Source organism: Oryctolagus cuniculus, chromosome 8 (assembly GCF_051225735.1).
Source record: "Oryctolagus cuniculus isolate XC-2025 breed Fujian yellow rabbit chromosome 8, ASM5122573v1, whole genome shotgun sequence".
Taxonomy (NCBI): Eukaryota; Metazoa; Chordata; class Mammalia; order Lagomorpha; family Leporidae; genus Oryctolagus; species Oryctolagus cuniculus.
Genome location: NC_142874.1, coordinates 50,217,007 through 50,289,095, shown reverse-complemented (window position 1 = coordinate 50,289,095; position 72,089 = coordinate 50,217,007). Strand labels below are relative to the sequence as shown.

At 40.4% G+C, this 72,089-nt stretch overlaps 1 protein-coding gene across 2 annotated transcripts; it reads right to left on the bottom strand.

Moving 5' to 3' along the window:
* Nucleotides 1-21,001: 21,001 nt before the first annotated feature.
* Nucleotides 21,002-52,905, bottom strand: GYPA (glycophorin A (MNS blood group)). Of its 2 annotated transcripts, XM_089302440.1 has the most exons (10): nucleotides 52,597-52,905; nucleotides 48,166-48,264; nucleotides 47,983-48,057; nucleotides 47,765-47,839; nucleotides 38,673-38,759; nucleotides 31,297-31,383; nucleotides 28,775-28,813; nucleotides 25,382-25,467; nucleotides 23,867-23,909; nucleotides 21,002-22,035 (listed from the first exon to the last, which is right to left on the bottom strand). In XM_089302440.1, the coding sequence occupies exons 1-10, from the start codon at nucleotides 52,631-52,633 to the stop codon at nucleotides 22,028-22,030; spliced, it is 636 nt and encodes a 211-aa protein (XP_089158566.1). In that variant the 5' UTR covers nucleotides 52,634-52,905; the 3' UTR covers nucleotides 21,002-22,027. The 2 variants fall into 2 exon arrangements, with proteins under 2 accessions (XP_089158566.1, XP_089158567.1); XM_089302441.1 differs by lacking the exons at nucleotides 47,765-47,839; nucleotides 47,983-48,057; nucleotides 48,166-48,264 and having other exon boundaries at nucleotides 21,154-22,035; nucleotides 52,597-52,880.
* Between the last annotated feature and the right edge of the window lie 19,184 nt (nucleotides 52,906-72,089).

Genomic DNA, 72,089 nt, shown 5'->3' with positions numbered 1-72,089 from the left:
TTTTCCCCATTCAATAGGATGCTGGCCGTGGGTTTTTTATAAATTGCTTTAATTGTATTGAGGAATGTTCCTTCCAAACCCAGTTTGCTTAGAGTTTTAGTCATGAAAGGGTCTTGAATTTTATCAAATGCTTTCTCGGCATCTATTGAGATAATCATATGGTTTTTCTTCCGCAGTCTGTTTATGTGGTGCATCACATTGGTTGATTTGCGCACATTAAACCATCCCTGCATACCAGGGATAAATCCCAGTTGGTCTGGGTGGATGATCTTTCTGATGTGTTGTTGCATTCTATTGGCAAGAATTTTATTGAGGATTTTTGCATCTATGTTCATCAGGGATATTGGTCTGTAATTTTCTTTCAATGCTGCATCTTTCTCTGGCGTAGGGATTAAGGTGATGCTGGCTTCATAGAAAGAATTTGGGAGGATTCCATCTTTTTCGATTGTTCTGAATAGTTTGAGAAGAATTGGAATTAGTTCTTCTTTAAATGTCTGGTAGAATTCAGCAGTGAATCCATCTGATCCTGGACTTTTCTTTGTTGGGAGGGTCTTTACTACTGTTTCAATTTCTTTCTTAGTTATGGGTCTATTTAGGTTTTCTGTGTCTTCATGGTTCAATTTAGGTAGATCGCATGTGTCCAGGAATCTATCCATTTCTGATAGATTTCCCTGTTTGCTGGCATACAAGTCCTTGTAGTAATTTCTGATGATTCTTTTTATTTCTGTGGTGTCTGTTGTTATGTTTCCTTTTTCATCTCTGATTTTATTGATTTGGGTCTTTTCTTTTTTTAGTTAGTTGGGCCAATGGGGTGTCAATTTTGTTTATTTTTTCAAAAAACTAACTCCTCGCTTGGCTGATTTTTTGCAATGTTTTTTTTTTTTTTGGATTCAATCCTGTTTATTTCTTCTCTGATTTTAATTATTTCTCTTCTCCTACTAGATTTGGGTCTGGTTTGCTGCAGATTTTCTGGATCCTTATGATGCGTTGAAAGCTCATTTATTTGGTGCCTTTCCAATTTCTTGATGTAGGCACCTATTGCTATAAACTTTCCTCTCAACACTGCTTTTGCCGTATCCCATAAGTTTTGATATGTTGTGTTGTTATCCTCATTTACTTCCAGAAAGTTTTTGATTTCTTCTATGACCCAGTGTTCATTCAGGAGCATGTTTTTCAGTCTGCATGTGTTTGCATATGCTCTAGGGATTCCTGAGTTGCTAATTTCCACCTTCATTCCACTGTGGTCTGAGAAGCTGCATGGTATGATTCTAATTCTTTTAAATTTGTGAGAAAGTGATTCTTGAGAACAAGTTTTACTATTAAGTTTCATGCCTATCTTTTTTATTTCCATCACATATATTTCACAGTTTCTGGTTAGAATATTAGCAGATAATAAATCTTTAAAGTCTGATTTTCAATTAAAATTCTTACAAATCAAATTTTAAAGGAATTCTATAGGATAGAGAAAACATTTTATATTATGTATGTGCCTTTGAAACACAAGAAAATTTCTGTACATTTTAGACTACACACTTAAGAGTGCATTTAAGACTACGCATTTAAAAGTGCCCTTTTGCTGAAGACTTAGGAGAAAAATAAAGAGGTCTAGAGTATTTGAAATTGGAGACACAAGACATATGAAGATATGATGATCAGGATAATATAAATCAGATTCCAAACCCCGACTCCCCACAGCAACATTCTGTAGTTCTGTTGCTATGCGTACTCACTTGGCACTTGCATGGCCTTTTAAGTTTTTGTGTTGCTATTTTTCTTGGAAAATGAATAAATCACTCAGCAGAAGTAAATTCGACACTTGCTTGCCACTCAAATTAATCATGCTCACCATGCTCAGAAGATGGCTTGACGGCTCCTGGGCATTTATCTAGCCATTTCTTGACATCAGGACATGAGTTTGCATGTGGGTATGATGAGAGTTTCGACGTTTAGAGGTAATTATCTTTGCATGCCCTTAGGATTTAAAAGACTGATCAAAGAAAATTTAAGACACTCTAAGTCTTTTTTTTTTTTTTTTTGAAGCCAAGGATGTCTTGGAAACTTTTTTTAAAGATTTATTTATTTATTTGAAAGGCAGTGTTACAGAGAGGCAGAGGCAGAGAGAAAGAGAGAGAGAGATAAAGAGAGAGAGAGGTCTTCCATCAGAGAGAGACAAAGAGAGAGAGAGAGAGGTCTTCCATCCGCTGGTATACTCCCCAGTTGGCCGCAATGACTGCAGCTGCTGTGCTGATCCGAAGCCAGGAGCCAGGAGCTTCTTCTGAGCCTCCCACGTGGGTGCAGAGGCCTAAGGACTTGATCCAGCTTCCACTGCTTTCCCAGGCCATAGCAGAGAGCTGGCTTGGAAGTGGAGCAGCCAGAACTCAAACTGACACCCATATGGGATGCCGACACTGCAGGTGGAGGTTTTTATCCACTATGTCACAGCATCAGCCCCATTCTAAGTCTTAAGGAGACAGGCTTACGATGTGCAATCCAGTCAGAGTTTGTGATTAAAATTAGGAAGTGGGTATGTTGAAGAGGATTGCAGCAACATTGAGCTCAGTCAGGATTTAATTTCTCACAAAACTGAAATTTTAATAAAATAGATGAAAACTGGTAGGTTGAGAGACTCGAGTCTATGACTTCTGAATTAAGAAAACAAATTCCAGACCTCTTTTCTAGGCGGCCTTAGGAATATGCCCTGGAATCTACTTGTTTAAGTAATGGTGCTGACATGCTGCCTTCCACTGACTGAGAGGTAGTAGAGAGACATAATTAGGAAGCAGGCAAGAGAGAGTGATGTGAGAGTGGATTTTGATGCACTAATTTCTGTAGACAGCATCAGTACCCGTGTATAAAACCTATTCTGTATTCTTAACTCTTAAAACCTCTCTCTGCTTTATATCCTTTAGCAGAACACGTGCTTAGGCTATGCAATTTCTTTAAACACATGAGCAAAACTACTGATTCAATGCACCCATTAAGACCTGAAATATTTTAGAGTGCAACTGAAGAAAATAAGGTAAAAGTCTAGAAGGAAAAAAAAAACTCAATCAATTTTTTTAAATTTATTTAAGAAGTGTTTTTAACAATCATTCTCTCGGAAGGTGCACCTTTGTTTTAGCAGATGCATTGTGACTTGGGTAAAAATGGAATAGAATTGTGTGAGAATCATCAGAAGACTGCATGATTATCATTAATTTTGCTTGGCCAACTGGGGTAAACATCTACTGAAAATTCTAGCAGCAGAGTAATATTTGAAAAATATTATGAAGTGATTTCATCTATTTTTCCAAGCAATAGTCTTCAGGACCTGCCATCTGGGGAAGTGTACTGGAAAAGAATGGATGCTTGAATGAACAATAAATGGGCTCCATGATGACTGGACAGTCTCGCTGCTAGGACATCGATTTACTTCTATTACAGATATTTCAGGACAGAAATTGTTTTAGATGCCTATATAGTAACAAAACAAGCATTTTTCTTTTACTCTCTTTTCTCAGTTAGTTAGTTCTCAATTCTAAAACTCATATTCCTGAGAGAAATGTGTGAACTTCAGCATAGAACCAAATTCTGCTTATCAGGTAAGGAAAAAGACTTAAGAGATAAAGTAACTTAGAACCAGCAGCTAAGTTAGCTACACTGTGTGCACCTTTGTCACATCTTACCTGCTCTCCGGGAAGGGGACATCCTTTTTTTTTAATTTTTTTTTTTTTTTTTTTGACAGGCAGAGTGGACAGTGAGAGAGAGTGAGACAGAGAGAAAGGTCTTCCTTTTGCCGTTGGTTCACCCTCCAATGGCCGACGCAGCCGGTGCACTGCAGCCGGCGCACCGCGCTGATCTGATGGCAGGAGCCAGGTGCTTATCCTGGTCTCCCGTGGGGTGCAGGGCCCAAGCACTTGGACCATCCTCCACTGCACTCCCGGGCCATAGCAGAGAGCTGGCCTGGAAGAGGGACAACCGGGACAGAATCCGGCACACCGACCAGGACTAGAACCTGGTGTGCCGGTGCCGCAAGGTGGAAGATTAGCCTACTGAGCTGCGGCTGGCCAAGGGGGACATCCTTAACAGGCATGGGCCATGTTACATACCGAATGTTCGTGTTAACCCTCAAAAAACATACAGGTTGGGGTGGGCCTTACAGTGCAGTGGGTTAAGACAGTTTTGGGACACCTGCTTCCATGTCAGAGTGTCTGCTTCAAGTTCTAGACACTTTGTGCTTCCAATCCAGCTTCCTGCTAAGGTGCTTGAGAGACAGCAGCAGATGACCCAAGTACTTAGGCCCCAGCCACCCATGTGGGATACCCAGAGGGAATTCCCAGATACTGGTTTTGGCCTGGCCCAGCCCTGGCTGTTATGGGCATTCAGCAGTGAACCAACAGACAGTTGATATCTCTTTCTCCTTTCTTTCTCTTACTCTCTCTTTGTCATTCTGCCTTTCAAATAAATCAATGAACCATATCAATCAATTGATCATATATATAAACAGAAGCCAAAACCCCTAGTGTGGCTGTATTTGGAAACAAGGACTCTAAAAGTTAAATGAGGTGATAAAGGTAGGGCTTTGATCCAATAGGATTAGTGTCCTTATGAGAAAAGACAGCAGAGGGGCCTCTCCTGCCTCATGTCTCTCCCCACCAAGTGATTGCACGGCAGGAGAGCAGTGCCTCCAGCCAGGAAGAGAGCCTTCACAGAAGCCAGCCCCTGCTGGATCTCCATCTTAGACGTTCCAGGCTGCAGAACTGAACAGGGAAAAACCGTATTTCTGCGGTCAAAACTACAGAGTCTGTGGTATTTTGTTGGCTATGGAAATTTGGATAGACAAGACAGACCATCACATGTGTGGCTATTGAGACATTTTCTCACATGCTTGACTGTACATTGGTAAGTGGAAATTATGTAGGCAGAAGAGGTGAACGGAGGTTTTCCTTTCTTTTTATTTTAATATGTGAACCTCAAGTGATTAGTTATTTGCTGTGGGCAGTGTAGGGATATTACTATTGATAAGAACTTATCACATAATCGAAAATGTTTATAGAGTCTCAGTTGATTGTAGATGTTTAAATGGCTAGGTAAATTTTTATATCATTATAATAAAAAATAACATGGGGGCAGGCTTTGGAATAGCAGTTGAGATGTTGCTTAGGATGCCTGCATCGCATACTGGAGTGCCTCAGTTCTATTCCTGCCTCTGCTTCAGTCCAGGTTCCCTTTAATGCACACCTGGAAGACAGCAGGTGATGGCTCAAGTACTTGGTTCCCTGCCACTCACGTGAAAAGACTTGAGACTGAGCCTGGGCTCCTGGTTTTGGCCACAACAAGCCCTGGCTGTTGCAAATATTTGGGGAGTAAACCAGCAGATGGAAGATCTCTGTCTCTCTCTCATTGCATTCAAATAAAATAAATATAAGTAATTTTAAAAATTCATAAAAATAAATATACATAACAACATGTGTTATTTTATATTCATGAAGAGAGAGAACATGTCTATGTGAATTGGAATAATATATACAAATAAGCAATGTGATAATGTGGTCCCTTTATGAGGATGCTATATGCAAAGTTTTTGTTTTCTTTTTGCTTGTATGAGTTTTAAAAAAAGCAAATTTTGTAGAATTTCTGCAAAATATTGTTAAAGTAAATGTACTCAGAATAAATTTAAATAAGCTGCAAGCAGGTGACATTTAGCTAGATGATTGAGGTGGCTCATTTGGCTGTTCTGAAGATGCTAAGAGTGCCACTTCGGTTTTGCCAAGTCACTCTGTGGAATTACTCAGGCCATGCGCTGAGAGAAGGAACAGTAGATTTGCAGTCAGCAGACCTGTACTTAGTTGCCAGCTGTGTCATTCACAAAGCCCTCAGAGCTTTAGCCTTCTCATTAGTGAAACAGAGTAACAATTCTATGTCCAGAATCAGCACCAAAGCAAATGAAATGTGTGAAAAGTTTTGTGATCTATGGCGCTCTATGCAAATGCTAGCTATAATTATTCTGAAGATGACTATTATAAGTGAAATTATATAAATATAAAAATGTAACAGAAGTTGCCCTGAAAACACTACATCTTATGACTATAATCTAATTATGCTTGAGCATATCCTATTGCATGTTCTTAATTTCTGCTCTGATCTTTTAACAGATACCAGGGTAGTCATTTTGCATTTCTAGTAGACAATAGAAGTTGGAGTTCAGGAGTACTATTAAGAAATGATTCTCTGAATAGGATGCAGTTTTGCAAGTTTCAAATTTCATTCATGTGATATTCATGGTGTTCCAATTGTGGTTACAGTGGCAAATTGAACAAAATCTCTGCCCCATGAGAGTTTACAATCTAATGGGGTGGAGATTACCAAAAATGCCAAAGAAAATGGGCCGGCATCGCGGCTCAATAGACTAATCCTCCACCTGCGGCGCCAGCACCCTGGGTTCTAGTCCCGGTCGGGGCGCCGGTTCTGTCCCGGTTGCCCCTCTTCCAGGCCAGCTCTCTGCTGTGGCCTGGGAGTGCAGTGGAGGATGGCCCAAGTGCTTGGGCCCTGCACCCACAAGGGAGACCAGGAGAAGCACCTGGCTCCTGGCTTCGGATCAGTGTGGTGCACCGGCTGCGGCAGCCATTGGGGAGTGAACCAACGGAAGGAAGACCTTTCTCTCTGTCTCTCTCTCTCACTGTCCACTCTGCCTGTCAAAAAAAGAAAGAAAGAAAGAAAGAAAGAAAGAAAGAAAGAAAGAAAGAAAGAAAATGAATATATAATATATCAGTAATGACTGTGTGATAGTAAATGTAGTAAGTGCTAGGGAGAAAAAAAAAGGAAGGCAAAATCTGGGAGGGAAGCTACGGGTCAGGTGTGAAGGCCCGGAGTCTAGGATGGAGGTTAAATGCAGATGGTTTATTGAAGTGGTCTTAGGATGGAAGGGGGATGGTGGAGGGGGGATCTAGGTCACAAAGCAGATGCAACTGGGCCTTTGCCGACCCCCTAGAGTTGAAAGTTTGGAGTGGGCCCTCAGACATGCCTGGAGTTGGAGCAAAGGGGTCAGGCCTTTATACTCTTGTAATGATCGGGAATGGGACCTTCCCTGGGAAGGCTTCTCCTTCACATGTACTCTCAAAAGTCTCTCTGGAGCATCATGGTTTTCTTCATACACTCATCCTTCTTTCTTAATAAACCAAGTAAATGAAAGTACTGGGACCCTCCCAACTTTCTTTACTTACTTGCTTTGCTCTGCACCCTCAGGTAGGAATGTAATGCCAGTTCCAGTGCCTTCTTTCTGTTTGGTTCAAAGTAGAGTATGAGGTTTAGAGTGTCTCCTAATTTGAGTAGGTTAATTTTTATTCTATACTTACGTTCTTTTTTTGTTCTTTTAGGCAGATTTTAACTAGTTATAATTTGTAAATTTTTTCTTAAATTACACTCTTCTCTAGACATTTGAATCTTCATTAATGAACACTTAAAATTATTATTATTTTTCTTAATTTGTTTTTAATTGCTATGTCATTGTTTTTTGTTTCCAAATGAATTCTCAATTTATCCTTCTTATTAGATAGGATATATTAATAGTGTGTTTGAGAATGGGAGGAGCTGTTTTATTGGAAAAGGCACAAAAATGGTCTGTGAGGTTTTTTTTTTTTTTTAACTTTTGTGCAATTGTTTTGCCTTACTACAAACACATAGCACTTTCCTTAGGGTTTACTATGAATAGCTAGAATGGTATAGATGCCATTTCTCTTTTCAGTTAAACTGCAAGCAACTCCCTTTTTAAAGAATTGTGCTTGTCTCTAGCAAGCAGTCCAAAGTATGTGATATATAAAAACACTTATTGCCTTTTTTTAAACTCGATATCTATAGGATAAACCATTTACTATTTCGTGGTGCCTGCTGAGGATGGATCTCCTGGGGTGCTGCTTTCTTTCCGGGGGCCATGTGCACCATTGACTTTCCACTGTCTACCATCAAACTCCCCCTGCCATGCAGTACATCAGTCCATCATCACGTGGCAGGAGGACACAGGAAAGAGCTGAGGTCTTGCTGCACATCTTTCTAGGAGCTGGATTTGGCTGTCATTTTGTTTTTAGTCATTTTTTGTAAAATTTTTAGTAGCATTTATTTCCATTCCATTCTATTTGACCCATCCCAGTGTTTTCAATGGTTTTATGCAAGTAATTTTATTTCCAGCATGCTATTCTAATTTCCTTATAGCTAACAGGATAAATATGAGGGAAAATGTGTCAAAAATATATCAATTATAAAGTTCAGATGGGGAGGGTGATGAAGAAGCAACCAGTATATAACCACATATGTTTGCTCCATAAGCTTTTGATACTCCTTAGAGTTTTTAGGGGAATCTTGGGAGCAATGAAAAATGTACCCAAATTTCTTTCTGAAAGATTGCTTTGAATGATACTACTGTAATAGTGCAAGTTCACTGTAGCCTCTGCACATTGTTTTATTAAAAGTAACACTTTGTAAGCTTCACAGATAATGAAAGAAATTTCATTGTTTTAATTTCTATTTTAAAACATTAGTTAGGTTGAAAATAGTCATGCAACTTTGAAATTCGTATGCATAAATAGTTGAATAGAAGTTTATTGGCCAGAATGTGAAATGAGATTTGAACAAGTTGAATGCTTTTTTTCTAAAAAAGATTTTTCTATCTATGTGAATGGCAGGAAAATGGAGGGAGAGACAGAGAGAAAGACAGGAGAGAGAGAGATCTTCCACTGGTTCAGTCCTCAAATGGCTGCAACAGTTAGGGTTGGGCCAGGTTGAGGCCAAGAAATAGGAACTTCATCTTTGTCTCCCATGTAGGTATCAGGAGTCCAAGTGTAAGGAAAAGGGGGTGTGGAACATAGTGGAGACAGGATGTGAACCGCAGCCAGCACGAGTTTATTCAAGAAAAATTTGCAGAGATAGTCAGCTGCCGGCGGACACACAGACTGAACACATGGCAGAGGACACAGTCCCACAGCAGGCTGGGCCCTAAATATCTTAAGGTGGGCTAAGGGTCTGGAGGTGGCATTGGGGGAGGGGGTGGCAGTCAGATGATGCGTTATTTCATACAGGTTTTTCAGGTTTTTGGGGGGCTTACACACCTGGAAAAGAAAGGAGAGGATGGGGTTGGGAAAGTACAGGGTATAGGGTTTAGCTGATCTCTTAAAAGAAGGAAGAGGTAAGGTGTAAAAAGGAATTTTATCTATTTTCAGGAAAGGAGCTCAACTAGCTGAGGCTTAGCTGAGGCTTATGTCCTGGTTCCATCACCAAGTTCTCAGGACGTCCTGCTCTGCCTTCCTAGGTGAATGAGCAGGAAGCTGTCAGAAGTGGAGCAGCCAGGACTCAGTGGGACAGAATATAAGCTTGGAAATGAATCAAGCATCTTTGGTCAAGAGTTTCTAAACAAAGGTTCCAAACACATCTAGTGGGAAAGGCTGGTACCTTCAATGAATGATTCTGGTAAAACTAAATATTCACATGCAGATGACTGAAACGATTCCTCTACCTTTCACTCTGTACAAAAATTAATCCCAAATGAATCAAAGATCTAAAGGTAGCATCCAAAACTACAAAACTGCTAGAATAAAACACAGCAGAGACAACACATTGAAATCGGCAATGATTTTTTTTAACAAGACCCCAAATGCACAAACAACAAAAGCAAAACTATTTATAACAAAGAAGCTCTGCACAGCAAACACAGTGAAGAGACAACCAGAAAATAATCACAAACTTTGCATCTGATAAATGATTAATACCCAGAATATAGAAGAAATTTTAAAAATTCAACTGCAAAAGAACAACCTACCCAGTTATGAAGTAGGCAGAGTATCTGAATAAATATTTCACAGAAGATTTCTCTGTGTGTGTGTGTGTGTGTGTGTGTATGTCTCCCTCTCTCTTTGTAACTCTTAACTTTCGAAGTAAATAAATAAGTCTTTAAAAAAGTCAATTCTCGGCCGGCACCGCGGCTCACCAGGCTAATCCTCCGCACACCGGGTTCTAGTCCCGGTCGGGGTGCCGGATTCTGTCCCAGTTGCCCCTCTTCCAGGCCAGCTCTCTGCTGTGGCCAGGGAGTGCAGTGGAGGATGGCCCAAGTACTTGGGCCCTGCACCTACATGGGAGACCAGGATAAGCACCTGGCTCCTGCCATCGGATCAGCATGGTGCGCTGGCCGCGGCGGCCATTGGAGGGTGAACCAACGGCAAAAGGAAGACCTTTCTCTCAAAGTCAATTCTCACAAGACAGACTGGTGTTTTCTAGGTAGCTCATGTAATTTTTCAAAGAAAACCCTATTGCCCAAATTACACTTTATTCTTTCTTCTTCAGTCAACATTCTTTTATGTACTTTCAATTTTCCAGAAATGTTCCCCTGTTTTTCATCTCCCTTCTGTTCTTTTCTCTTTGCTTTTATCCTTTACTATTTTTAGATGGAGTCTCAGAAAGGAAAGAATATAAATTCACAGGTTCGCTCTACCATCTTGACCTAAATATTCCTTTAGGTGTGATTAGAAGTGTGATTTGCACTAAAATTTCATCAGTTGGGACTTGTGACCTACCTCAGCCTGCTTTCCCAGGCATGATTCATGCTTCTGAGATAAATATCTTTTCACTTATATGTGCCTTCTATTTTCCTATTCTGAATAACTCCCATCTCTAACTCTTGAGTCTTTCTTGAAACACAAGCTGAACACGATTTCTCTCCCAGCTCCCCATCCCTCTATCATCTGAACTCCTAGGGCACTTTTAATATCTCACTGATTGTATTTACATGTTTTCTTTTTTACTATGACCACTCCTATGCACATTTTCATCTCCATACTGTACAAAAGCTTCTTATGAATGTTAGCATATGTTAGTAGTAAATAAAAAAAGCAAAAAAAAGATGTGCTTTGGAATTAGGTACAGTTGTATTCAAATAATAATTACAAGACAGAGATTTAAATTCTCAATAGCTTCAGAAATAAAGCACTTATTAGATAGGGTTCAATATTATCTGTGATGTTAGTATTCCGTATCAATTAGAAAAGAGCTTACTTAATATAATAATGATGATAGCTTAAAAATTACAGACTTACAGGAAACAAAATTCTTTTCTTTCAACTTATATTCACTTATGTGCATGGGAGAGAGAAACAGAGACACATACAGAGAGAGAGAGAGATCTCACAACCACCGTCTTACTCTCCAAATGTCCACAGTGACTGGCTGGGCCAGGCTGAAGCCAATAGCTGGGAACTCAATCCAGGTCTCCTACATGGGTGGCAGGAACACAAGTACTTGAGCCATCACCTGATACTTCCCAGGTTGTGAATTAACAGGAAGTTAGAATCTGGAGTGAAGCCCAGATTTGAACCCAGGCACTCTGACATGAGATTCAGGCATCCCAAGAGGCATCTTAACTGTTATGCCAAATACCCACACCTAGAACATTATTCTATTTTTTGAAGATTTTATTATTCATTTGAGAGGTAGAGTTACAGAGAGAGAGACAGACAGACAGACAGATAGAGAAAGAGAGAGAGACAGAGAAAGGTCTTCCATCCACTGGTTCACTCCCCAAATGGCCTCAATGGACAGAGCTGAGTGATCTGAAGACAGGAAACAAGAGCTTCTTCCAAATCTGCCACGCAGGCGCAGGGGCCCAAGCTCTTGGGCCATCTTCTACTGCTTTCCCAAGCTACAGAGAGAGCTGGATCAAAAGAGGAATAGCCAGGTCATAAACTGGTGGCTGTATGGGATGCTGGTGCCATAGGTGGAGGCTTAGCCCACTACACCACAGCGCCAGCCCCTAGAACATTGTTCTTAACAGAGAAACTTCAGAAAAAGAATCAGAATTTTTCTGACTATCTCTGCCACTGTTTAACATATTACTGGAAGCAGTGGCTAAAACAGCTCCCAGCATCATTGGTAGTTAAATGTGGTCATTCAACGACATGACATAGTGAATGGTGTGTGATGAAGGCTGTCACTTACCCAGAACACCTCCACATCCTTTTCCCTGGCTGCTGGTTGATTGGGAAGGTGCTGTCCAAGATGACTTTGTAGATTGACAAGCATAAGTGTGTACTTGATGACTATGGGAGTCTCTTCCTCTCCCCTCTAGATTCACTCTGGACAATTATATAAGAAAAACGACAACTCTAATTGTCTTCAGCCCTTCAATTTTGGTTCTGCTTGTTACAGTATTTAGCCTAATTAAGAAAGAGAAATGCTAGCATGATAAAATCCTGACATATATGGCTTGGGTTAATATTTTCATATCAGGAGATAAAGAATTGGACATTACATGCTGGAAAGAAATGTACTAATGCTATGTTGATTGCAAGTTACCTAGTGGGTCTTGTCTATAGTAGCTTAGAAAGAATACCATGTGTCTGGTGTAGCCATACTTAAGGAGAGTTGTTAGAAAAGTTTTGTTTTTTAATTGTTGCTTATTGATTTTAGCTATATTATAAGAAAAAAAATGAGTTCATGAAGTAATTGGCTGACTTTCAAGAGTAAATTCAAGATTTCAGAGTGTTGTAGTAAACAAATGTTCTTGCATCTAAAACAGTAGGAGGTAAGATGGGAAAAGGCCTAGAGGAAAATAAACTTCATGGTCTCATTAACCCAAAGAACTCAACCCCATGGCTAAAATCATGTGAAGAATGCTGATTTTCATCTTAGCTCATTATTTCAGATGCCTCAAAGAAGCTTCCATTAAATTTGAGACAAAGATAAATGCAACTACACAAAGAAATAGAGAGATTTAGCACTGTGCTTTGGAGGTAACTTTGGATGTACTTACAGAACGATGGAACGAACTCAAAGCAAGCAGGTTGGAATCTCTTAAGGTTTCTAAGGGATTAATATTGCCAAAGTAACCATAAGCCTGCCTTGACAAATCCTTTGCCTATGTGTTCTATAAAATAACCCTAACACCATTAGAAATAGCTTTGCAAGAGCTGTGTATTTCTCACTGGGATTATGCCCCCAATACTCCAAATGTGATCATGGAATCCAATGACAAAGCAAGAACCTTTCAAAGTGCAAAGCCAAGAGCAAGGAAGATCAATGGGTGCTTCTTCCACTTCATGGGAAGGAGTCTTCAGTGTTGGTATAGCAGACCGAGAACTATGTGTGTGTCACATCTGTCTTTTTCTTGAATGGTAATTTTATCATCCATATCTTAACCAGCTTCACCTTTATGACTTGGGTGTGGCAGTGGGCAGATAACGTGTATTTTAATTTATTGAATGTCTGATTGTGAGGAGTTACACTTCAACCTGGTGAAAATTATCATACATCACCAAGAGACTCTGGCTTTGAGCTTCATGCTCTCAGCTTAGATCCATGAATGACTGTATGTAGGATAATCTCAGTTCCCCACTGGAATGAAATAATGGTGTGCCATTAATTGAGCAAGAGGTAATTTTTTTAAAAAGATTTATTTATTTATTTATTTGAAAGTCAGAATTACATACAGAGAGAAGGAGAGGCAGAGAGAGAGAGAGAGAGAGAGAGAGAGAGGTCCTCCATCTGCTGGTTCACTCCCCAGTTGGCAGCAATGGCCGGAGCTGCACTGATCCGAAGCCAGGAGCCAGGAGCTTCTTCCAGGTCTCCCATATGGGTGCAGGGGCCCAACAACTTGGGCCATCTTCTATTGCTTTCCCAGGCCACAGCACAGAGCTCGATCTGAACTGGAGCAGCTGGGACTCGAACTGGCACCCATATGGGATGCCGGCACTGCAGGTAGCAGTTTTACCTGCTACACCACAGTGACGGCCCCAGTAAATTTCTTATGTATCAGCAATATTATACTTTAGGTCTTGAACTGCCCTAATTAAGATGATTTACAATCAGACAAATGGGATATTGTAGCAATGATCTCAAGCTGTGACAATCCTCAAACTCAAAGTCTTTGTCTTCACACAAGAAAGAATTCAGGCGTGAGACAGAGAGTAGTGGAAAGCAAAATAGCAAGGTTTATTAGGGCAGGGACATCCGTAAGAATGGATGGGCACTTCTCCAGACAGAACCTGAGAGAGAGTGCCCAGTTGCTCAGACTGGGGGAGAGCAGGGTTACATGGTTGAGTGGAGAGAGTACACCTGGCCAGGCCAGGCGGGCGGCTCAGCATAGAGGCAGAAGGCTGAGCGCACAGTCTGGTTGAGGCCAGGGGTTTTTAAGGGGATGGGTCTTCCCACATCTTCTCCTCCTGAAACAAAAGACTTTTTGAATGTAAATACAAAAAATTCCTATCTAGTTTTCCCCCTGAAGTTATCAGACAGCAGGAAGCCTGGCTGGCGCCAGGTTAGAGGAAGGAAGGGCAGGACCCCTGGTGGGTCAGGATCCAGAGCAGGATATTTGAAATGCAGATACTGGGCTGCACCTGGAAGATTATCAGGCAGAAGGGACGGAACCCCCGACATGGCAGGTTATTGGGTAGAGGGGCAGGGCAGGATGCAAATACTGGGCTGCCCTGGAAGGTTATTGAGATGACTTTGAGATGCATATGCTGGACCTAGATGTCAACTCTTTAGGCCTTTGTCACACACATAAGCTCATATCTGACTTCCTACCTAACAAAAGAAGTGGCAGCAAACAGGCTGGGTAGGATTGGAATCAGGATAACACCAGAGTCTGAGATTCAGAGCCATATCTACCTTCAAGAAGAGGGCTACTCAAGTGTTCACAGCCAAGAAGAATAGCTAGGATTCAAGTCCAGAGTGTCCAGTCCTGACAGACGAATTCTGGGAAGAATCATTCTTAAAAATACAAAATTCATCAGTCACTTTACCTTAAAGTGCTTTCATAAACGAACAGAAAATACATTACTATTTTCATTTCCCCTATCTACTTACAGAATACTTGAGGGAAAACAAAATCAGGAACTCCAGGTTTGTCTCTGTTTTGACTTCAAGAAGAGTTACTAGAAAACTCATCTACATAATGGTAATTTTGGTGGATTCTACTCTAGACATGACTGAGGAGCCAGGGTGTGAAGGAGCTTTGCCTTTGCCTCAAGGCTTTCCTGGTGCACTGGAAATCAGAGAACCACATGCCGTGATACTGCAGCTCACCTCTACACTCATATTGAGAGAATAAGGGGAGAAATTTGGGACCTGGAATTTCTGTATACCAGAAGTTTTGTAAAAACTTCAAGGTGAATAGATTCAAATTGTTAAAAGTTTTATTAAAAGTAATTGTGACATGGTTATCATTTTTTAGAAGATTGTTTTTAGCTTCAGGAGTAAACAACAGCTGTTACATATCTGAGAAAGCAGACAGTATAAAACGCCTACATTGATTGTTGCTTAAATGGTCCCCGTGAAAAAGATGAGAGCTATGTTTGCTGTTCTTTTGGGTTTTCTTTATAAGCCTCATTCGGAATCATGGCCATAGCTATATGGGCTAGCTATTAAATATCTAGAAACCAACTTATATTAGGAGCAGACTTAGTTTGAGCAAAAAACAGATGCATGATTTTCTACCTTCAATTGCACAGAGTTCCTCAGGTGCTACACAGGAGAATTTGCCAAATTTTTCCAATTAGGATTTGAAAGATGAATTAGAATTTTCTAATCTGCTAAAAGATGACATACACACTGTCCCTAACATTACATCAAATTTATATGTTCTAATATAAGAAATGGGTTTTAAAAATAGGTGCTTTGGTATAAAAAAATTTTTTAAATACAGCACAATTAAAAAGTAAGTTCACATTCCTTTCTAAATAAATGAAGTTATCTTATTGATGAATTAGGAAGCAGACATATTTCTGTTTCTCGCTCTCTTTGAAACATTTTTACTTCAGCTCTCAAGGATTATTTATGCAGAGTCATGGCATATATTGAACACACCCCAAAAACATGTTTTGTGAGATAAGGACAATGATGCCCTATCAAGACGTCCCTAGTGTTCGGTTTGAAGTAGGGTTCCAGCTTAGAGACTCAACAGGAAACAGCAATGTTGTCTTTACATATTTAAATCAGCAGTACTGGTTCTGAAATAGCAACAAGAAGAAAGGCACTGTTGAACTCCGAATATTGCTGTATATTTTTTATGAGCTTTTAAATTATACATTTATATTTTTGTGTAGATGTAGCACTTCACAGAAGTGTCGCTTAGTGTCCCTTGAGAGATTTGAAAAACTCTTTGCATGAGCTCTCTGCAGTCCTCCTAGGATTCTATTAAATGTACACTCTGTGCTCTTTATGCTTTGTTTTTCCCGAATTTGGCATACTTCTGTTGTCTCTGCACTTCATTCTGAATATTTTCTTCTGATCTACCTTTCAGTCTTCCCATTCTCTATTCAACTGAACCCTATGCTATTAAATCTAGTACTGAGTTAATACTTTCCATGGACTTTTTAGTTCTGGAGTTTCTGTGTGATGTTTAACTATTTTAAAGTCCCTATCTTGCCAAATGATTTCTTCTAAAAGTCAACCAGAATTATTTTAAATCCTATTTCTAAGACCTGTAACATCTAGATTTCTGATGATCTTATTTGTTTTATGTTTTGTGTGAATATGAAATTAGTTTTTATCTTTTTGAATTTCTTTTTTTTTAAATTAAGTATTGGGCATTGTATAGAAGAGTAGTAGAGATAATCTGAGTATCTGTATTTGTTATTGTCCTCTCAAAGATTTATGTTAGCTTTTGTCAGGTAGTTAAAGTAGAGGAAGATAATCTTCAATTAGTCTGGGGTTAAGGTGATACAAAGCAAGTAGTCTGTGTTTGTGAAGATTTGTGTATTTCTGGTCCCTCCCTAACTACTGCGTTACACTTAGGTTCAGCCGTTTGCGTACTAAACTGAAACCCTGTGGGATTCCCCCAAGGCTTTCTTTGGTGAGCCCTGTGAGAGCACTAGCTTTCCATCTAGTCCCCTGAGATGGTCAGAAACTCTGCTTATCTTCTTGTCATCTCACTTCCTGCTTTGAAACAGGCAAATGCATGGAGGGGAAATGTGCGTCATCCATGGCCGTTGACTTCAGAGCTTCCTTTTCCTTTAAGATTACGGACCCTTAAGTCCTTACTGCTTTGCTAGTTCTCTGATGCCTCTGTCAGATTAAAATAATTATTTTGTTAGTCTTTCCTAGAGGGAGTTTCTCTGCGGCAAGCTACTCTCCATTACCAGAAGCAGAAGTCCCGAGAGGCACTTCTGCACGGTGATAATGAGAAGGGGGCTAGTGCTGTTCTCCTGCATTCACACTGCGCTCCCCCACTTACACATCAGGTTATGTTGGGGATGTCATGTAGCCTCTTTGAGCATGAACTGCTTCATCTTAATATAAATGAAAAAATGATATCTACCTCAGAGGTGTGTATGAAAACCAAAAGAAACATTTCAAACAACGTTGACCTTTTCACGTGTCCCAAAGGTCAGGAGACCGGGAAAGCAGGGGTGCCTCTCTTTGTGCCTGTGGCATTGGGGCCATGGCAAAACAAGTATAGGGGATGATTCTTTCACTCTTTAATTGGGTATCCGTTGAAAGGAGTGCTGCGGGAACCCTAACCAAAAGAGGTGTTGTGCTCCTGGAAAAATCTGAAGGAAAAGTATCGCAAGCAACACTAGTAGCTGGATCAGGCTTTGAAGGAATGGGTGGGGAGACTCAACAGTTAGTGTGAAAGTTGGACATAAAGTTGTTCTAGAACATGGAGGCACCAAAGTGGCTACAGATGACAGGAATTAGTTTTTATTGAGAGATGGGGACATTCTTGGAAATATGTAGACTGAAATCTCGTAAATAATTTCTGTGTCTCTTTGTAATAAACTAAAGTTGTCTAAAATAATGACATCCAAAAATAAATAAATAAATAAATAATAAAACAATGTGGAACACATGGTAAGTGGTCAAGAAATTTACCCATGCCATTTGTGTTTTAAATAAATTTAAACATTGAAATATTTATTGAATGCATAATTGCACTATGATGCTATGGTAAACAAAAGAGAAAAATTTCACCTCATTTCTAACAAAACTTTAAAATTTAAGATGTAATGCAAATGTCTGCATTTGTGGAGAAAACCTCGTGAGAGAAATCTATTGTTATCCTCACAACCAACTCACCTACAAAAACACAATTCAGAAAAGAGACAGGTATTACAAAAAAAAAACATTTTTGAAGAGAATATTTGGTAGGCTCTTGCAAATTCTTTGGGTTTAAACATCAATGCAATGTGTGATTCTGAATAGAGGAGCTATTCCTCTGTTGGTTAGAATTGATCAATATCCAAAAAAAAGTGTCTTCCTATTTTAAAGAAACTTTTTTCAGGTACAATGTATACATTGTAGCTGGTACTTTAGAATTATAGGATTTAATCCAGGCTGGCACTGTGGTGTAGTGGGTAAAGCCGCTGCCTACAATGGCAGAATCCCATATGGGTGCCAATTCAAGTCTCAGCTGCTCCACTTCTGATCCAGCTCTCTGCTATGGCCTGGGAAAGCAGTAGAAGATGGCCCAAGTCCTTGGGCCCCTGCACCCATGTGGGAAACCTGGAAGAAGCTCCTGGCTTTGGATGGGTGTAGCTCTAGCTGTTTCGGCCATCTGGGGAGTGAACCAGCAGATGGAAGACCTCTCTCTCTCTCTCTGCCTCTGCCTATCTGTAACTCTGCCTTTCAAATAAATAAATAAATCTTAAAAAAAGAATTATATGATTTGAAACTTAACTATTAAGGTATATAAATATTTAATTCATATGTTTCCATAATTAGCTATTAAGTAAAAATAGCAAGAATTTATTTTAGGAAAGCCTAAATTTTTCATGCTTTCCAACTAATTCTCTAAGAGGAAGACTAGAATAGATAAAAATTATTAGAGGGAAGAAGTTTTTTTCTCAAATTGCAAATGCCCAAAGTGAGTCATTGTGTTGGTCCAGAAAAGATAAAGAAAATCAAGATATTATTCCACTTTATTGAGGTCCGATTTTCCAACCCTGTTGTCTTCAGAACAAAACTGCTTTTTAAACTCAAGTAATATTTTAAATCTACTAAGGAAAACTGAAATATTAAAGGACAATGGATTTTTTACACATGTACTCAGTGAAAGAGTATATTTGTAATATTCCAATGATAAAAGATAAAGAAAAAATTTTGATTGTTCTATTTTGCAGAAGAAAAATAAGGTGATGAGGCTGGCCTTGTGGCATGGTGGGTAAAACAACAGCCTACTATGCCAGCATCCCATATGGGTGCCACTTCCCGGTTCGTGTCCTAGCTGCTTCACTTCTGATCCAGCTCCCTGCTAATGGCCTGAGAAAGGTAATGGAAGATGGCCAAAATGCTTGGGCCCTTGCTACCCTGTCTCCTGGCTTTGGCCTGATGCAGTGCTGGCCATTGCAGCCATCTGGGGAGTGAACCAGTAAATGAAAGCTTGCTCTCTCTCTCTCTCTCTCTCTCTCTCTCTCTTTCTTTCTCTCTCTCCCCCCTTCTCTCCCCCTCTTCCTCTCCCTCTCCCTCTCTCCCCGTCTCTGTAATTCTGTCTTTCAAATAAATAAGTGAATCTTAAATTTAAAAAGAGAAAAAGAAAAATGAGATGACCAAAAGAAACTTAAGACCAGCCTTCAAAGGCTAAATGCTGCCACTGGATATTTAAAATGGATTAGGCAGGGCACTCTATGCTGCCTTACTGATCAGTGGGCAAGGAAGAATTTGTCCCCAGGTGACAGTAATGACAGCCACCGTTTATCACATACAGAGTGCTGACCATGCTCTGTACCTCATTTCATAAAAATATCATATTAATTCTGAAAAGTTGTTATCATAATCTGCATATTAGAGATAAGGAAACCAAAGTTACATGGATAAATAGTGAGGGTTCAAACTCTGTTCCCAAAATTGAATCTCCACACCATGGCTAACTAGACATTTATGATGTCCCCATAAAAATGCTATCATGAATATTAACAAAGGCTTATGGGGCCAGCATGTGGTGTAGCAGGTTAAGCTGCCACCTGCGACCCCAGCGTCCCATTTGGGCATCAGTTTGTGTCCCAGTTGCTCCACTTCTGATCCAGCTCCCTGTTAATGGCCTGGGAAAAGCAACAGAAGATGGCCCAAGTGTTTGGAATTTTGCCATCCACATGGGAGACCCAGATGAAGTTCCTGGCTCCTGACTTTGGGCTGCTTTGTCTCTGGCCACTGGCAGATGGAAAATTCTCTCTCTCTCTCTCTCTCTCTCTCCCCCTCCCTCTGTGTGTGTGTGTGTGTCTACCGGTCTCTCTCTGTAACTTTTTCAAATAAATGAATAAGAAATAAGAAACAATTTTGTTAAGTCTCTCTAGAATCACAGACATGAATTAAAATCCCTGATGTTAATGAGTCACAGGAAAGCAGGGTTGGAATTCAGATCACAGCAATGCTGGGTGCTGAGTGCAGAGTAGATCCGAGGACACGTTGAAATCCGGGAGCAGAAAATGGTTCAGCAGCAGCAGTGCATGTCTTCCAGCTCAATGGAAGCAATACACTAGGACTGATATGATGCAACAACAGGCCTATGCATTAGTGGGGGCAGCATGTTTATTTGTTTTTATTTGAATAGCATTTGATTCATAGAAGCTTCTTTGAAGAGGCATGCTACATTGATAGGATGAATACCTAGAATAAGCCAGAGGCTATTCCACGATGACTAAAACACCACCTTCACTATGCCTTTGCTGTCCATGTTCTGTCTTCACAAGACCCTCACCTTTCTGCATTCACTGTCTCCCTAGTGTAGACCCTTTGTTCACACACACACACACACACACACACACACAAACAGTACTGAAGAGTAAAATCGTCTAATGAGCTTCACCACCCCTCCCACCCTAGCCTTCAGTTTTAAGAAATTCAGCATGGGGCAGGGGGCTGGTGCTGTGGTGTAGTGGGTAAAGCTGCCGCCTGCAGTGCCGGCATCCATATGGGCGCCGGTTCGAGTCCCAGCTGCTCCACTTTCAATCCAGTTCTCTGTTATGGCCTGGGAAAGCAATGGAAGATGGCCCAAGGTAGTTTGTTAAAGTTGCTAGGCCCACATCCATACATAAAATTATTCACTTAATTATCACATCAAGTATGGAATTTTATTAATTTGGAAATAGACTATTACAGGACTGTATTTCTTATTTTTATTTTTTTTTGTTTCACTATAAATGAGTAACAGCTGGATATCCACTAGAACTCAGTCTAATATCTAGAAATTTCTTTTAGATAACTTAAAACAATTTCCAAAGTTTTATTAATGAGAGAACTGAAACTGATGGGTTAAAGAATTCAGTTGAGAAAACAGAGTGACCTATTCAAATATTTACCTACATGTCACATTTACACATTTTGTTACATTCAGAGTCAAATTTGTGTTCCAAAAAAAGGAATTGATTCTTTTCTTTCTCAGTACACTCTGACCACTTACATTAATAACTTTTTCAGTGAAACAAAATGTATCAGTCAGGGCACTGAAGGAGTTAATGTTCCACTTTCACACAAGTCATTTTAAGTAGGTCATTTGTATATATGTTACATATCATTTTTAAATGGGAATAACACTTTGTATTGACTTGTGCACTAAATGATGGCTGTGACTATCTTTATATATAATGGCATTTCCAAGCACAAGTTTTATTAGTGTGAACAGAATATCATCCTTAGTGTAAAACCACATCTTGCCTGTTCAACAACTAAGAGAATGAGTGACAGGACTTCAGTATCCCCTGAATTCATTTAAACAGTGAAAAGGTGTTACAAGCCCTTCACTTGATAGTGCCATGATTAAAACAATAGTATAGAATAAGAATGAATTCCACTAAAATTTTGGGCCTGAATTTCCAATAACTTGATTATAAAATTTACAATAACACAAAAACAAACATGCAAGAAAATTTTTTATCTTGAAATATTAATGACAGGAGATTTTTTTCATGTTTGAGTCACTGGGAGTTGTGATGTAAAAGCTGCATTCTAAAATTGTACAAGTTAGGAGCTACATGATACTAGAATTCCAATTCATATGTTCATTTTTCACTTCACTGAAGTCATGTCTCCTTTGAGTTTTTCCAAAAATTTGACTGCATGAGCAGATTTCCATCGATTAATTTCCTGTAGGATTAAAATGGGAAAAGAAATACAATGTGATATAATTATATGTAAAACAGCAAGAAATTATTGCACAAAATAAATCTCAGGCTTTGCCATTCCCACAGAGCTACTCTTGAATATAATTGATAGGAAATGAAATGAATGTCCTTAGAGATTAGCTCTGCTGGAGTTTTATGTAAAGAAAGATACAGATTTTTTTTTTTTAAGGAAATCAATTCTAAAAGCCTTAGGTAAGGAACAGATATAATTACTGTGCTCCTAGTTTCCAGATGAGAAGCTAACGGAGAACTTGTGTAGAGGCAGAATATAGTGCGCAAACAACAAATAAATGATTAGAATTACATCTGCAGGTTTGAATTTAGGTAAGCTCCCAAGTCTGTCAGATCTCTTTTAGGAATCATTTTTTCCTTTTTGTTTTCTTCAAGGACAGGTCTTCACAGAAACTTACTCTAAATTCCTCTCAGATTCTAGCACATGAATGAAGGTCATGAGCAGATCAAACCCCATGAAACCTCGTCGCCTTCTTGGTTGGAAAGCTGGATTCATGTTGCTCCCAGAGAGCCAGGGAAGGGCTGGGGGGAGCCTCGGCTCCTATGGAAGCAGAGCATTATCCGGTGTTTTCTCTTTGGGTTGCACAGGAAGTGGGCATCCCAAATGCTCTTCCATGAGAAATGGGCTGGCATATGACTCAGATTCACTCATCCTCATTTCTCACCAAGCGCAAATCATGTGCAGTTTAAAGGAGGTAAAAGCAATTCATGCCTTAATTATTCCCTAACATCTTTAGTTCTTGTTGAAATAACACAGCACTCTACCGTCTTATGATTTTAGCTTGTAAATTCTTCTACCGCTATAGTCTATTAAGTAGAGCTAAAGCATTTTTAACAGTTTTGTGTTTTCTGATATTTCTTGTGAGATGGGGTCAGATTTTATAACCCATTTCATTAACTTACTAAGATACGGTTAATAACTTCATTTGCACAAATATGGGGAAATTAAATGAGTCTAAAATTTGGTTCATCTGCCTTTCCCATGAATTTGAGACAGAGAGACAACCAGAGCATTAATCCTGACAATATGGAAATGTGTGCAATTTTGGGTTTGTGCCATATTTTATCATCTTCTAGGCATTTGTCCACACTGCCCTTCTGTTAGGTTTGCTTTACCCTGTGTAACGTCCATCTGTCCTTTAAGACTGATCCCACGTGATTTCAATTCTTGAAATCTCAGTCCCTATTGGATGCTGTGGCCTACACTAGCTTATAACTTGTTCATTGCAAATAAGCCAGGTGCAGAAACAAATACTGCATGTTCTCATTTGTATGTAGAAGGTTAAAAAGTTGATCTCATGGAAGTAGAGTGTAGAAGAATATTCATTAGAGCCTTGTAAGAGTAAGAGGAATTGAGGTTAGGAGGTCAGATAAGGGGTACAAAATTACAATTATGTAGGAGGAACAAACTCTAGGGTTATACAGCACAGCCAGGTGACTATAATTTATAATAACTTATTATATAATTTAAAATGAAATAGAAGAGAGGAGTTTGAAGTTCCCAACACAAAGAAACGATTGTCTAAGTAGATGGAAATGTCAATTATCTTGATCTGATCAACACACATTGTGTATATGCATTGAATTCTCATACAGTAGCCCATAAGCATGCACCATTACTATGTGTTCACTAATATGCTCACCATCGTGACCCCATTCTGTTTCCTTTATTAGACCCTCGGTTTCCAGAGGATAGAATGAATTTTAATTAGTTACCCTTTTCCCCAACTAAGTTCTTTCTCTTCCCCAAAGACAAATGCAATGCAAATATTAACACTAACCTGGAATTTCTGCTTCAACAGAATTTAAAGGCATGTTTGCACCCTGTGAGAAGGAAAGTTGTATGTCAAATGAGTTTTTCTATGAATAAAAATATTAATATTACAATTTTCTAAACTTCAGACATTAAAATTAAGATGTTTCAGATTAAAATATCTTTTTATATTTATTTTCTTTTCATTGAAATTCACTTTGAAAATTTTGTAGTAAGTTGATCTTTTGTAATATTTATAAAAACTGATTTAAACTGTGTAGGTATTTCTGAATATTATTTGGTATTTTAAAAGGTGAAATATTACCTCATAAAGTGAGATATTTCTCTACCAAAATGAATAGCAAAAGTAGAAATAAAAATAAAGAGGGTGTGATCTTTCACTTGTGAAGACCATGACCAAATTCTTTTGTACATATAAAGGAAATTCTCCAAAATTGTCAACTATTTCTTTCTTTGACTTTTTCAGGTCTTAGAACATTGCCCAAGAGAGAATACAACTTCATCTGACATATACACTCAAACATAAGGAGATTAGTTTTCTTGAATATTTATATTTCAGGCAAGAGAACACATCCTATTTTCAAGTCCTTACAAAATCTCTCATACAGCACTAGGCATTCTCAAGTAAAGCAGTTTCCCTTGCTAACAAATAATTGAAGTTATAACTTTGATTACACATCTATGTGGAATGATAACAACCAGTAATAGGCTTGAGCAATTGTAGAAGTCACCTGACAGATGGAGTTAAAAAAGAAAGGAGGAATTCAAACCATGTGGATTTACTCCTTGTTATGGTTAAACCATAACAGTGTTGCTATCCTTCTAGATAAGATTATTTTAAAGAATAGATATAGAGGTTATGGTCAAGAGACTAAGAGTAATGAAGAATGAAAATGCACCTGTACCAATCTCATATGACTGAGTATTAGAATGTTAGAAGGTAGGATTGCAGAGCCAGTGGCAGCACCATAAATACACAAACACATGATGAATTTTAAACACCTTAGAAGATTCTTAGAGTAAAGCCATGTGCTTTAGAAAGCTGTGTCATGTGGATTTAAAAACAGTTTTAGTGATAAAAACTATTCTGTGAATTCATGAGTGAAATTAGAATGTTTTTTTCAGGAATGTAAGAATGGAAAAAATCAAAAGTTGTACGCATATGTAAATATGTCATATTATTTTAAATATTCTTGTGTACAAATTCAATAAATACTGTAAGTAGAAATTTGGCTATTTCATCTATGTTCATTACATTACACTAAATTGCGTTATAACTTTGGAAAATCTTTCACTGGGGAAACAGGACATAGATTTCTATCTGGAAATTCCCTTAAATTGGAAAAATGCAAAAGAAAAAAAATTCTGTTATGTAATTCAGTCTCTTCTATATGTCCAGTTGAGAAAGCTAGAATTTTATACGCTTTTCTTTCTCTTTGAGTTTAATTGAGCTCAGAGCAATAAACATTCCCAGCACAGTTCACATTAGTACCGACAGAAAAATTAAAAACCGAATTCTCACCTTTGTCAGTCGGCTAATACAATAAGAAATAAGGAGGATAACTCCAACGATACCAGCAATCACACCAAAAATAATGGGTATTATCACTATGACAGAAAAGGAGAGGAAGGAATTTAAAACTTGTGAAATAAATTACCATATAATAACTGAAAAATAAGCAGATAATCTAAAGACACTACGACTTTGCCTTTTCCTAGAAATACATTAATACTGTTTATTTCCATTTTTCTACTCAAAAATTGTTTTTTCATAGTAATTTGTGGGAAACTGGAATTTTGAGTGACCATTTTTTTTGTCCAAAGCTGCACAACTACTCCAGCACAGAACCCAGAGCTGAAAGTTCTATTTCTGTGTCTAGTATTCTTTATGTGTTTAAACATAAGAGCTATGTGGACTTCTACTTGGACATGGGAAAATCACAAATTCTTCTAGTTTGAACATTATGAAATAAAATAATATCTTAATGTATAACAGGGTACCAGATGAATCGTAGGATCAGAAGTTGGCAGAAAAGCTGGTGTTACCAGTTTATAAATGAGTAAATTGTGGGGAGCAACTCAGACTAGACTAAGTTACTGGAATTAAGACTTATTCTATGCATCTGCTCTCCCACAATATGGCGCTGAGAAGGGAGTAAACAACTTCTATGCAGCTGCCTCTCACCAACTTGAGTGATGACCTGCAGGAGCTGATCCTGCTCCTGATTGGGGGAGAGCAGCGTACTCGGCATGTGGGTAGCAGAGTTGGGATTGGTGGAAGAGGACTATAAAGGAGGAGAGAGACAACATGCACCAGGAACATCTAAGGGGAACACCTGAAAGAACACCTGAGCAGCCCCCGAGAGAGCCGGCCGGCGGTGTGCCGCTCCCCTGCGGAAGTGGGGAAAGTGGCAGGGGGGCCCGCCCCTCCACGGAGGTGGAGGGACGGCAGCCAACCCAGGAAGAACCAGCAGCAAACCCGGGGAGGGCCGAGCAGGCAAAAGAACAGCGCAGGGTTTAGTGTCGTTCCTCCGTGAAGAGGGGGAGCGACAGTAAATGAGGTTAAGGTACTTAACCTAGGTCAGACAACCAGGGTACAATTATGAGAATAATCCTGGTCACCTATATTCTATGCTTATGTTCCTTCTGCAGTATTCATATGCACAGTCACTAATATAGGCATAAAATTATTTTTCATATCTGGAAATGAAGCAATTTAAATCAATTAAGTTAGAGGAACCCCCCACCCCCACACACACACTCAGTTTTCTGTGGTGATTTCAAGTAAAGTAAATAGAAGCTAGGATTAGATACACAGGTAAACAGCACATTTATGTGCTAATTTGTCAGTCATACTATTGACAATAATATATAAATACCTTTTTAAAAAAGATTATTTATTTTGAAAATCAGATTTATAGAGAGGAGGGGGAGAGAAAGAGGAAGAATCTTCCATCTGCTGGTTCACTTACCAGATAGCCCCAGTGGCCAGCTCTGGGCCAGGCAGAAGCCACAAACTTCACCCAGGTCTTCCACATTAGTAGCAGGGGCCCAAACACTTGACCCATCTTTTGCTGCTTTCCCAGGTGCATTAGCAAGGATCTGGATCTGAGAGTGGAGCAGCAGGGATATGTACCAGTGCCCCTTTGGGATGCCATTATCACAAGTGGTGGTTTTATGCACTGTGCCACAACGCCAGCCCCTAAATAATTTTTTAGAAGTAGCTTTTCCTCTCTCTGATACTGCCAACCCGTCTTAAGCATTTAGCTTTAATGTATGAGACAGCAGTGCAGTCCTACAATTTATTCTTTCCCTGTGTGAGATATGGACACAGACCAACTGTGAAGAGTTAGAAAGGCAGAATAGTAGCTGGGCACATAAGTAACTGAAGCCAAATCTACAGTGGCATCTAAGTGAGAGGAGTGACATTACCAGTAACAGGGGAGGTTGTGGTGATATCCCCAAAGTGGTAACCTGTGGCCAAAAATGAGTCAGAATTGAGATGTGAGTGGTATGTATTATTTCTTTAAAACATAGTATCAACTACTTAGATGATTGTAAGCTCCTAGATTTCTGTACAGTAGGAATGAAGGAAATTGTTTTATAAGCTTTGAAGAGCCTTCTCAAGTACTTATGGTCAATTAGAAAGCTAAAATAATCGAACTTAAGAGAAAAATTATTATCAAATAACATATGATTGTTTCCAAAATGTTTAGAAAACAAGAAATGCAGGGCTGGTGCTGTGGCGTAGCAGGTAAAGCCGCTGCCTGCAGTGCTGGTATCACATGTGGGCACCGGTTTGAGTCATGGCTGCTCCACTTCCTATCCAGCTCTCTGCCATGGCCTGGAAAGGCAGTACAAGATAGGCCAAGTCCTTGGGCCCCTGCACCCACATGGGAGACTCAGAAGAAGCTCCTGGCTCCTGGCTTCAGATTGGCACAGCTCCAGCCATTGCAGCCAATTGGAGAGTGAACAAGTAGATGGAAGACCTCTCTCTCTCTCTGCCTCTCCTTCTCTCTCTGTGTAACTCTGACTTTCAAACAAACAAATAAATAAATAAATAAATTCTTTTTTTTTTTATAACAAAAGAAAACACTGGGGCCGGCGCCGTGGAAAAGTAGGTTAATTCTCCGCCTGCAGAGCCGGCATCCCATATGGGCGCCAGTTCTAGTCCCGGCTGCTCCACTTCTAATCCAGCTCTCTGCTATGACCTGAGAAATCAGTAGAAGATGGCCCAAGTCCTTGGGCCCCTGCACCTGTGTGGGAGACCAGGAAGAAGCACCTGGCTCCTGGCTTCGGATTGGTGCAGCTCCGGCCGTTGTGGCCATTCCAGGAGTGAACCAATGGAAGAAAGATGTTTCTCTCTGTCTCTCCCTTTCACTGTCTGTAACTCTCTCAAATAAAATCTTAAAAAAAAAGAAGAAATGGAAATTTTACAATCTGATGTGACAAAAATTAGCAATATCTGCTCTTCTCTTTTAAAATTGTCACTCCCAAGGCAGACAGTTTGTCACAGAATGTTGATCCACCTCTTTGGATGCCCGAGTTCAAGTTCCAGCTCTCCTGTTTCTGATCCAGCTTCCTGCTAGGGTGTCTGGGAAGGCAGCAGAAGATAGCTCAAGTACCTGTGTCCCTGCCACCTCATGGGAGACTAGGGTGGAGTTCTTGGCTCCTGGCATTAGCCTCTTCCAACTCTCTCTACTGTGGGCATTTGGAGAGAGGACCAGAAGATAAATGTCTCTTTTTCTGTCTCTCCCTCTCATTCTCTGTCACTCTGCCTTTCAAATAAATAACTAGGTGAATTAAATAAATAAATAATTTTTCAAAATAGACACTCCCTATTTTCCTAGGCATTTAAATAACAATTCATATTTAAGGTGGAATGATTATAATTCCATAATAAATATTAGCATACCTGGTTCTGACAAAGCATGATTATATTGTTGTCTTGTTTCTGAAAGATAAAATTTCAAAACAAATCAGAATATATAGGTAAATCTAAAATAGTCATTTTGCAATTAGACTATTTAGGGGTTTTCATTTTTCAACCAAATTTGAGAGTTATTGGTCAACTTTCTACATTTAGCTAGTAAAAATTATAAAGTGTCAGTCTTACCAGTAGCAATTCTAGGAATCTACTTTTAATTACCCAACAATTGTTCATGTGTGAGAAATTGGCAAACATCTCATAAACTAAGGGGAAAGGAATGAGAAAATATTGGAAAAATAATTATTTGACTTCTACCAGAAGCAGTGATTTTTTTTTTTTAATGTCAAAACAGTCAGAAGAAAGGAGACAGGTTCCTCATCACGCCACACAGACTCCAGCCCAACACAAAGAAGGTGGCTGGCTGTCACTTTCCAGATTTATGTCAGAGATACTGTGGGAATGTAAACCTTATTGTGCCTCCTTCAAGCTTCTGCCAATTGTCCCCCAGTTTTCCTGTCTGTAGAAGTCTCTAGGGTGGTTGCCTTAATGTTCCACCTGAGCTCACCTCCCTCCTCAGTCCACATCTTAGATTTCTCTCTCTCTCTGTCTGCACATGCCATTTTACATCTCAAAGCCCTCTTAATACTAGGGCCACATTGTGTTCTTGAATGTAATTACCATAAATTTCATATCACACTCTATTATATAATAAGGCCAAGGACTTAGTTATGTTTTGTCATTCTCTAGGAGTTAGATATAAAATTCAACAGGGCTTGACTTCTGTCTCTTTTTGGCACTCAATGATTATGGTTCATATATGATTAGTATATACTGTAGTACATGATCAATGTTGTGGTTTGTATACAGTTGCAGTGAGTACATGCGGGTAGTACACGTGGGCTCATCCTGCAAGGCCTGCGCCATCGGGGAGAGTAGGGCGATGGTATTCTTCCACAAGAAGCACCAGGGACAGGCTTCGGTGAACATGTCTGCTTTATTAACGACCAAGCAGAGAGCAGACAAAGGGAGCCTAACTAATTGAGGACAATACTAATTCCATAGGTTGAAGCTGATATTGGCACTGCTATGCGTGCCCAATCAGCTTGAAGGTCACATAGCTAGGATGGCTTTCCAGGTGGCCTGGCCACACCTAGAAGCAGTTTACCTGATTGCTGGGGGTGGGGAGAAATGTGCCTGGGGCTCCCACTGCCAGCCAGCAGCCAGGCTGGGGGGGGGGGTCTCTCCCAGGGGACACAGCGCGCCATGCCCTCTCAAGATCTTGCATGGTCAGGGCAGGCAACCTCACAGGATCACCCACAAGCACATACTGTAATATACAGTCAATGCTGGTAGTTAGTGTGAGGAGTCTTCAAAATGTTCATGAAAGTGAATACAATGAAGAAACTAGGAATGGATTTCAAAAATTTTGCAACAAAAAAACCTATATTTTAATTCTATTTTCTATGAATTTTTGGAAATACCCTCATTTAAAGGGCTTGGGAAAAAAAGGTGGACTTTCAGTCGTGAGGGTGCCCCTGACTTGTTATGGGTTCTCATGAGGATGAGGTTAGGTCACACATGTAAACACTCAGTGCAATGCCCCACCATGCAGTCATCATTTATAGGACACCGGGCATGTAGCCCTTCAGTGCTTCCCATATCACACCATCACGTTGGCTTCACTTGGAAATCATTTGAAAGTGAAGTTGTCTAACTGGACCCAGGAGCTTAATAACTACTTCTGATTTCTCTAATGTCATCCCAATTTCCCTCCCTTGGCTTTTGTTCTACTTAAAACCCATTGCCTCCGTTGGTCTCTGTGCATTTGCTCAACAATTCTATTAGTTTGTGGTCCTGTGGCCTCTCTAAGTCTTCTTTCAGGTTGTATTTTAAATCTGGGGTATCCTTCTAGAATCCCACATAGAGAAGATCCCCCTGCCCTTTCTACTATAAAGCCATGTTCTCCCTAGAAAAATAATGAGAGGGAGTGAACACTCTCTGACCATGCTGATCTCAGCACACAGCTTGGCTTACAGATATCATCTATGAGGGACTGATGCTATGTCAGGCTCTGAGCTTAACACTTATGCATACATCGTCTTATTCAATCTTTAGAGAAACACTGCAAGGCAAGGATTACTGGTCCCACTTTGAAATTTAGACAGGGAGTTCACCCCTGGGTCAGTAGCTGGCACAGGACCAGCCCAGCCCTGAGCCCATCTGGATTTTCCCACTGGTCCTCCTCATCCATCACTGCATTATGGGACCCCTTCATCAGGTCACCATTTCATTCATTCCTTCTGTGCTCCCTTAGATTATTTTGTTTTCCTTAACCATAGGATTATTTCTGTGAGATATCTCAGAAGTGAGCATTGTCCTGCAGTAGGGACCGTCAACTCAGCTTCCATTTCTTGTTTGTCACAGTGTCCATACAATGGCAGGTCCCATTCAATACAGTGGTGTTCCAAAAGGGACTCCAGAGAAACCATACAAGAATAAAAACAAACCTGGCTTTTCTACAGAACCATTGCCATTTCCACGTTCTGTTTCGTTGAGAGCTTTGACAGGTGTTCTGAGCTGTGTGGAAACAACATCTGTAAAAACAAAAGTTGAGAAAGGGATCAAGGATGGGTTGGTGGAATGGACCACGAAGCATACAGAGAAACAAACTTACCCCACATCCCTCCCAGGGGCAGCTCCAGAACTCCACATCACAAGGACTTATAGACCACACCCGCCTCAGAAGTCATTGTGAGGACTGGGCTTGTTACAGACATGCCTGGTGTGTGTGCATGCACATGAGCCTGTCAGGTCATACAATAGAGTACGTGGCACACAATCAGTGTGACGCACATATTAGCTACTACTATTGTCATTCTTATGAAAGGGTAACTTGGAGCTGCACTTGGGAAATCGTCCGTGATAAAGACACATGGAAACTCGTTAGGACTGTCCAAGGACTAAAGTTCTGCCCTAGACCTGCCTGTCACCATCTCTGAGGAACAAACCTATTTACCCCATACGAACTAAAGCAAAAATAAAACACCATCGATTCAACTTTCTTCAAGATCCCTAAACGGTGAATCTTTTCTCAAGTTCCCTGCTCATATTTCTTTTTTTAATTTATTTTTATTTATTTGAAAGTCAGAGTTATACAGAGAGAGGAGAGGCAGGGACAAAGAGAGAGAGAGAGAGTGAGAGAGATTGAGTTCTTCCATCTGATGATTCACTCCCCAGTTGGCTGCAATGGTCAGAGCTGCGCCAATCCGAAGCCAGGAGCCAGGAGCTTCTTCCAGGTCTCCCATGCACATGCAGGGGCCCAAGGATTTGGGCCATCTTCTACTGCTATCCCAGGCCATAGCAGAGAGCTGGATTGGAAGTAGAGCAGCTGGGACTAGAACCGGCGGCCATATGGGATGCCAGCACTTCAGGCCAAGGCGTTAACCTGTTGCGCCACAGTGCAGGCCCCATCATATTTCTTTTCATTCATTCAGTAGCAGCATTGCAGCATTGTAATGCAATTGCATTGAATGTTGGCTCCAGTCCTGGATGACTGGCAAGGACAGTGAACCAAGTGATGTAGCAGGTTTTAGTTACTGTCTACTCTCTAGTGTAAAATATAACCATGGTAACCTGAAGACAGAATTTGAGTTCTAGTACTGTCTTTAAATCTCACTAAATGAAGTACAGGTCATTTTTATAATTGAACAATAGTTTATTTTAAAATTAATTCTATACATTTACATTCATAAGCTTTACAAATGAGGCAAGATTTTTCTGTTGCAATAGTAATATAGATATGGGGCACACTGTGGCTCAGTGATTAATTCACTGCCTGCAGTGCCAACATCCCATATGGGCATGGCCTGTGTACCAGCTACTCCACTTCTGATCCAGCTCCCTGCTAAAGTGCCTTGGAAAGCAAAGGAAGATGATCCAAGTCCTTGGGACCTGGCAGCCACATGGAGAACTGGATGTAGCTCCGGGTTCCTGGCTTTTGCCTGGCCCAGCTCCAGTTATTGTAGCTGTTTGCTGAGTAAATCTGAAGTTTGAAGATCAATCTCTCTCTTTTCCTTCCCTCCACTTTGTAACTCTGACTTTCAAATAAATAAAATAAATCATTTTTTGTAAAAAAGTAATATGGATTCAACAAAGATAATTTATGAAACACAAGAAAGCTCAAAGAACTATACAAATTTCATCTATATTCAAACTATCCAATGGTAAACACTAGAGATATTCTGGTGTATAGTCATCTGAACTTTCAGCTAGTATATCTAAATGTGGGATCATTATAATTAAATGTGTCTGAATCTGTAGTAATGTTTAGAAGATGAGTTTCCTGTTTAATATACTACATACATTCCTGAGTTGTCAAATGCTCAGATTTTTAATGGCTGCGTAGTATTCTGCTGCACGAACGTACTGTAGGTATCCTCCCCTGAGCTTTCATGTTATTTTCTACTCTTCTGGGGGTCATCACCTGTTTTGAGGTTCAGGTCAGGTCAGGTTGGGGGCATTGCAAGGTCTGCGTAGCAGCAATGGGTGATTGAGAAGGAGAGGAATAGAGAAATGGGTGAAAAGGCAGGGGCAAGGCTGAAGAAGCAGAGAACACCCAGCATCGTGGGCCCTGTTATAGAACTTGAGCTTTATCCTTAGGGAAGTGGAAAGACTAAAGAACTTGAACCACATTTTCACTGGGGAAGCTCACTGTCAGTCACGGGGAGGATGGCACAGGAAAAGAGCGCATGCCCCAAGCTCTGCATCGAGGACCCCACCTTGTGTCCCAGAGTGGCCCAGATAAGCAGGTGCTTGACCAACAAGCCACTCCTCCCTGCACAGCCCTTATCACATCTTGACATTGCCTTTGGCATAGAAGGGCTGGAACCAGAGAGCTTTAGGGTAAGAAAATGTAGCAATTTATAAAAAAACATAGCCAAGACCCTACAGTGGGATGTAACATCTCTAACAACTGGCACTGTGAAGCTTTTACTTTTAAAAAGTCAGAAACGTGGAAAATATTTTTAAATTCATAAGAAAAATATGTGCAACAGTTTGGTACTAAAACAATAAAATGCTTCAGGAGAGAGAGCCCATTCAGATATGTGTTGAACTTTAAAAAAATTATTTGCAGAATCATTTATCATGGAGAAAGTCCAGAAATGATCTAAAATATTAGTTTCTAGAAAACTAGCTACATCAACTGTGGTACAAGTCAGTGCAGCACGGTACTTGCTGGTGTCCAGATAAAACTCTGGGAATATGCTCTTGATTCCTCCCAGTTTCTCACTCCCCACCAAATGAATATCAGGTGTAAATCCTTCAAATATGTTTAGAATCTGACTGGTTCTCATTACTGCCACAGCCACAACCTGACCTCAGGCCTCCATCATGTTTCGTACAGACGTTTGCCATTGTCTTTCACCAGATCTCCGTGTTTTCATCTCGTCCCTTCTAGCTATGGTGGCATCCTTGCTGCTCCTTGAGCCTATTAATTGCATTCCTACCTCAGGGCCTTTGTATCTCCTGTTCCTGATGCTTGTAATTCTCTTTCTACCATGTTCTGGTAGCGCCTTAACTTTATCCAAACACCTTTAATCCTGTAGTGACCAGGTAGATCTGCTTCTTTTGCAACAGCTATTTCTTACAGGACAGAAACATTTCATAAGCATTTTGATATGAAGAAGTAGAAGCTGAAACTCCAGAAATAAAAACATTGTACTCAGGTTTACAGAGTAAGATTTATACACTGACAGTAACATTAAAATTTGTCCCAAGTTAGACCATGGTGTCAGCCTTCATCTATACAACTCCCTGCCTTGCTTCTATAAAGCTCTAAGCTATTATCAGAACCTGAGCATTTCTAACATTAAAGGAAGCACAATGTGTAGAGGAACAAAGGCCTTGAGATGATTTCCAAAACTGGCACACACTTTGCCCGAGTTCCATCTGAGCAAGTTCTGTTGTGTTTGTACCCTTAGAAAAACCTGATTGGCTGCCACATTGAGAACTAATATGCCACTTGCACTCTTGCCAATAGCCTGTTTTAATTCTCCAGATATAGCTGCTTTGATACAATTTCTTTTTATAGCTACTTAAGTCAACACCATGAGGAAATAGATACATAAATGTCCTAAAATCTGTTTGATAAAACGTGCTTTCAACATCATTCCCTCAACAATCGAGTAATGATAGTTGACCAATAAGAAACATTTTAGACAAATTTTTCACTTTTATTTTCTGAAAGAAAAAGAATCACCTTGTTAGCATTTCAATAGGAATGAACACCTGCGCTTGCTTACTGGTAAGAGAAGGGCACAGACACTAGCTGCTGAATGTGCAGTTATAGAACAGTGCAGCTTGAAAGAACAACACTTCTGGTCACAAAAATAAGCTTTTATGGTTTCTAATATTTAATTAAGACTTTTCCTGTCATTCCAATATAAATTCACCTGGGACAATTAAAAAAAATGTTATCAATAGCTTCAACTTAAATGAATCTGTACTTGGTTGGAAAGAAATAACATTATTTACCCAAAAGGAGAATCAAGATCAGTATCATTTTATACAGCCTCCTTGTGGAATTCAAAGTAAGGAAACCAAAATTGTCCAACATGTTCCCCCCTCCCACAAACCATCAGGAATATCCAAAAACTGTTAGCAACAGCCCACATGTCTACCTGCCTCCCCACGTTCCCAACACCCTAATCAGCCAATAAAAGCTTTGAACATCTTCAGTTCTGCAAGGCTGTACAATATCTGTAGAAAAGTAAATTCTGAACACAACTTTTTACTATAGCATCTATACTTTGGTGAACTGTATGGAAAAGTTTCAAGCAAATCTGCAACAATTCAAGAGCAAACACACTTTGCCTAACCCTTTTAGAGACTGGAAGATGTGAAGGATCTCTCCTGCTTTTTTGTATTGTTTTATGCTCTGGGCCACTAGCCTTCTGTAGGTGAATCAGCTTTCAAAAATATTTTGTCTCATTCCCAGATTAAATACTAACTCAAATATTTTCCCAATGAACTCAGAATTTCCATAAGCTACAGGACTATTTTACAGAACATTGAATCGATTTCCTGACTTTACAGGTAATCTTTGATGTCATAAAAAAAATTGAACAGAGCAACACAGCTGATTCTCATATTATTCCCAATCTTCCCTCTCCTCCTGCCCACCTCCTCTCCAACCAGATCTCAATGCCTGGTTGAGTCTTTGTCAACAAGATTTCTTTGATATAGCGTATTGCTCAGTGAGCAGTTGTATGCAAAAAAGGACAACTAAAGTCCTTGAGATTCCTGGACATTGTAAGAGTTAAACTTTTTAATAATAATCACATAATCTTCATTTTGATTTTCACACAAATTTATTAGTGTGATTATACCTCTTATCCTCAGTTTTCTCTTGCTATAGCTACTAAGAGAAACTTGTTTATGGAAGTCATTTTCTTCACCTCTTCAAGCCAGGACACAGCCAGACTTAACCTGAAACATTCCACTTCTCTCCAAGTGCAGCATATTTATCTTTTGGTATGGGAGAAGATAAGGCCAGCATCTGGCTACCCAGGAACAATGGGCCTTGTGCCAACCCTGCACATTCCTTAGATACACTGGCTTCTGAAAACCTTATTCAAGTCCTTACTTTAAGCCTCCTTGCAGACAGTTGCTGGCTGGACCTGGAAGGAAAGGTAGTTTCAGATGGAGATGAGGGTTGGGAAGTAAGATGAAGAAATGGCTGGGTTGACAAATGGAGGAAGGAGAGTGTAATGTGCATATACCTGGAGTTGGGGGGGGGATAATCATCAGGCTAAGCTTTGCAGACCTCAGAGACTGGCACAAAATAAAATGAAAAGATAGGTTTGGTCAGATTCACAAGGCCCCAAACTGTCAATTTACTTTTTTTTTTCTTTAAGATCCTAGGCACTGCAATGGCATTGACTGTGATACTTTATAAAAAATACTACACACCTATAATCTGAACTAAATAATTTAATCCTGAGTTTGGGAAACTTGATTGGCATTGATTGGCATACCCCTAGAAAATGCAATCTTCCAAAAATGCATGCCTAGCTCATCTCATAGCTAGAAGGTGTCTGCTACCATTCCCATCAGGCAAAGTGATGGGTGACTTGTGGGCCAAGAATATATTAGGGCTGCAATTGGGAATAGAGGAGACACCTGTAGCTATAGACTCTTTGCTCCATCCACTGGACCACATGGCTTTCCTAAACAATGGATGTTTCTAATGTGAAATGTTAGTAACAAGAAGGTAAGTAAAATGTGACACTGGACAAATATCCTACACTTTTTCTGTATGCAAAGCTTCCTGTAGCTGAGCTGATGTCTTGATGTGATAAAGTCAACTCCTGCAGCCACTGGCTGGGTTTTGGTTTCCTCCCAATGTGTAATTGATAAAAGTCTTATCTTGCAAAGCAAAAGTTTATAAAGAAACACTCTGTGTATGAAATGGCTTGAGTAGTATCCAAGTGAGAATGCTGAATTTTCCAAGTGTGACTAGAACTGTGCTTGTTTTGTCATTCTCTAGGAGTTAGATATAAAGATGAACAGGGCTAGACTTCTGCTTCTTTTTGGCATTCAGTGATTGCAGTTCATTGAAGATAAGCATATACTCTAGTAAATGATCAATGGCTGTAGATCGTACGTAATTACAGTGAGTACAGGTGGGTAGTACGTACTATAATATTTAGTCAATACTTGCAGATAGTATGAGGCGACTTCAAAAAGTTCATGAAAGTAAATACAATGAAGAAACTAGGAATGGATTTCAAAAATTTTTGCATCAAAATAGACTCATATTTTAATTCTATTTTCTATGAATTTTTGGAAATACCCTCATTTAAAGGGCTTGGGAAAAAAAGGTGGACTTTCAGTCAAGAGGGTGCCCCTGACTTGTTATGGATTCTCATGAGGATGAGATTAGGTCACACATGTAAACACTCAGTGCAATGCCCCACCATGCAGTCATCATTTATAGGACACCGGGCATGTAGCCCTTCAGTGCTTTCCAGTATCACACCATCACGTTGGCTTCACTTGGAAATCATTTGAAAGTGAAGTTGTCTAACTGGACCCAGGAGCTTAATAATTACTTCTGATTTCTCTAATGTCATCCCAATTTCCCTCCCTTGGCTTTTGTTCTACTTAAAACCCATTGCCTCCGTTGGTCTCTGTGCATTTGCTCAACAGTTCTATTAGTTTGTGGTCCTGTGGCCTCTCTAAGTCTTCTTTCAGGTTGTATTTTAAATCTGGGGTATCCTTCTAGAATCCCACATAGAGAAGATCCCCCTGCCCTTTCTACTATAAAGCCATGTTCTCCCTAGAAAAATAATGAGAGAGGGAGTGAACACTCTCTGACCATGCTGATCTCAGCACACAGCTTGGCTTACAGATATCATCTATGAGGGACTGATGCTATGTCAGGCTCTGAGCTTAACACTTATGCATACATCGTCTTATTCAATCTTTAGAGAAACACTGCAAGGCAAGGATTACTGGTCCCACTTTGAAATTAAGACAGGGAGTTCACCCCTGGGTCAGTAGCTGGCACAGGACCAGCCCAGCCCTGAGCCCATCAGGATTTTCCCACTGGTCCTCCTCATCCATCACTGCATTATGGGACCCCTTCATCAGGTCACCATTTCATTCATTCCTTCTGTGCTCCCTTAGATTATTTTGTTTTCCTTAGCCATAGGATTATTTCTGTGAGATATCTCAGAAGTGAGCATTGTCCTGCAGTAGGGACCGTCAACTCAGCTTCCATTTCTTGTTTGTCACAGTGTCCATACAATGGCAGGTCCCATTCAATACAGTGGTGTTCCAAAAGGGACTCCAGAGAAACCATACAAGAATAAAAACAAACCTGGCTTTTCTACAGAACCATTGCCATTTCCACGTTCTGTTTCGTTGAGAGCTTTGACAGGTGTTCTGAGCTGTGTGGAAACAACACCTGTAAAAACAAAAGTTGAGAAAGGGATCAAGGATGGGTTGGTGGAATGGACCACAAAGCATACAGAGAAACAAACTTACCCCACATCCCTCCCAGGGGCAGCTCCAGAACTCCACATCACAAGGACTTATAGACCACACCCGCCTCAGAAGTCATTGTGAGGACTGGGCTTGTTACAGACATGCCTGGTGTGTGTGCATGCACATGAGCCTGTCAGGTCATACAATAGAGTACGTGGCACACAATCAGTGTGATGCACATATTAGCTACTACTATTGTCATTCTTATGAAAGGGTAACTTGGAGCTGCACTTGGGAAATCGTCCATGATAAAGAGACATGGAAACTCGTTAGGACTGTCCAAGGACTAAAGTTCTGCCCTAGACCTGCCTGTCACCATCTCTGAGGAACAGACCTATTTACCCAATACAAACTAAAGCAAAAATAAGACACCATCGATTCAACTTTCTTCAAGATCCCTAAACGGTGAATCTTTTCTCAAGTTCCCTGCTCATATTTCTTTTCATTCATTCAGTAGCAGCATTGCAGCATTGTAATGGAATTGCATGGAATGTTGCCTCCAGTCCAGGATGACTGGCGAGGATACAGTGAACCAAGTGATGTAGCAGGTTTTAGTTACTGTCTACTCTCTAGTGTAAAATATAACCATTGTAACATGAAGACAGATGTGAGTTCTAATACTGTCTTTTCAAATCTCACTAAATGAATTTTAAGTCATTTTTATAATTGAACAATAGTTTATTTTAAAATTAATTCTATACATTTACATTCATAAGCTTTACAAATGAGGCAAGATTTTTCTGTTGCAAAAGTAATATAGATATGGGGCACACTGTGGCTCAGTGATTAATCCACTGCCTGCAGTGCCAACATCCCATATGGGCATTGCCTGTGTACCAGCTGCTCCACTTCTGATACAGCTCCCTCCTAATGTGCTTGGTTAGCAATGGAAGATGATCCAAGTCCTTGGAACCTTGTAGCCATGTGAGAGACCAGGATGTAGCTCTTGGCTCCTGGCTTTGGCTTGGCCCAACCCCAGCTCTTGGGGCCATTTGCTGAGTAAACCAGCAGTTGAAAGATCAATCTCTCTCTCTTTTCCTTCCCTCCACTTTGTAACTCTGACTTTCAAATAAATAAAATAAATCCTTTTTGTAAAAAAGTAATATAGATTCAACAAAGATAATTTATGAAACACAAGAAAGCTCCTAGAACAGTACAAAATTCATCTATAATCAAACTACTGATAGTTAAACAATGGATCATTCTGGTGTATAGCCATCTGAACTTTCAGCTAGTATATCTGAATGTGGGATCATCATAATTAAATGTGTCTGAATCTGTAGTAATGTTTAGAAGATGAGTTTCCTGTTTAATATACTACATACATTCCTGGGTTGTCAAATGTTCTTCTCCACCCAGATTTCTTTTTTTAAAGATTTATTTGTTTATTTGAAAGTCAGAGCTACACAGAAGAGAAAGAGAGGCAGAAAGAGAGAGATGGGTGCCCTCCCTCTGCTGGTTCACTCCCCAGCTGGCCGCAATGGCTGAGGCTGTACTGATCCAGATAAGATTTTTGATGACTGCATAGTATTCTGCTGCACGAACGTACTGTAGGTATCCTCCCCTGAGCTTTCATGTTATTTTCTACTCTTCTGCGGGTCATCAACTGTTTTGAGGTTCAGGTCAGGTCAGGTTGGGGGCATTGCAAGGTCTGCGTAGCAGCAGTGGGAGATTGAGAAGGAGAGGAATAGAGAAATGGGTGAAAAGGCAGGGGCAAGGCTGAAGAAGCAGAGAACACCCAGCATCGTGGGCCCTGTTATAGAACTTGAGCTTTATCCTTAGGGAAGTGGAAAGACTAAAGAACTTGAACCACATTTTCACTGGGGAAGCTCACTGTCAGTCGTGGGGAGGATGGCACAGGAAAAGAGCGCACGCCCCAAGCTCTGCATCAGAGGACCCCACCTTGTGTCCCAGAGTGGCCCAGATAAGCAGGTGCTTGACCAACAAGCCACTCCTCCCTGCACAGCCCTTATCACACCTTGACATTGCCTTTGGCATAGAAGGGCTGGAACCAGAGAGCTTTAGGGTAAGAAAATGTAGCAATTTATAAAAAAACATAGCCAAGACCCTACAGCGGGATGTAACATCTCTAACAACTGGCACTGTAAAGCTTTTACTTTTAAAAAGTCAGAAACGTGGAAAATATTTTTAAATTCATAAGAAAAATATGCGCAACATTTTGGTACTAAAACAAGAAAATGCTTCAGGAGAGAGAGCCCATTCAGATGAGTTTTGGACTTTTTTTTAAAAAAAACATTTTCATCAGTCAAGGAGATGGGGTGAACTGTGGGCCCAGAATTTATTAAGGCTACAGAGAAAGGTCTTCCTTCCATTGGTTCACCCCACAAATGGCCACCACGAAGCCAGGAGCCAGGTGCTTCCTCCTGGTCTCCCATGAGGGTGCAGGGCCCAAGCACTTGGGCCATCCTCCACTGCCTTCCTTGGGCCATAGCAGAGAGCTGGACTGGAAGAGGAGCAACCGGAACTAGAATCCGGAACCCATATGGGGTGCTGGCACCGCAGGCAGAGGATTAATCAAGTGAGCCACAGTGCCAGCCCCAGCAATTGATGTTTCTAATGTGAAATGTTATTAATGAGAGAGTAAGCAAAATGTGACATTGGACAAATATCCTACTCTCTTGCTGTATGCAAAACTTTCTGTAGCTGAGCTGATGTCTTGATGTGATAAAGTTAACTCCTGCAGTTACTGGTTGGGTTTTTGGTTCCCTCCTGGCTTGTAGTTGATAAAAGTCTTATCTTGCAGAAGCAAAAGTTTACAAGGATACATCCTGCATATGAAATGAGGAGTTTCCAAGAAAGAACACTGAATTTCCTAAGTGTTATGATTTATTGGCATTGTGATAGCCATGAAAACCCATGGATACATTTTTTGTGAAAGTTTTGCACAGCTAATTTATGAAAAACAGAGACAGAAACATATCCACTCATGTCCTACTTTATGCCTTTCTGCACAATCTAATTGTCTTGCACAGAATGTAGGTAAAAATGGGAATTTTTCCTGTGCCAAAAGATGTTTGAAGAAGTTAATTGCCAGGAAGTAATATTTTAAAGGGGGGCATTCAGTTTTGTTCTTGAACCAAAGCATTGACAAAATCAGTTGGATCAAGTTTTAATAATATAGTCATACATTTTTATTTTCGGGAAGGATTTTATTATGCCAAAGCAGCTAATGACAATTTAGAAAAACTGAACTTTCTCAAGGACAAAGTGTTTCATGTGATAATATTTGGGTCCAGAATGTTGGATAACTCTCACTCATTTTTGTTAGAATTCTTTAGTCAATAGTTCTTAAAGGAGAGCACAACCTATTGACTTGTGCTATTAGTCAATAAGGTATCAAATACAAGGATCAGTTTCTACTCCTCTGCAGATAGGCATGCATCACTGTGCACCTATTGGTCACACTCTTACCTCTCCCAACTTGAGAGATATCCAAGAGACATCACACCTGATGAGAGCCTCAAAGGTATAGTGGTCCACGAGGGCAGGAGCTTCCCTCTAGGTCCCCTGAAACTCAGTATTGTTCACTGAGCTTTTAGCCATCCTCACTGTCCCAAACCATGACAGAGGCAGTAGTGGTAGACAAAGAAATCAGTCTATAGCCTCAGCTAATGCACCTTCTTCTATCTAGGCAGACAGAAATCCAGGGACAGTTCTGTCTTCTGTTCCAGTGAGAAAGGAAGTTGGAGTTCTAGTCCTGGCTTTGACACCAAATGGTTGGGGAATCTGAATCAGTCACTGAATTTATCTAAGCCTCAATTTCACCTCTAACATGACACTAATAAAACACATGTCTTAAAGGTACTTCACCATTTCAAAATCCTAGAAATATGTATGTTCATGATGATAATATTCACAGCTAACACTAGTCACTTACTACATTTCAGACACCATCTCTTTCCATTTTCAATATAATTTATTGCAGGCCTATTATTATGTATTAATTATTATTTATAGAGGAAAAAAACAAAGATCAGAAACATTGCCTCAATTACCCCGGGTCCTGTAGCTGTTAAGGGGCAGAGTAGGATTTTGAATTCAGGTTTAATTGCACAAGTTTCTGTCAAGGTCTACCACGATCTTATGCAGAATAAAAAGAATGAGTGCACCAGTAAGTTTCTTTACCGGTAGATTAGATTACATAGTCACTAATTTCCAATGCAACTTCAAGCAGGCTCTCACTTTGAACAAATCAAAGTAAGTGGTATATCAGTGTTAGCTGTTATTATTCATAACATAACTAGAAATGAATCCTAATTTATTATATATAAATCTAGAGGCGGATTCCTATGGTGTCCCACAAAATTCTAGTATTGAAACTTAATCATTAATGTAATAGCACTAGGAAATGAGGATGCTAACAGATAATTCATGAAAACAAAATCCTCATGGAAAGGATTAGGGCCTTACAAAAGGGGTTGAGGGCATGAGCTGATTCCCTTCTATCACTTCTATATCACGTGAGGACACAGTGTTCTTCCCCCATAGATGACACAGCAACAAGGCACTATTTGGGAAGCAGAGGGCAGCCTTCACCAGTCATTCATCCTGCCACAGTATTGATCTTAGTCTTCCCATCCTCCAGAACCGTGAGTCGTAAATTTTTACTGTTTATAAACTACCTAGTTGCAGGTAATTTGTTGCAGCAGCACAAACAAATTAAGGCATGGACACACCAAAGCTGAGTTGATTCAAGTAGCTAATTATAGAACTTTTTTTCACTAGAAATAGATGGCATGTTCTTTTTCGGTGCTTACATATAGTAATTTGGATTACAAAGAAATATTTAATAAATATTCCAAAGTAGAGATTATATAGACCATAGTCTCAGAAGAAGCAGATATTTGACGTACTGGTTAAGAAGACCGCATCCCATATCAGAGAGCCTGAGTTCAATTCCTGTGTCCTGCTCCTGATTCCAGCTTCCTGCCAATGCAGATCCTGGGAGACAGCAGGTGGTGGCTCAACTAGTTGGGTCCATGCCACTCACACAGAAATCTGGATTGAGTTCCTGGCTAATGGCTTCAATCCAGCCTAGACCCAGCCTCTATAAGCATTTGGGAAGTGAATCAGCGGATGGACACGCTCTTCCTTTATCTTTCTCTCTCTCTCTGGCTCTGTCTCTCAAGTAAATGGAAAAAAAAATTTTAGGTTAAGAAAAAAATTAAGAAAGAACCTTTCTGAAATAGCTTCAGAAACCAATAGTAAACATAGGACACCACTGCAAGAATATTCTACAATGGCCTAATATTTATATTAGGATGGAAAGGATATTCTTATATATAATATAGAATAACTTCTCATTTCAACTTATTAAAGGTTAAAAATACAATTATATTAACACAGATTAGAAGATTAACAGAGATTCCTAAATAAAATGAAAGCTTAAATAGTATTCTTACTATGCTTTGGACAACAGATTTTTTTTCGTAATAACTTTTAGGAAATTCTTTATTAAAATTATATTTCTTAACTCATAAGAATCAACATTCAACATATAAACTATGATACAGAAAAGTTTTTTTTAGAATGATTTATTTTTTTACTTGGGAGACACACAGAAAGACAGGGAGAGAGACAGAGACAGAGACAAAGAGCTCCCATCTGCTCACTCACTCTCCAAATGCCTGCAACAGCTTCCAGTTGGAGGTAGGAACTGAATCTCAGCCTCCCCCATGGATGGCAGGGACCCAACTTCTTGAGCCATCACTACTGCCTCCTAGGGTCTACCCTGGGCAGAACGCTGGAATCAGAAGCAGAGCTGAGACTCAACCCAGGCATCCGATAAAGGGATGCAAATGCCCCATTCCTGTATCTTAACTACTAGAACAAACAACCATCCCAGAAAGATATTTTATAGAATTCAACGTCTTTCTTTGATAAAATTTTTTAGTTTAGGACAGAGGGAAATTTCTTAACATGATAAAGATTATTTACTGAAAGTTACAAACACAATTAATGGTATAACATTCACATTGCAGACTTAAAAGAGAGTGCTAATTACCATCATTATTATAAAATAGTATTGCCTTAGAAGGTTTAACAAATGCAATAAAAAAACAAAAGTCTTGACTCTAATGGGTCTTCTCTGTACTTAAGATTATAATAGTGGGGCCTTTACCCTGTACTGCAGGCATCCCGTATGGGCACCGCTTTGAGACCTGGCAGCTCCACTTCCTACCCAGCTCCCTGATAATGTGCCTGGGAAAGCAGTAGAAGATGGCCCAAGTCCTGGAGTCCCTGCATCCACATGGGAGACCTGGAAGAAGCTCCTGGCTTCTGGTTTCAGATTAGCCCAGTTCTGGTCTTTGTGGCCACTGAGGAGTAAACCACTGGATGGAAGACCTCTCTCTCTCTTCTCTTCTCTTCTCTCTCTCTCTCTGCCTCTGCCTCTCTGTAACTCTGCTTTCAAATAAATAAATAAATCTTTTTAAAAAATATTATAATAGCTTACTCACTGTGGCTTTTTGAAATTTACTCTGAGTTGTTAATGAGTCAAAGCATTATTTATCTTTGTGACTAAGTTTTTGGTGCCACCTTAGATTCAGGTTCCCTCACTTGCCTTATGCTGTCCAGTTCTAACTCTATTACTTGAAATGAGGGAATTCTATTGCAAACAAATGATTTCTTAGTAAAACTGTCAAAAAATAGAGGCATGGTTTACATTCACTAATAATCAAGGAAATAAAAACAGAAGCATAAATACAAATACATCCTATCTTTCACTTATCACTATGACAAAGGTGAAAAGGCTTCAAACAGACAAACTGGCAAGAGGGTAGAGAGAAAGTCATTTTCAAACATTGACTTCTGTTGTATAAATTTGTAACTTTTCTGAAAGCAAATTTGATGCTACTGGTCGAAACCTTTAAAATGTGCATCCCCTGATAAGTCTGTAAGGTTCCCATCACAGCATTGTTTAAAGGATTGTAAAGGAGAAATCATCTAAATATTTAAAATCATGCCATAGGTGAAGTAAAGCATGGTTTTGCATCAGAAGTGATATTCTGCAGTTGCTAAAATGTTTTACAAGTGCATTTTCTAACAAGGAAAAAAAATGTTGAGTGAAGAAAACCCAAGTTTCAGAATCATACATATAGCAATTTTTGAAGTATATATTTATAAACAAAAAATAACTGAATGATTTTCAGCAAGATGTCCACAATGCCTATTTCTAGGTAGCAAGATGGGCAATGATTATTATCTTTCTTGGGGAAGGACATTGGTTAAAGACGAGGGCTCGCTAGTCCATTTGCCTGAACTGTAATCCCAGCTTCATTATCCACTGACAGGATGACTTTGGCAAGTTTTTAAACGTTTTGAATCTCTTTTGTTTCATCAGTGCAATGGGGATGATATCTGAGCCATAGTTTGCAGGATAAAGTGAAATAATCCATGTAAAGGCTTAGCATGGTGTCTGGCACATAGACTATATTCAGTAAGAACTACTAATGTCTATACATTTTCATTTTTCTTTAATACATGAATCTTAAAATAACCTTGTGAAACCAAAAGCAATAGAAGTCAACCCTTTCCTCTCTTCACAAATGGCTTTTGTGAAGTAGAGAATTCATTGCCTCTGTCACTGGGCACACTTTCCTACACAATACACAATACTGAAGGTAGTAGGCGGCCCATGGTAAATGAGAAGGAGCTGTAAGCACAGCTTACAGTGTGGAAACTGCTAAAGAACATTAACAAGGTAAGGTCACAGGAGGTGACAAAGGCATCCCATAACTCCCAAACGGGCCTCACTTTCATATTGGACTGGAAGAAACGCAGCTAAGCAGAACACGTTCAACCTAACTCTCTCCTCCATTAACTACCTACGATCTATACTTTTCTTCCAGAGACTAGCGAATTTGTTTTTCTGGTTCTACCTTGTTAATTGCCTGCAATGTCCTAACCTATTCTGCTGTCAAGTTGCAGAAGCAATTGCTGAACTGGAGTCTGATCTAAAACTTCAAAGGAGATGCGGCAGCGGAGGGGACGTAGGTCGGAGCGCTGCTTCTCTTCTTTGGCACTGGGGCTTGGTATGGCGCTGTGGGACTGAAACAGAGATGTACAGTTTTCCATGATCTGGGGGTTTACAGTCATTTGGAGTAATTTGCATCTGTGAGACAGACATGGACCAGAGCACTGTTGGATCCCTGTGACGTGACAGAAGTGTCTTGGGCAACAAATGTTCTACGGCTCTATTTGTTGTCACTTTTGTGATCATTTAGTTGCCGGAAACAAGGCAGTTGGGGACTCAGGGATGTTTTCTTGTAACAGAAACAAGTCCTAAGGAAAACCTGGAAATAAGGAGATGGCGCTGTGGCACAGCAGGTGAAAGCCCCGGCCTGCAGCACCGGAAGCCCACAGGCACGCTGGTTCGCGTCCCAGCTGCTCCAATTCCCAGTCCAGCTCCCTGGCAAGGCACTTGGGAAAGCAGCAGAGGATGGCACAAGTTCTTGGGTCCCTACATCCACACAGGAGACCACACTGGAAGAAGCTCTTGGCCCCTGGTTTATGGAAGAAGTTCCTGGCCCCTGGCTTCGTATCAGCAGGATCTCAGCTCCAGCCGTTGTGGCCATTTGGGGACTGACCCAGCAGATGGAAGACCTCTCCCTCTCTCTCTGTCTTTCAAATAAATACAAGAAATCTTAAAAAAAAAAAAAAGCACTTGAAAAATTTTAACATTTCATTATTTGATTCTTTTTGCAGCTAACTTAAAAAAATACGAAGCAGAAAAAAGTTACCCATAGCCCAACAACTTAGAGGAAACCCTAGTACGTTTTGTTTTTATATTTTAGTTTTATTTCAGATTACTTATTACAGGAAACTGTTCATATAAGTATTTATTAAAGATGTGCTTATGATAATAATGGCTAGAAATATTTTACATAAAAATAGAGGGCCTACTTGGTTTTGTTGGGTCAGTTTTTCCACTACTTAAGGTTGAAGACCAGAGTTTGGCAGTCGATGTAGAAACAGAACCTATAAAGAAAAGGTAGGGAAAATACTTAAAAATGTACTTCCCAAATAGGTTCTCAATTGTTTTCAAAAAAAAAAAAAGTATTTAGGGACATGGTTATGATAATAATGCATAGAAATCAATTATGTAAAAATAGAGGGCCTACTTGATTTTGTTGGGTCAGTTTTTCCATTACTTAAGGTTGAAGACCAGAGTTTGGCAGTCGATGTAGAAACAGAACCTATAAAGAAAAGGTAGGGAAAATACTTAAAAATGTACTTCCCAAATAGGTTCTTACTTGTTTTCAAAAAAAAAAAAAAAAAAAAAAAGCAAAAAAAAGAGGTCCTACTTGATTTTGTTGCTAAAACCGTATGTTCAGAAGTAATGTCTTGTTTTTCATTATTTAATGTTGAAGCTGTGAAGTTGGCAGGTGCTGTAGTAATGAAACCTATAAAGAGAAGGTGGGGAAATACTTAAAAATTTACTCCCAAGTAGGTTAATAGATGTTTTCAATAATCTTTAGAAACCATGGCAAAAATAAAATCATCATGGAATGTTTACCTCAGTTTCTCATTTTAAAATCTGTATATGAGGAGTCCTCAAAAATATCATGAAAAATGTGTATTATGAAAAACTGGATGGATTTCAAAATTTTTTTGCACCAAAACAAATTCATCCTTTAATTCCATTTTCTGAGGACTTTTTTTTTAAATTTTTTTTGACAGACAGAGAGAAAGATCTTTCTTTTCTCTTGGTTCAACCCCAAAATGGCCGCCCCGGCCAACGCGCTGCGCTGATCTGAAGCCAGGAGCCAGGAGCCAGGTGCTTCCTCCTGGTCTCCCATGCAGGTGCACTTGGGCCATCCTCCACTGCACTCCCTGGCCACAGCAGAGAGCTGGACTGGAAGAGGAGCAACCGAGACAGAATCCGGCGCCCTGACTGGGACTAGAACCCGGGGTGCCGGCGCCGCAGGTGGAGGATTAGCCTAGTGAGCCGAGGCACCGGCCTTTCTGAGGACTTTTTGAAGTCCCCTCCTAAGTTAGTTTCGATATCCTATCCCTTCTTCTCCCTTAGGAGTTTTTCTTCTCTTCACAGTGGAATGGCCATTTATTTGTAGAAGCCAAATGTCACACCAAGCTAAAGATATCTGTGGGTTTGGCAACAATCGACAACTCATTTCAGGTTGACGTTGCACCAAAGCTTGGAGGTGGTAAAGATGTTTAAATGCCTGGCTGTGCTGGGCTCTTTGGAATGGGCAGGAGGAGACAGGCTCACAGGGGCCGACCTTGTCTCCCACAAGACTCTAGTCATTGGCTGTTTCTGAAGTGCAGAGTGTGTGAGTGCTTGGCAGGGTGTGGGACACCTAAGGGGAAGACACAGTTTTTATTTTCAGTCATTTTATAGTCTTGGGGTCACTGACAAGCAGTTCCTGTCACACTCCCTGTCCTAATTAAACAGTTAAAAAGTCTCTGTACTTGGATCACTGAAACAAACAGAAAACCTCATTTCTTCCATTGTGTAGTGTGCACCTGGTAGGGTGCTTGGGTTAATCGTGGTCTACATGGAGCATGCCTTTTGGCTCAAGAGCTGAGAACAATCCTTCCCCGCCTCTACCCTCCTGCTTCCTCTCTTCCTCCCTCCCTTTCCTGCCTTCCCTTCTATGAATCCAGAACTCTGCTAGATTCTGGGGACACTCTAATGAATAAAGAGGGCACAACACCACTCCCCCTTGGATCTTCCAATTAAATCAGTATGTTATAACCTAGACTGCAAATCTGCATGAATTGTAAGTAAAACCAGAAACTTCTAGTGGGTCCAGATTTAGAACATGATTTACTAGTTGAAGAGACATAATATTGTGTTTTCAAAATTTTTTCAAGAGTTATTTATTTATTTGAAAGGCAGAGTTACAGAGAAGCAGAAGCAGAGAGACAGAGAGATAGAGAGACTGAGAGAGTGAGAGAGAGAGAGAATCTTCCATCACTCCACCAAATGGCTTCAACGGTCAGAGCTGGCCTGATCCAAAGCCAGGAGCCAGGAGCTTCTTCCAGGTCTCCCACCTAGGTGCAGGGGCCCAAACACTTGGACCATCTTCTACTGCCCAGGCCATAGCAGAGAGCTGGATTGGAAGTGGAGCAGCCGGGTCTCAAACCGCTGCCCAGATTGGATGCCTGCATTGCAGGCGGTGGCTTTACCTGCATCGCTGCTATGCCGGCTCCCTTCAAATTGTTTCTCAGCATAAGAATACAATTTCGTTTGAGCACACTCAGTTGGCTCTTCTCTCAGAACTGCTGTATTTGCTCTTCCTGTCACCTCCAGTTCCATCCCTGAGACTGCGGGATTGGCTCCTTGTCATTGTCCATCTTCTAGCACTCTGTCATCCACTCAGAAAAAGGTCCTACTGCCCTTTTCCAAAGCAACCTTCTGCATGCATGTTTATCAGCTTGATTTTGTTTTCTTTATAACATTTTTCCTGTCTGTTCTGATCTTAGTAACTTCCTTGTTCTGTTTATTGTCTTTGTTCCCTCCCACTGTCCTCCCTGGCAGGAGCTCATTCATCTTATTGCCATGGCGTGGAGGCCCAGCTCAGCACCTGACCTGTGATTACTAAACGAACAAATGAGAGAAGCAATTCAGGGACTAGGAACCAAATCTTTTCAGACAGAAAGAAAAACACACAAAAAAACCCACAACTTTTTCTCTATTTGGAAGATGACCTCTGATAAGGTTAGAAGGAGAAATAGTGGCTTGCTCCTAAAATTATTGGCACAAATAGAATGATCAATTTTTCCATTGCTAAAGATGTTTCCCCTTCACACTCTACACTCTCTTCTTCAACTAATGAGCAAAGGGGGAGGGTGAAATCTGCTCTCACGTCCTTTCTGTTGGACTATCAAGCAGCAACATCCAGAGAGACATAGATGATAACAGCTCAGGCACTGAGGGCTGCTGTAGCTTCCAGAGCCATGGGCCTCGATGACCTGGTCATCAGCGTCACTTGAGGCCTTCATACACTCCGTGCCTGAGCCACTGGAGACGTGAACAACTCCTTTATTTTCCAGGAACCCTTTCCAAATTTGGAGCACCTCTATGCCACACAGAGTTTCCAAATGTTGGATTCCTTCTTTCCCCAAAACACATGCTGTGTCTAATTTTGATCAAATCATCCCCAAGCAACCCAAAGAATACCTCTTCTTTCTTCTGTCTAATCACACTCTGCAAATATTTGGATATATTTGCATACTATACCACATCCCTTCCATTTCTCTTCTTTTCTTCAAACAAGATGTTTTCTTACTTTTCTACTTTAGAAAACGAGAGCAGTATTGCTAATCTGCTTTCTTGTAATTTTTTTTCTTCCTAACTTTTACAGAATTGCCAATCAATAGACCCAGGTTTGTTCCATAGTCTATTATTATTTTCATGCTAATACTTATCTTAATAATACTTATTAGTACTTCCTAATTATTATAATTAATTCTTTTTAGAGCTAGAGAATAGCAAACTTCACACTTTACTTTGTGCCAGGCATTCGGGTAAGAGCATTGCATTGCCTGGTTTGTGCGGCCTCCGACTGTTACTGCGAGGCAGGGATGGATGTTGCCCACCATCTGCAGATGAGGATATCCAGGGAGACAGAGGGGTGCAGTTTGCTCCTAATGTCCCCCAGGCTATCAGATGTGGAATCGGATTTGAAGCCAGTTCTGTCTGTTCCTCACACCTGTGTGCTGCTATTTTATCCCCTGGGGTAGCTTAGAAAATGCTGATCTCTGCCCTGTATTCTACAGAATACACAGGAGCTCCTTGACATCTGCTCTAACTTGAGTTAGGGCTGTGTCTGATGGGCTAAATAGATTTCAAATAACAGCCTGGTCCTTATCAAAGTGCTAGGCACCAGTGTTTCCCACATAGACATACTACGTTTGAAAGGATGGGACATATAACAATCTCAGAAAAAACAAAAATAATGTTAATTTAACCCACCTTAACAATACCCCTAGGTATTTATTCATGTCAATGAATTGGCTTGGATTTCTCCTCAAACCACATTAATACCTAAGCCAATGAGAAATTTTATTTTCATTTTTCTTGCATTACACCTCAATAACTGACCTACAGAGAGGGAGACAGCTCCCCATGTTTCGGAATTCATGCAGGGGTCTTGTCCCTTTCTGGCAGCAGAAATCAGAAATGATACTTTGTGAAAGCTGAGAACTGTTAGTCCACCATCAACTTCATCAATAATTCATTAATCTGGAAACTTCTCTCTTTTAAAACTGAAACAAAGTAACACATTTACTCACACAAAGCTATTTCTCACAGTTGATAAAATTCCTTTAGTTCTGACTAGGCTTAGAGTGGAAGCAAACTTGTGATTCAGCCACAAATACAAGGAGACTTCACAAAGTTTGTGGAAAATAGAATTAAAAGAGAAATTGATTTGGGAACAAAAAAGTCTTGAAATCCATGCATCGCTTTTTCAGAATACATGTTTTGCACGAACTTTTTGAAGATCACTCATATATATGGATTTCAAAATCTGTTTGTACTGAAGTCAACATCTTTTAATTCTATTTTTCTCTGTGAACTTTTTGGAGCATCCCCATAATGCGCCATGTCCCTTACCTGGCTGACTGAATTCCAATAAAACCCATCCACCAGATGGGAATCTGAGCACTATTCAGTAATTTAATCAATTGAGTAAGATGCAACTGAAATGCGGTAGTTATCTTAACTCCATATTCAACAAAGCAGCAACCAGTTTTAAAAAATGACTTACCGAACAATAGTAGTGCAATTGTTATTTTTTCATACATCCTGAGATCATGAGCTGGCTCACAAAGTCGGTGCAGGCAAACCACCAAGAATGACTGGAAGTATCAATTTCTGGCCCCCGCCTGAACGCTGTTATCTTCTAGGGCCACCTTCTAGGGCCACCGTCAGCTCATTGGCCTGGCATTTTAAATGATGCAAAGTTGTTAAGTGGCTGTTAACAAAGATATGTGGATATCTTACTTAACTGGCACTGTGAAAGTCATAAGGAAATCTTCACTTCAGGGAACTGGCTGCTACATGTGAAATTTTCTTTGCAAAAATTAAGTGGGCAGAGCAAGGTAATAGTCAGGGCCTGCCCATTCAGAGAAAGAATGACTATGGTGGCTTGAGGTCGCAGCTTGCACCAGGCTGATGTAGCTCTTGTGGGCTATGAACCTTTTCATTTTTAATGTGGAGTTGTTTGCAGTTCAAATTGAAAATGAGGCCTTTTTTTATACGAAAGGCAGAGAGAGAGACAGTGAGACAGATAGAGATCTCCCATACCCTAATTCACTCCTCAAGTGCCCAAAACAGCTGGATTGCACCAGACCAAAGCCAGGAGCTGGAGGTCCATCTGAGTTTCCCAGATGAGTGTCGGGGACCCAAGTTCCTGGGCCATCACCTGCTACTACTCAGGTGTGCGCTAGCAGGAAGCAGTGCCGGGACTCAAACCCGGGTACTACAGTATGGGATGCAGGTGTTTCCAGCGGCATCCCAACCACTGCACCAGATACTCATCCTGAAAATGAGCTCTTATACTTAAAGTAACTGTTTCTGAACATTTTATTTAATTTTTTTTTGACAGGCAGAGTGGACAGTGAGAGACAGAGAGAAAGGTCTTCCTTTTGCCGTTGGTTCACCCTCCAATGGCCGTATGAACATTTTAATTACCATTTGAAAACACTTCAAACTCAGCACAAGACATACAGTAAATTAAGAGACTCAAAATGCAAGAAATCTTTCACTGAAATCGAGCTTGAATTAAATAGTAGTGCCTACATAGCTTATGTAATATCAAGACAATACATGCAAACATTGAAAAAGAGAAAGAAACTGTCAAATGTAAACCTTGTTATAAGTCAGGTGAAAATGTAGCATTATGGAGTCAAGCATTTGGCTCAGCTGTTAGGACACTGTGTCTCACATCAGAGCATCTGGGTTTGATTTCTGGCTCTAGGTCCTGATTTCTCTCTCTGATTCCTGATTCTAGCTGCCTGCTAATGCACACTCTGGGAGGCGGTGAGGATGGCTCAAGTAATTGGGCTCCTGTCACTTACATGAAAGATTCGGATTGAGTTCACAGCTTCTGGCTTCAGCCCCAGACAGCCCTGGCTATTGTGGTCATTTGGGGAGTGAATCAGCAGATGGGAACTCTCTCTTTCTGTATCACTGGCTCCCTCTGCTTCTCAAACAAATTTTTAATGTGTGGTGTGAAAGTTTGAGGAAGAATGATTTCAAAGGGAGGCAGAACAAAACCAATAAAATAATTAAATTAGGCTTCTTTATTTGAACCCTTCCGAAAGTTGTTTTTAACAGATGATTGAATAGTCTACCTAAGTTGTGTTACTCTAGTAAAAAGCTCTTCGTGTGAAAGTTTTTCCTGCCTGATTCAGAAAGTCAATTTGCTAAGTAAGCAATTTGTGAAATACTCATTTACCTAAGAGGTGCCTTTTTAAAAAGCATTTAGGAAGCTGACATGATAGACGGCTGGGGAGAAGATGGAGATACACATCAGCTGAGCATCCTAGAGAGGGCGCACCTGAGACGATGGGATTGCCAGGGAGCTGGGATACAGACTTGGGCCAGCCTGAGATTGCAGGGCACAGAGGAGATTGTGTGGGCAACAGCATCAGGATCTTGTGGAACCTTGGAAGCTGAAGGCTTGCTCAGTGCTCTGACACTTCACGCAAAGCAATTGTTGCGAAATTTACAAAACGTTACATTTCACAAATACTCAATAAATCAGTACCTTCCATAAGCTAGTTATGGTGATTGGGTACCAGGTTGTGTTGCAGAAATGTTCTTAAGAGATTCTTAAGAATTCCTAATGAAGGAGATCCTGTGAATGTTAATATGAGCAGTAAACAATTATTACATACACATTTAAATTGATAAGGGAAAAGAAATTAGCATGAGCCTTCGAAAGGCCCTTTCTCTTTACCATGAGTAAATCAGTTAGTCAGTGTCCTCACAGTAGACTATTAAAATCATGTTTTCAAAAACAAAGACAGGAAGACTCCGGATAAAATAGGTGAATGGAAACAGTGAGATCACCAAACAGGATCTATGAAAACAAAATCCCGTTTGCCTCTTTTCTTTTGGGCTGGATTGCCTCTACCTGAACACACCTGCTATCATCTTACGTGACCTATTCCATTTGTGCTCAGGATCTCAGTTGAATAGGACTTCCTCCAAGAAGCCTTCCCTGACTCCCTAAGTCTCAACCAGGGAAGGTCTCAATCCTTTCTGGGTTTCTACTCTGCCCTTGTCATAAAACTTATCATATTGCATCGCATAACCTTTGGGTCCTAGCTAGACTGTAACTTCTAAGTAGGCACACTCTGCCTGCAGCAGTCTTGTCTGCTATTGAGTGTTTGGGAACACTTGATGCTCAATAAGTTTTTTTCCTCCATATCTGCAGGCTCCATATCCATGGTTTCAGCTAACTGTGGATCAAAAATATGTAGAAAATGTATTGAAAATGTACAGACTTTTCTCTTTATTCCCCAAAGAATACAGTGTAAGAACTATGAGGGTGCTTTAAAACATTCATAGAAAAATGGAATTAAAAGATCAGTTCATTTTGATGCAGAAATTTTTTGAACGCCATACAGAGTACACATTTCTCACTTTTTGAAGACTGCATGTATGCATGCATTTCAAAGTGTTTTTGCATCAAAGTAAATCTATTTTTTAATACCAAGTTCCATGGATTTTTAAAATACTCTTGTGTTTACATAACATTTGCACTGAACTATATATCAGCAATCAAAGGATGATTTAAAGTATATGGGAGGATGTGTGTGTGTGTTGTATGCCCATGATACACCATCTTATGTTAGGGACTTGATCGTTTGCAGATTTTGTGTCTGTACGGAGGTCCTGAATCCACTACACACAGATCCTGAGTGAATTTGTCAAATTAGTAAATGACAAATGAATATTGCAGTGCAGAGGAGAGCAACTTCTCTCTGTCAGTCTTGGAGTGTAGAGACAACTTATTTTATATATGAGAGGTCTTTGAAAAGTCCAATGAAAGTGCATATTATGAAAAAAAAAAGCTCTGCATGGATTCCACCCTCTTTTTGCACCAAAATAAGCTTGTTTTGAAATTCCCTATTTTCCACAATGTTTGGAAGTACCCTAGTATACCCTGTGTTATATTCTGACTCCAGGTTACTCCCAGCCAAAGTCCCTTACAGGAAAGGAAAAAAAAATTGGAAAACCAGCCTGGAATCCAGAGTTCATATTTCTTCAGGGTGAATTAATCGGACTCTGAAGATGCTTTCTCTTATTCCACAGCCTGCTTCCCCAGTGAAGTACCTCATTAATTATTCTAGAAACTCCCCTAGCCATTTCACAGGCAAGTTCATTCACATTTGTCTCTGATTGTCCTGAATCACTGGTTCTCTGTAATTGTGGGTCCTGTCCCCCCAGTTCTGTTTCCAGCATCTGGCAGAATGCCCTACAAGAGAGGGAGGCAGAGTCAGTAACTACCTGTCTTCAGGATGGTCGACCACGTGACACAGGGAGTCACCCATATGGGCAAGGGCTGCAGGACAGCAATGCATGTTTTGCCCTTGGTCTCTTGGTAGAGCTAACCTGCTCTTAAGAACTGGGGGAGCGTGTAGTGAACTCGGGTTAGAATAGGTTTGCAGTTTCTTTCAGCATTAGTACTGACACTGCCTGGCCTGATTAAAGACAGGCAAGCCCTGGAGTGTTCTTAATGCGGGAACCGGAGATCAGAGTCAGCATCACACGTAGAAGGTGTGTGGAGGTGGAGCTATACAGTGACCTCTAGTGGTGAATCTACGTAACAGAAGGGAAAATGTGAGCCTAGAAAACGCAATCCAAAATACCATCAGATTATACTTTTCCTGTTTAGACATTTCTCTAGGCGTCTTTATATTGTTACACATCATAAAATCCTAACCATGAGATATATCATGCACAGGTTTTAGATAGAATCAACTATCTTTTGAGAATTTTAAATCTGTGCCTGAAGAAGATGCTCTTTAGACATGAAATGTAGTAGTGTTGCCTAATTTCTTGGTACTGTATGTCCTCGGTCTGTGTTTATCTTACTGAGTTGGCCACTGTTATAGCATACTCAAGGACAAAGATGAGGCACATGAAGCACAAGATGGTAAACTAGGAAAGTCAACCTGGATCCATCAACCTTTTGATGACAGGGAGACAATTATGTTGGTGATTATTTACCTCCCAAATATTGCAGGCTCAGGTTATGCCTGAAGGTGGTGGCATGCTAGTCTGGTCTGCCAGAGGACAAATCTGCTCTTTGTAGTTTATATGGAAGTCTGAGGACAGGGGAGGAACAGAAATGTCGAGACTAAGGCTTGTACTACCAGCCTCTTTGGACCTTGTCACCTTAGAAAGGTCCAGTCTGGGCTGGTGCCGCGGCTCAATAGGCTAATCCTCCACCTGCGGCGCCAGCACACCGGGTTCTAGTCCCGGTCGGGGCGCCGGATTCTGTCCCGGTTGCCCCTCTTCCCTCTTCCAGGCCAGCTCTCTGCTGTGGCCCGGGAAGGCAGTGGAGGATGGCCCAAGTCCTTGGGCCCTGCACCCCATGGGAGACCAGGAGAAGCACCAGGCTCCTGCCATCGGATGCGCTGACCGCAGCGCACCAGCAGTGGCGGCCATTGGAGGGTGAACCAACGGCAAAAGGAAGACCTTTCTCTCTGTCTCTCTCTCTCACTGTCCACTCCGCCTGTCAAAAAGAAAGAAAGAAAGAAAGAAAGAAAGAAAGAAAGAAAGAAAGAAAGAAAGAAAGAAAGAAAGAAAGAAAGAAAGAAAGAAAGAGAAAGATCCAGTCTGCTTTGCCAGAGTGGTCTAACTACTTTCCTGGTTATATTTTCATTTCAAAATTAAAAAAAAATAAGATTCACAAAGTTAGACAAATCCGATGTTCAAAATAACCCCGTTCAAGAGACAAAACAGGTATTATCAATCTTAGTTGATAAATGAGGAAACTGAGGCTAGATTGTTGATGTATTCATTGATTTGATTTGACCCCAAGTGTTTTCCATTGATTTAGCTCCCAATGTTCAAAATGAGTTATAATTTATTCAAAAACCAGGAGAGATAGGGCCAGCATTGTGGCACAGTACATTAAGCTGTTGCTTGCAATACCGGCATCCCACATCAGAGTGCAGGTTCAAGTCCCACCTGCTCTGCTTCTGATCCAGCTTCCCACTAATGCACCTGGGAAAGCAACAGAAGATGGCTCAATCACATGTGCCCCTGCCATCGATGTGGGAGATCTGCATGGATTTCCAAGCTCCAGACTTCAACATGGACTGTCTCAAGGTGGTGCAGCCATTTGGCAAGTGCTAATAGATTCTCTCTCTCTGTCTGTCTCTGTCTCTGTCTGTCTCTGTCTCTGTCTCTCTCCCTCCTCTTTCTTTATCTACCTCCTCTCATTCTGCCTTTCAAATATATAATAAATATTTCAAAAAAATAAAGATCAGAAGGCAATTTAGTTAAAAATTAAGATTCTGTTAAACAACAGGAAGATCTGGCCAAGAAGGAACCTGTGCTCCTGCTCAGTGGTGGCCACCGGAACTCACCATTGGTAGTCTCTGGAACAGGCATGCTTTCTTGACTTGACCTCTACTTACTTCCATCACTTAGACTAAGTTATACTGTGATGAAACCTCAAAACTTCTGTCTCAGCCGGCACTGCGGCTCACTAGGCTAATCCTCCGCCAGTGGCGCCGGTACTCCGGGTTCTAGTCCCAGTTGGGGCGCCGGTTCTGTCCCAGTTGCTCCTCTTCCAGTCCAGCTCTCTGCTGTGGCCCGGGAAGGCAACAGAGGATGGCCCAAGTGCTTGGGCCCTGCACCCACATGGGAGACCAGGAGGAAGCACCTGGCTCCTGGCTTCGGATCGGCGCAGCGTGTCAGCCATAGTGGCCATTTTGGGGGTGAACCAACGGAAAAGGAAGACCTTTCTCTCTGTCTGTCTCTCTCTCACTGTCTAACTCTGCCTGTCAAAAAAAAATTAAAAAAAAAAAAACTTTTGTCTCGCAGCATCACTGGCTCATTTATTGCTTACACTACATTTTGTCTAAGATGACTACAAGCACCAGGATGCAGATTGGAGGAAACACTTCTATTGGGAATAGACTGTTCTTGTTTTATAGAGAAAATAAAAATGACCTGTTCAGACAGTATGTGTATGTGACAGTATGTGGTGGGTGTCATTTTTGCTTATAGTTTCCTGATCAAATAAAAGCATGACACAAGTTGACATCAGTGGACAATGGAAGGAAAATTCTTCCATAGGGAAGCCCTGCAAGAACAGTAGTGAGGTTATGTGAAATGTACAGGAAAGACATGGAATATTAGGAACAAAAATACAATGTCATCTTCATTTGTTCTCTTTGTCTAATTCTTTCTGCGTTTAGGTTTGAAAATGAAACTTGATTAGAAGGCCCATTCAAGGTCTTCTACTGATGAGATTTAACTGATGTCCTGGTTGACCAATTTTTCCCAGTTGTCTCTCAGACCCTTGTGCTACCCTTCTGGAGTCAGTCATCATGAGTGATATTTCTGCACAGGATTGATGGATCCGGATTGTTCTTCATTCTTTTAAATCACTCAGCAAATGTTTAACAAGCACTTACCAGGCACTGTGCCAAGTGCTAGAGAAACAACCTTCAGGCTCCTTCCCCCTTTCCCTCCCCCTCTCCCTTCCCCTCCCTCTTTCCCTTTCTCCTCCTCTCCCTCTCTCCCCCTCCCCCTCCTCCCCTAAGAAAATAAACAAATTAAATTAAAAAAAAAAAAAAAGAAACAACCTTCAGTAACTCGGGTTCCATTTCCAGAACTTGCAGCTTGATTGGGAGACAAACCAGAAGGCAACTGCACCATGAAGTGGCAAGTGATGTGCGGAAGTGAACAAAGGCCTCTGCTGCAGTATGTAAGAAGGTCCCTAACTCAGCCTTTCCAGGGCTAGCAATGCGTTCTGGAGGATGAGTACTTAGGTCAAGAAAGGAGAATATTTAAGGCTCAATGTCAAGGATGTCAATTCATTTTCCTTTTACCTTTGCAAACATGAAATTGGCCTGATTCTCTAAATGAATAGTAGATGAGGTATATCAGTGAAAGATAAAGAGCTATAAGGTAAATAGCAATTTTTATATAAAGTTTATTGATATGTAATCTATGCAAATATATAAATGTATAATTTACATATGTACATATATATGTGTATATGTATTTCTGCATAAGCATCATCAGATCAGGATATAAAATATGTACAATACTTTGAGAAATTTCTCTTTTGCTCTTTCTAACTTAAAAAAATGCTGAATTAAGGTAAATACTACTCCGATTTCTAATGCCATTGGTTAGTTTTGTCTGTTCTTGGATTTCACAGGAAAGGTTTTGTATTTTACCAAATGGTTTCTCCACATCTATTAGATAATCATCTGGCTTTTGTTCCTCAGTTTGCTAATATAATGTATCACATTTATTGACATGTGAGTGTAGACCATCCCTGAGTATGAGAAATAAATCCCACTTGGTCTGGTTGAATGATCTTTCTGATGTGTTTTTGGATTCAATTGGATAGTATTTTATTTTGTTGAGAATTTTTGCAGCTATGTTCATCAGGGAAATTGCTCTATAGTTCTCTTTCTCTGCTGTGTCTTTATCTGGCTTAGAAATTAAGGTGATGCTGGCTACATAGAAGGAGTTTAGGATGATTTTCTTCCTTGCAGTTGTTTTGAATAGCGTGAAAATAATTGGATTACTTCTGATAGAATCCAGCAGTGAAGCCATCCAGTCCCGGGCTTTTCTTTGCTGGGAGAGTCTTTATTGGTGATTCAATCTCTGTCTTGGTTATTGGTCTGTTTAGGTTTTCTATGTCTTCATGAAGGTAGGTTGTATGTGTCTAGAAATCTGTTTATTTCTTTTAGGTTTCCCAATTTGTTGGCATATAGCTCTGTGTAGTAACTCCAGATGATTTGTTTTATGTCTGTGGTATCTGCTGTTACATTTCTTTTTTTCTCTCTGATTTTATTGATTTGGGTCTTTTTCCTCATTTTTTTTTTTTTGGTTAGTTGGGCCAAGGGTGTGTCAGTTTAGCTTATTTTTTCAAAAAACTAGCTATTCATCTCACCAAATTTTTTTATATTTTAGGGGGAGGAGGTTCAATTTTGTTTATTCTCTAACTTTAATCATTTGTTTCCTCCTATCAATTTTGGGGTTGCTTTGTTGTTTTTCTAGGTCCTTGTGATGCATTGATAACTCGTGTATTTGGTACCTTTCCAATTTCTTGATATAGGCTCTAATCACTATAAATTTCCCTCTTAAAACAGCTTTTGCTGTATCCCAAAAGGTTTGATATGTTGTATTGCCTTCTTCATTCTTTTCCATTTTTTTATTTCTCTTTAGATTTATTCTATGACCTACTATTCATTCAGGATCATGTTGTTCAGTCTCCATGTTTTTGCATATGTTCTAGAGGATTTGAGTTGTTGATTTCCAACTTTATTCCATTGTGGTCAGAGAAGATGCATGGCATGATCTTGATTTTTTTGAATTTGCTGAGACTTGCTATACGGCCTAACATATGGTCTATCCTAGAGAACATTTCATGCACTGATGAAAAGAATGTGTATTCTGCAACTGTGGGATGAAAGATTCCGTAGATATCAATTAGGTCCATTTGTCCATAGTGTAGATTAGCTCTATTGTTTCTTTATTGATTTTTTGTCTAATTGATCTGTTTATTGATGAAAGTGGGGTGTTGATTTCCCCCGTTACTATTGTATTGGAGTCTATATCTCCTTTAGATAAATTTAAATAGCCAGGTACCCTGCAATTGAGTGCACATACATTTATTATAGTTACATATTCCTGTTGAATTGATTCTTTAAATATTACACAGTGCCCTTCTTTTTCTGTTTAAAAGTTTTTGTGTTAATGTTCTAGCTTGTCTGATATTACAATGGCTACACCGGCTCTCTTTTTTGCTCTCTGTTAATATGGAATGTCTTTTTCCATCCTTTAAATTTCAGTCTGCATATATCTTTGTTGGTGAGGTGTGTTTCTTTTAGGCATAAAATAGAAGGGTCTTGTTTTTTTAAATCCATTCAGCCAGTCTATATCTTTTAACTGGAGGGTTCAGGCCTTTTACATTCAAGGTTACTTTTGATAAGTAATAACTTGGCCCTGCCATTTTTCCATAAATATCCCTATTGTTTACTTTGGATTTCTTTTGTACTTTTACTGGGAGATTTTCTGCCTTCACATTCTTTCATAATGGTAACTATCTTCTGTGTTTCTGTGAGTAGCACATCCTTAAGTATCTTTTGTAAGAGTGGACAAGTGGTGAAAAATTCTTCCAATTTATGTTTGTTTTGGAAGGTCTTTATTTCATCCTTATTCATAAATGAGAGCTTTGCAGGGTACAGTATTCTGGATTGACAGGTTTTTTTTTCTTTTGATATTTGGACTATGTGTCTCCATTCTCTCCTAGCCTATAGAGTTTCTGATGAGAACTCAGCTGTGATCTAATTGGAGATCCTCTGAAATAATCTGGCTTTTCTCTCATGCACATTTTAGAATCTTTTCTTTATGTTTTACTGTTGAAAAATTGACTACAATGTGTTGTGTTGAAGATCTTTTCTGGTCATGTCTATTTTTTTTGGCTCCATAATTTCTATTGAAATGTCAGTCATCTGTCTTATTGGTCCTTCTCTCAAGGTAATATGTATTTTTGTCCTCTGGTTGCTTTTAAAGATTCCTATTTGTTTCATATTTTCAAGAAATAGATTATGATGTGTCTACTAATAAATTTCATTGGGATTGGCTAGGCTTCTAAATTTGTTGATACTTTTAGTAATTTTGAAAAAATCTTGACCACCATGTTTCCAAATATATTCAAATATTGTCTCTCTCCCACTCTAAAACTTCAATTATGTGTACATTATACCTTTTAATTGTTAGATGTTTTTGATTCTTTCTTCATTATTGTACTTCAGTTTGAACATTATCTAATGATTTCTAATCTTACCTGCTGCATCCAGACTGCTTTTAAACCTATATCATGAATTCTGTAATTCTGATACTGAATTTTTCAATTCCGAATGTACATTTGATTTTATAGGCTTTAATTCACAGCTGAAATTCTACTTATTTTCATTTATTCTATGTACTTTACACACTGTTTTCTTGGATACACTTAACACAGTTATTTATTTATTTATTTATTTATTGACAGGCAGAGTGGACAGTGAGAGAGAGAGAGAGAGACAGAGAGAAAGGTCTTCCTTTTCTGTTGGTTCACCCTCCAATGGCCGCTGGGGTCGGTGCGCTGCGCTGTGGCTGGTGCACCACGCTGATCCGAAGCCGGAGCCAGGTGCTTCTCCTGGTCTCCCATGCGGGTGCAGGGCCCAAGCACTTGGGCCATCCTCCACTGCATTCCTGGGCCACAGTAGAGAGCTGGCCTGGAAGAGGGGCAACCAGGACAGAATCTGGTGCCCCAACCAGGACTAGAACCCCGTGTGCTGGCGCCACAGGCGGAGGATTAGCCTATTGAGCCACGGCGCCGGCTTAACACAGTTATTTTAACATCTTTATTATCTCTAAAATTTAGATACTTGTAGCTTAACTTTTGTTTTCTTTATTTATTCTTTACAGCAAACATACATAACTTGAAATTAACTATTTTAACGATTTTGAAGTTACAGTTCAATGACATTAAGTACATTGACATTGTTGTGTTATTTTTTAAAGTCTTGATTATTTTGCTACATTTTTCTTCTTCTTTGCACGCCTAGTAAGTTTTCTACTTATGCATGATGTTGAGCTTTGCATTTTATATTCCCACCCATGTAACTTCGATGAGGATATTTTGAGGAAGATATTCATCATGTTTTATTGCAAACTCCTTCCCTCTAGTAGGATTTTGCTGTTTTCTAATTTAGCTCCCCAGTCTATTGAGTATTCCAAAACTCAGCAAGTGTCCTCAGGGGAAAATAGGATTTGTGCTTGGGCTCTAGTTCATCATCTGTTGTAACAGCCCTGATTAAGTACCAAAAGCTCTGACCATTTTTCTTTTGCATCCTCTCATCCCTATTTATGTCCGCATGGAAGAAATCAGCAAATAGGCAAGGAAAGAAGAGAAAATTCAGGGAAAACAGAAACTCTGTTATGTGATTATATAACTCACTATTTCCTCCCATACCTGCACATGACTATGAGGCCAAAAACAATTTTCCTGATGATATTATCACTCTTTTCCTCAACATACCATATTTGAAGGAGTAGGTGAACAATGAGAAAATACCCAGAGTGATTTTCAGAGACAGATTTCCAGTTTCTTAAAAACTGGTCCTGGACAAAACCTGGAAGATATAGATTTCTAGAAGCAGCTTAGCAAATCTGAATCATGAAGACAAAAAACCTGAACAGACTATTAACTGTGGGTGAGATTGAATCAGGAGTACTCTCCCAACAGAAAAGTCTAGAACCAGATGGCTTCACTGCTGAACTTTGCTAAACTGTTAAGGAAGAACTAACACCAAATCTTCTCAAACTATTTCAAACAGCTGAAAGGGAGGGAACACTTCCAGAGTCATTCTGTGAGGTCAGCATCATCTTAATTCCAAAACCAGATATTGCTACAACAACAGCAACAAAAAGAATGCTGTAGGCCAATATTCCTGATGGACATAGGTACAGAAATCCTCAACAAAATACCATTGAATTAAACAACACCTCAAAAAGATCATTTACCCTGACCAAATGAGATTTATCCCAGAAACACAGGACTGATTCAACATACACAAATCAATAATGTGATACATCCTATCAACAGAATGAAGGCTAAAAATTGTGTGATTGTCTCAATAGATGCAGCAAGAGCATTTGATAAAATACAGCATCCATTTATGATGAAAACCTTAAGTATAGAAGGAATATACCTCAGCATAATAAAGACTAAATATGGGGGCTGGCACTGTGGTGTAGCTGGTGAGGCTGCTGCCTGCAGTCCTGGCATCCCACATGGGCATCTGTTTGAGTCCCAACTTCCGATCCAGCTCTCTCCTGTGGCCTGGGAAAGCAGTGGAAGATGGCCCAAGTCTTTGGATCCCTGCACCTCTGTGGGAGACCAGGAAGAAGCTCCTGGCTCCTGGTTTCAGATTGGTGCAGCTCCAGCCAAAGTAGCCGTCTGGGGAGTGAACCAGCGATGGAAGACCTCCCTCACTCTCTGCCTCTGCCTCTCTGTAACTGCCTTTCAAATAAATAAATCTTAAAAAAAAAAAAAAACTGGTCCTGGAGGCTGTGATATTTCATAAACTTATAGTACTATAGATTTGAATATTCCTGCTATTTGTTCCTGTCTTGGCTACAATCTTAGGTTCAGAGGGCAGAAAGGAGTGTCTTGTAGCAACAAATATAAGTGAGCACCTACAGGTCATAAGGACCAGCTGAGTGCAAAGAAAATAAATTTATTTTTCAATTATAATACATGAAATCATCTTATTGATTCACTGTTTGGGCTACATCATTCTTGCCTTAGACAAAACTATGATATTAATTAAGCTATTAAATACTAACCAAGTTTCAGGCATCCTATAATTACTTATTATGGGTAATACATTACTATTTATAATGATTCTATGAGGAATGCATTATTCCCCTAATTGGTGGTACAGACAGGATTTTAACCTGGGTCTGTCATCCACATGCAAGCCTATACTCTGTAAGCTATATCTTCTTCTATTATTAGACAATGTAACAAAAGTCAATTTCCATTGTTAGGAGCAACAAATAGTAAATGCTAAAATGAGGACATTTTTGCATCCAGGAGTAGGTGAAGAGGGTTTTTTTGTTTGTTTTTGTTTTTGTTTTTTGAGAAGTAGAGTTACAGACAGAGGAAGAATCAGAGAGAATCTACTGGTTCACTCCCCAAATGGCTGCAACAGCTGCAGCTGGGCTGATCCAAAGCCAGGAGCTTCTTCCAGGTCTCCCACATGGGTGCAGGGGCCCAAACACTTGGGCCATTTTCCACTGCTTTCCCAAGCCATTTGCAGAGAGCTGATTGGAAAAGGAGCAGCCAGGACATGAACCAGCACCCATATGGAATGCTAGCACCCCAGGGACTGGCTTAGCCTACTATGCTCAATGAAAAGGGTTTTGAATAGACATCTCTATTTGTTCTCTGAGACAGATACACACAGTTCAGAGGAGTCAGACTGACTCATTATGACTGGGAAACAGAGAATGAGAGCTAAGAGTAGCGTCAAGAAATATAGCTAATGGCTCTGGTCAGCAAGATCATAAACTATGTGAGGATTTAAGGCTTTATCCCAGGGACAATTGATAAACCACTGAAAGGGTGAATGCATACTATCTACTGGATGGAGAACAGATATTAGGGAGGTAACACTACTAATAAGAATGGTAAGTAACCATAGCAGAAAATGAGAGGATAGTACCTTCAACTATTTTAATTAAGGTAGCAATCATGGAGTTAGTTGAAGTGATTCAACATCTCTGTAGATCTTAATATTGATTGGTGTTATGTTTAGCTGGACAGCAGGGATGCTATGGCTTTAATAAGATTTGTCCCCATCAAAGCCCACGTTGAAGTCCCCAATATAATCATGTTAAGCAGTAGTGGGGCCTCTAGCAGTTAATTAGATCATGAGGGCACCACTCTCATGAAGGGAATAATGTAGTTCCCATGTAGTTATCATCAGAGCAGGTTGTTGTAAAATCAGCCTGGTACCTTCCTGCACTCTCTCACACATATGCTCCCTTCTGCACACCCACTTTCCCCTTCCACTTTTCTGCCATGCATGGAGTAGCACACGGCCCTCACAAGAAGCAGAGTAGATATTCCCATACACATGGACTTCCAGAACCATAAGCCAAAATAAAGTTCTTTCTTTATAAATTACCCAAAGTATTATTTCATTACAGCACTAGAAAATTGACTAAGGTTGGGGATGAGATAGAGACCAAAGGTAATTTCCAAAATTCCAGCTTGCATGACTAGATAAAGAGTGGCCCTATTTATGGAGATACTAAATTGGGGAAGCAAAATGGATTTCTGAAGGAAGATTATTTGGATACTATGATTTGAAATTTCTCTGGAATATATATGGAACATATGAAATTTCTATGGAATATATGTATAAAAATATACATTTTGCGGCCAGCGCCGTGGCTCAACAGGCTAATCCTCCGCCTTGCGGCACCGGCACACCTGGTTCTAGTCCCGGTCAGGGCGCCGGATTCTGTCCCGGTTGCCCCTCTTCCAGGCCAGCTCTCTGCTATGGCCCGGGAGTGCAGTGGAGGATGGCCCAAGTGCTTGGGCCCTGCACCCCATGGGAGACCAGGAGAAGCACCTGGCTCCTGCCTTCGGATCAGCGTGGTGCGCCGGCTGCAGCGCGCCAGCCGCGGTGGCCAACGGCAAAAGGAAGACCTTTTTCTCTGCGCCTCTCTCTCTCTTACTGTCCACTCTGTCAAAAAAATACACATTTTGCTTCCAGAATTTCATATTTCCACAAATAGGGCTACTCTTTATCTAGTCATGCAAGCTGGAAACTTCGGAAGTTACCTTTGATCTCTATCTCATCCCCAAACTTAGTCAATTTTCTAGTGCTGTAATGAAATAATACTTTGGGTAATTTTGGCTTATGGTTCTGGAAGTCCATGTGTATGGGAATATCTACTCTGCTTCTTGTGAGGGCCATGTGCTACTCCATGCATGGAGAGGTCAAGGAAGAAGATGGATTAATGAATCTGATACATAGAAGAGGAATCTGGACTGGACACAGAGGCGTGGCAGTTATCTGTCCACCTGTATACAGGGTGAATAAAGGTATGCACTCCACAGCCAAAACTCACTTTATTGCTTTTCCCTTTGCTGTGCTCCATAGATATTGTGTTTTTAACAAGCCAAAGATTTGGGGAAACCCTGTGTCAAGCAATTCCATCAGCACTCTTTTCCAATATGTGCTCATTTTTTGTCTCTGTGTCACAGATGTTCAGTGTCAATGAAATAGCCTTCTATTAGAAGACAATACCATCCAAGACTTTCATAGCTAGAGAAGAGAAGTCAATACTGGTTTTCAAGCTTCAAAGGACAGGCTGTCTCTCTTGTTAGGATCTAATGAGGTGGTGACTTTAAGTCAAAGCCAGTGATAATTCACCATTCCAAAACCCTGGAGCTCTTAAGAATTATCCTAAATGTACCCTGCCTGTGATCTACAAATGGAAAAACAAAGCTTAGATGACAGCACATCTGCTTTCAATACAGTTTACTGAGGATTTGAAGCCCACTATTGAGACTTCCTGCTCAGAAAGAAAAAACATTCCTTTCAAAATATTATTGCTTCTTGACAATGCACTTGGTCAGCCATGAGCTCCACTGGAGATGTACAATAAGATTAATGCTGTTTTCATGCCTGCCAACACAGTATTCAGTCTGCAGCCCATGTAGCGAAGAATAATTTCAACTTACCAAGCTGAAATGTGAAGTATATTTCATAAAGCTATATATGTCATTGATAGTGATTCCTCTGATGGATGTGGGAAAAGTAAATTGAAAACCTTTTGGAAAATATCCCCATTCCAGAAATCATGAAGAACATTTGTGACTCGTGGGAGCAGATCAAAATATCAATACTAACAGGAGTCTGAAAGAAGTTGATTTTTTTAAATTTTTTTTTTTAGAAGTTGATTTTAACCTCTGTGGACTGAGAGGTTTAAGACTCAAGAGGAGAAAGTAAATGCAGTTTTGATATAAGAGAACTGATATAAGAAGTGGAGACTGAAAATGCGATTGAATTTCTGCAACCTCATGATGAAACTTTAATGGAGGAGGAGTTGCTGCTTATGATAGAGCAAACACACTGGTTTCTTGAGAGGGAAGCTGCATCCTGTAAAGATTCTATAAATGTAATTAAAATGGCAACAGAAATTTAGAATATTACATAAACATAGTTGATAAAGTAGTGTTTGAGAGGTAATGTTTCACTTCAATCTTGAAAGCTTTACTGGGGGCCAGAGCTGTGGCACAGAAAGTTAAACAGCCCCAGTCTGCAGTGCTGGCATCCCATATTAGTGCCAGTTTGGCTCCACTTCTGATCCAGCTCCCTGCTAACGCGCCTGGGAAAGCAGCAGAGGACGGCCCAAGGCGGGCCCCTGCGCCTACGTGGGGGACCCAAAAGAAGCTCTTGGCTCCTGGCTTCACATCAGCTGAGCTCCAGCTATTGCGGCCATTTGGGGCATGAATGAGCAAGTGGAAGACATCTCTCTGTCTCTACCCCCTCTCTGTAACTCTTCCAAATAAATAAAATAAGTTTTTTTTTTTAAAAAAGAAAGCTTTACTGTGGGTAAAATACTATCAAATTGTATCACATGCCACAGAGAAATCGCTAATGAATAGAAAAGTCAATCAACGCAGCAACCTTCATTGTCTTCTTTTAGGAAACGGTCACAGCTCCCCAACCTTCAGTAACCAGCACCCTTGTCAGTCAGCAACCATGAACACTGAGGCAAGAGCCTCCACCAGCAAAAACATGAATAGCTCAAGATTTGGATGACCATTAGCAATGTGTAATGAACAAAGCATTTTAAATTAAGTTATGTACTTTTTTAGACATAATGCTATTGTCCACGTAATAGACTACAGTATAGTGTAAACATAACTTTTATAGACTTCAGAAAGCCAACAAAATCATCTGGCTTGCTTTATTGCAGTAGGTGGCAATATCTCTGAGGTATGCCTCAGAGAAAAGACAGGAGGATGGTGTCTTTGGGCTGAATGGGCAAGCCCTAGCGGGTCTCCAAGCCCTGCCTTGGGAACTGGAGACGTGGAAGTGACCTAGATCTTATATATTCAATTAAATTCCATGTTTCTGTAGCATCCAGCAAAGGCTCTCCAAGAGATCCTTTTGCCTAGAATCTACCCATTTTCTTGGAGTGCTTCCCTCCCCTTCAGGAGTCGGCTCTCAGTAGACTCTATTTTATTATGGGACCATTCATTTTGACTCCGGCTTGCTTAGCGAACACCTGGCCACCTGACACTCCTTGAGCCCATCAATTCTCCTCTAGAGTAATGTGGAAGACTGCGGGTTAGAAGCTAAGTTAATGAGTTCTCAGGTGAACGTAAACAGACATCTGAACTTCATTGAACTCCCTCTGTTCCCACCCTTTCTGATGCCTGAGATCTACGAGGTGGCCCAGGCATATTAATTCCAATAAATTCTCTTGTCCCATGAAGCTGTTTTGAAGTGGGTTTAGAATGCTCATAACCAAAAGGCTCTTAATTAGGAGAGGCCTTGATGTGTCCAATTAAGGAACCATTAACGGAATGAAGCCAAGGTTGAGTGAGGCTGAGCTGAACTGGCTGGGGACCGAGATAAGCGGCTTTGCAGTCGTCCGTGACACGAGTGAAGACCACAGTGACTGCACTCGCTGGAGCCCTCACAGATAATTTGGCTTCAAATGACTAATGGGGCCCTTTTGTGCATGATTAATCATGTGAGGATGTTTAGCACAATTCTAAATATGCCCTTCAGCCCTGCTACACGCTCCCAGAAGTGAAATGTGAGCCCGAATTGTCTCTCTCAGACAAACCCTGCTGATTTTCTTTCTTAACTGTCTAGTGTAGAAGGGATTCAATTATCCTTCAGCCTTAAAAACATGCCAGAGGATGGTGTTGGCCTTCAGTGGCTTGGAGCAAGCTCATATTATGCAAATCTGTTTCTCATTTATGGGATTCAGGCAAATCACCAGGGCTGTATTTTCTCCAGAGAGCGAGCAACAGTACAGACAGCCAGTACCCTTTTTTCATTCTTGCATTCTACCCAGATCCTGGATATAAGGAACAAGGAGAAAAAACAATTCTTTGAAAATTTTAATGTCTTTAATTTTTTTTTTTTAATTTGAGAAACAGAGATTGACAGAGAGCTCCCATCCTGTGATTTACTTCCTAAATGCTCCTAATCGCCAGGGCTGGGATGGGGCCAGAGCCAGAACCTGGAAACTCAATCCAAATCTTCTACATGGGTGGCAGGAACCCAACCACTTCAGCTGTCATTGCTGCTTCCCCGGGGAATGCAATGGCGAGAAGCCGGAATCAGGAGCCAAAGCTAGGACTGGAACTCAGACACTTCAGTGTGCGATGCCACTTTAACCTCTAGGCCAGCCACCTGCCCCGACATCTTTCTTTATATGACAAAGGGTCTCTCATAATAAAAACAATGGTAGAAGAGGGCAGCTGCAAATGCTCAGTCCAGTTCCCATTGTTACTAGACTCAGCTCTTATTAGTTGGTGTGATTTTTTATTTTATTTATTTGACAGGTAGAGTTACAGACAGTGAGAGGGAGAGACAGAGAGAAAGGTCTTCCTTGCGCTGGTTCACCCCCCAAATGGCCATCACAGCCGGAGCTACACCAATCTGAGAAGAGCCAGGGAAGGGCCAGGTAATTCTTCCTGATCTCCCTCATGGGTGCAGGCAACCAAGCACTTGGGCCATCCTCCACTGCCTTCCCAGGCCACAGCAGAGAGCTGGACTGGAAGAGGAGCAACCGGGACTAGAACCCGGTGCCTATATGGGATGCGGCGCCACAGGCAAAGGATTAGCCAAGTGAGGCACTGCGCTGGCCCCAGTTGGTATGATTTAATAAATGAGTTGCATAGCAATGCTTCCTATGTACTTCCTTCCATGCACATTGTAACTGATGCCAGATACAGTTTAAAAGAATAAACAAGAAAATACCATGTTATAAGAAAGAAAACAAGGCTTTACTAATGTAATATGTCAGTAGCTTCCAGTAGATATTCAGGAATTTACTGTTTAAATTTTATACATTTAATCATTCTGCAAATTATTGTAAAAAAGAAAAACATTAGAACCCAGGAACGAATCTAAAAGTTATTTCCTAAGAAGATGCAGACCATCAACAGGACACCTACTTGATGTCATTACTTATCTGGGAGAGAACTTAGAGTCAGTCATGTACTGCTTAACAATAACCATGTGTTCTGTGAAACCCCTGTGGCTCAATAGGCTAATCCTCCACCTGTGGCACCGGCACAAGGGGTTCTAGTCCCCGTCGGGGCGCTGGATTCTGTCCAGGTTGCTCCTCTTCCAGGCCAGCTCTCTGCTGTGGCCCGGGAGTGCAGTGGAGGATGGCCCAAGTCCTTGGGCCCTGCACCCGCATGGGAGACCAGCAGAAGCACCTGGCTCC

Bases quoted from the DNA above. Each gene is read 5' to 3' on its own strand.
- GYPA (XM_089302440.1), bottom strand. From the start codon at position 52,633: ATGTATGAAAAAATAACAATTGCACTACTATTGTTCG. The intron at 47,840-47,982 runs GTAGGCCCTCTA...TTTTCTTTATAG, and splicing joins AACTGACCCAACAAAATCAA to GTTCTGTTTCTACATCGACT. The intron at 31,384-38,672 runs GTTTGTTTTTAT...TTGTTTTTACAG, and splicing joins TGGTTCTGTAGAAAAGCCAG to ATGTTGTTTCCACACAGCTC.